Below are 60,948 nucleotides of genomic sequence, written 5' to 3'. Positions count from 1 at the left end.
CTCACAGGTCACTTGGAAACAGGTCTCTAGATACCACTTCTAACATTGTGACTCTGTAATGGACGATGATATAGGTGAATACAGGGAAAAGAATGGGTTGCCTTACTTCAAGAGTAGGCTTCTCCAGAAAGTTGAGAGAGAGATAGGAAAGAATAGTTATAGAGAGAAAATAAGAATATTATATAAAATCTGGTATAACAAACCCGTACCATGACTACAGTGAAATAGATACTAACAGAAAGGGAAGAATCCCAAAAACAACCCGACTGTTCCTAATTACTGGATGAAAGACAATACTAGTGATGGGCTCGCAGGCCATAAAACTAACCCATAAACAATTCAATATTAACTACGGACTAACATTCAAACGGGCTCTTTATTAAATCTTGGGTCAAGGCCCATACGACCAATTAACCCTAACTGACTTCAGAACTCAGCTTCCTTCTCGTCTAACTCCCCAGTTCTCATACTTCATCTTCCTCCGTAGATTTCTTCACCTCAGGAACGTCGTGTGACAGTGCCTTCTACACCAACCAAAACCGTCAGTCTCGACCGCCACTCTCGCATCTGTCTCCACCCGTCGTCCACGAAGAAAACACGCACTTCTCCAGCTCTTTTTTATCTGTCTCTGTCTCTGTCTCTGTCTCTCTCTGTTTGTTTCTTAGGAATTTCTTCAAATTTCTGAATAGTTGATAACATTTGGGTTTTTGTTTTTTACAAATCCCAGTACAAAACTTTCTAATAGTCTGAGAAGATTGTCCGGCGCAGCCACGGTTTCTCTTTCTCTCTCTCTCTCTGACGGGTTCATTAAATCATGATTCATTAGTTTATTTTGTTGTTTGAACTTTGAAGTTTTGAACTTTGGACTTTGGAAGTTTGGAATCAATGATCATACGCTATCCATTTGTAAAATTTGTCAATACGTGGTACTTGTAGGATCAACGGGTTTTAAGGGGGTTTAAGCTGTAAAGACGACTCGTCGGTAAACATTGGAAGCTCATCTTTTTGTAAGCCTAAGGTTACCCCTGTAGAGCATTGTCTTTAGGTATCAGTTAACGAGTCCTTGAAAATATTTACTATTGAATTTGCATTTCACTTTGAACTTGTTTTTCCGTCCATGTTTGTGGGTTCGCTTTCTTGTACTTTTTGTCTCTGATGTGTGTAACTTATGCCCTACCTCCCCCAAGGAAAAAAAAATTCATGTGTGTATACGTTTGTTGTTTTTATGAACCCGAAGATGATAACTTTAGAATGTTGGATGGTTATTACTATGTTTTTTACCTTTATTTATTTATTTTATTACCGAAATGTGCTGTTTTTTTCCCTATTCTAATTGAGCGACCAAATGGAAGAAAAGGGACCTTGGAATTATTTGCTTTAAAGCTTTCTTAGTTGTTCCATAGTAAGGTAAACTGATAATTTAAGTGCAACTGATAAGTTAAGTGCACATTTCAGGTTTATGGGATCATCAAATATCAGAGATTTGTTGACATCATTTAGTCCTTCTTTAGACTTCTTTGCCATAAGTTCTGGAGATGGTCGAATTAAGATCTGGGAAACTTTGAAGGGCCAGATACAGACTGAATTCTCAGACATCACCTCAACTGATGAGATAAATATATTAACCAGACATGAAAGAGGGCACCTTTCAGTTGATTATACATGCATGAGGTGGTTATCTTTGGACAGAAAGAGAAAAAGGAAGCTTGGTTACTCATTGTTAGTCTTAGGAACAGGTAGTGGTGATATTTTAGCACTGGATGTCTCTGCTGGTCAATTGAAATGGAGAATTAGCGACTGCCACCCTGGGTGAGTTTATCGTGAAAATCACATACTTGATTAATAATAAAGTTTATTTGCGCCATGATTTGATATGCTACTGCATATGTTGTACGATCATATTAAATTTATAAGTGAGCTATAATTTTTTCCCATCCATCTTTAAATCATGACAGCTTTATCTTTGAAGCCCCGCGTTTAGATTAGCTGGCTTTTGCTGTAGCCCACTATTAGAGTAGACCGCATTCCATCTTTTTTTTGACAAATATTGAATGCTGTTTCACATTCTTTCTTCTTTTCTTAATCACTTCACCTCTTTCCTTGATCCATAGGACCTTGGTTGACCAAGGCCTAGACAGACCCCTAAAACTGGGTAATATGCTGCAGCTGTTGCTGATATCAGTAGACTTGGTTGTTGATACCAGCACTGTCGACATAACTGACAAATAAAATTACAAGGCAGACATCCTATGTTTTGGAACATTCTCTTGATAGTTGTAAGTCTCTAAAGAGATACTGTTTTTGTTGATGGTAAGATGATTCTATTAATGAGCACAGAGGTTCCATCTAAGTACACAGGGTGTATACAACAGTTACACGTAGGTTTTTTTTTTTTTTTTTTTAATTTTAATATAGGTAATCAAGATATTTTATTCATAGGAAAATGAATATAACTAGAAACTGTTTGTAGAAACACGACGTTGGTAATGTTGGTGAAAGTTCTGTGGTCAAAGACTAGATTTTCAAGGGAACACCAGAAAAGATCTTAAATATGTGATATGAATAGTTATTTATTACAGCATGCGATAAGAATCTTTTAATATGTAATTAATTATGGAAGAAATTAACAATGAATGATTTTAGTTTAGCTGTAATGTTTATATCTATATTTGGTGGACCTAATCCACTCCTCTCCTTCCCTCCTCTCTCTCTCTCGCTCATGTGCAGGGGTGTTAATGCCATTTCATCTCCTACGAATGGTTCCTGTATTTATACTGCAGGTGCTGATGGCATGTTATGTGAAATTGATTCTCTGTCGGGAAACCTGTTGCAGAAGTTCAGAGCTTCTACAAAGGCAATTTCCCGTATATCTGTTTCGTCAGGTAAATATTCTTTACATATCGGTGGTACTCTTGCCTTAAAGTGGTGGTGAGTTAACACATTGTACTGAGAACAGTAATGTTTTATGTATACATAAATATCTTACAGAAGTATTTTAATTATCAAAAAAAAAAAAAAAAAAAAATCTTACAGAAGTATTTTATCTGGAATATTGCAGTTCTATGGTCAGAATGTGGTGCTGTGGTTAAGTGAATATATAGTCAACTGTGTAGTGACTATGACATTAAAAAATTCACATGGTCAGTGATGCTTTAATCTAGGGGATTCGGTCAGGTCTTATTCAATCATTTGGTATTGGAGGTTGTGCTGTATGAACTAGAGCCCCTTTAGACGAGACCACGTGTCATATCAAATATCTTGTCTGGCTACGTAGTGGTAGTTGTAATGGCAATAATAATATTATAAGAAAAAAATACTATATACTATACCATCATCCTACTCTCATCCAACTATGTTGACGTGACATTTCTTATCAACTTTTGAATATATTGTTTTAAAAACAAGAATTGATTAAGCGTCGTATGCAGTGCTGCATCAGTATGGTAGGATAAGAGTGGGTATAGCATCTAGCATAACTCTGATGATGGCAATAATAATAATAACAACAACAACAAAATAAATTGTAGAACGTTAAACATAAATGAAGTAACTCCTGAGTGTTCAGGGAAAATACTTTCCATGTGTTAGGATAGAAATAAATTATTTTGTACTTATTAATCTTCTGACATTGTCACCTTCGATGCAAATTCCTCAGATAGGAAGATATTAGCAACTGCATCTGCACAGTTGAAGATTTTCAATAGTTCTGATCACAAAAAGATGCAGAAGTTTTCTGGGCATCCTGTAAGTCTGATGCAGTTCTATATTCTTGTTGTGTCAACACTTTTTTCCTCTTTAGATGAGTGAATATTTAGTCTGTGTGGTTATCTTTTCCAACTTTCTGATCTTATTGAAATAAGTTTCTTAACTCTTCATAGGGAGCTGTTCGCTGTATGATTTTTTCTGAAGATGGGAAGTACATCCTCTCCTCAGCTGTTGGTGAAAGATATATAGCAGTATGGAGAATAAGTGGCGGCAAAAAGCAGTCAGTAAGCTGTGTTCTTGCAATGGAGCACCCTGCTGTAGTACTTGACAGCAGGTGCATTGATAATGGGGAAGCCAGTGATGCAGGTCTATATGTTTTGGCTATTTCAGAAGTTGGGGTTTGTTATCTTTGGTTCGGTCAGAAAATTGAGGAGCTACGCAATAGCAAGCCTACAAAAGTCTCATTATCTTTTGAGGACATTCCATCTATAAATCATAAGGGTGCATTACCTACAATATTTGCTGCAAAATTACAAGCCATTACCAAACCTACGTCTGGGCAGGTCTTTGTTGCTTATGGGTTACCAGTAAAGCCATCCTTTCAGAAGATTTTAGTGCATTCTAGCTCAGATATAAGGTTGAATATCTCCAATGATGGGGTTCTTCTACCAATTAGTCAATCTCGCATCAAATCTAAGAAAGGATTAGATTTTCAAAATGGAGGTGAGTCCATCATGAAAAATCTGCCCTGTTTTATTTATTGTTAATGCAAAGTCATGATGTTTCTTGAAAAGAAAATGAAAACAATTTTTAGTGCAGATATATAATAGATAAAATAAATTAGGTCCTGGGGATTGAGTGTTTTCCTGCTTTGATTAATCCAGTTGCACAATAATCTTAGATGAAACTTTTTAGGTGCTCCTTCTTATCTTTTATTTTCAGTAATGAAGTTCGAAGATTATTAAAATAGTTTCTTATAAAAAAAAGATTATTTATGTTTTTTGATAGAAATCTGAAATTTCAATTCATCAAAGGAAACCAAAAGTTACAGACAATTGTCAAGCCATAAAGCTTGAGAAATACAGTCTGGAACACAGTCCCACCATAATGCAATATTGTCAACTTGACTCACATTCCTAGCCAACAAATGAGCAACCATATTCCCCTCCCGATATACATGTGTAAAAATACAACTCTCAAAGTGTGAAGAAAGCTGTTTAATTTCATAATATAACCCCCCAAGCAAAGAATTATACATGCTGTCATCGTGTAAAGCCTCCACACAAAGCAAGCTGTCACTTTCTACTAAAAGCTTTGAAATACCCATGGTTGCACACAACTGCAATCCTCTGAAAATGGCCATCAGTTCTATAGCTTCTATGCCTTCCATCTTTGTTTCCACTTTACTTGCAGCCATTAAAACCCTGCCATGATCATCCCGTAAAACAGCCCCCACTCCTGTTTTTCCCAACTCAGAAAAAATTGCACCATCAACATTCAGCTTCAACCATTCAGTTTGTGGAGCCTGCCATTTATAATGCTGCATTAACTGGACCTGATTCTTTTGTTGAACCTGCCCAAAACTTTTCAACATAGAGACAGCACTATCTGCAACTTGTTTAGGTGGTAATAACAGTTGATCATGCAGATATTTATTTCTACGAAACCAGAAACTCCAAGCCAAAGCAAAGAACACTGATAACTTATCATACATTTGCCTTTCACAAAGATCCAATGCCATATCACTTACTGTTTTTCCTCTGTCAAACACCAGTCCTGGAACATAAGCCTGCATCAAACCTGTTAAAGCCTTACAAGTCACTACAGCATGTGAAATATCCTCCCTTTCTGAACCACAGAATCTGCATGTTGCATCTGTCAATACTTGTTTCTGCACTAGATTTTCCCCAGTAGGAAGGCCATTTTTGCATGCCATGCAAAATTTTTTACTTTGCTCGGGACTTTCATTTTCCACAAGTGCTTCCATAATAAATTCTGAGTGTGTATGTTTGAGGACTCTGCAAACCGAGAACCAAGTTGATCAAAAATAAAACGATAGCTACTTTTCATACTAAACATACCATTCCGCTCATAAGACCAAAACCTTTGATCCTCACTAACAGCAGAACACAGTTGCACTTTGAGTATATCAGCTACTACATTTGGATTGAAGAGAGTCCTAAGTTTAGTAATATCCCATTGTTTTTCATTTTGCCGAAATAGAGCATCCACACAAAGCTGTCTAGTATCTTCCCTCAACACAATCCCTTCAGCCATTAAAGCATTATGACCAGGAATCCACCTACCCTGCCATATGTTTACATTCTTCCCATCCCCTATTCGCCACCTACATCCATCCACAAGCCATTTCCTTGCCTCCCAAATGCCCCTCCACGAATAAGAGGGACATCTTCCTAGATCAGCATTCATAAAACTGGTATTAGGGAAATATTTGGTCTTCAATAATCTGTGTAGCAAAGAATGCTCTGCCTGAAATAATCTCCACCATTGCTTAGCCAATAAAGCTAAATTAAAGCTTTTTAAATCTTTAAAGCCCAACCCTCCTTTTAATTTGCTCTGACACATTTTATTCCAGCTGAACCAGTGTATCTTCCGCTCAGACCCTTTCTGCCCCCACCAAAAACGAGACATCATCCCCTCCAATTCAGCACATAAACTAGATGGAAGAAGAAAACAACTCAGTGTATGTAGGAATAGAAAGAGCTACTGTCTTCAACAGAATTTCCTTCCCTCCTTGTGACAACAATTTCTCTTTCCAAGATTGTAATTTCTGCCACACTCTCTGCTTGATAGGTTTAAAGGCACGTTTTTTATTCTTTCCAATAATAGGTGGAAGTCCAAGATATTTCTCATATTGTTGTATCTCACAATTACCCCATAAACTCTTGATCTCAGACTTAGTAGTTTCACTCACATTACTACTAAAAACAACAGCAGTTTTTTCCTTATTTATTTTCTGTCCAGAAACAGCTTCATACCTCTCCAACAGATTTTGTACTCTTCTGTTCTCTTCAACCTCAGCTTGACAAAAAATAATACTATCATCCGCAAAAAGCAAATGATTTATGATGGGAGCCCTCCTACAGATTCTCAAACCAGAAATTTCCTTTCTTAACCCAGCAATATTCAATAGGGATATCAAACCCTCAGTAGATTTAGAAAGGAGAATGCAAGGTGGTGGAGGATTATAGAAAGTAGTCATCGTGGTATGAAATATATTTCAGTAGATTGGGAAACTCTGGGTTGGCTGGGTTCTATGGTGAAGGAGTGTGCAGTAACATTGGGTACTCAGGAGTTTCTGCGAACTCGTAGAAAAGGGGACACTGTGATAATAGTGAGGAAGGGACGTAACTTTAATGGTAGCTTTATCTCCATCTCAGAATTTGGTCGTGATAAGAGGAGAGGATTGCTTGTGATTCCGGAAGGAAGGAAGGGGGAGGGATGGAAGAAGCTTGCTGATATTTTAATGGAGATGGCTGATATCCAGATAGTTGCTGCAAAGAAGAACAAAGGTGAGGGAGGTGCTCCATTATCGTGGGCAGGGGGTGCAAGGTCGTACAGTGAGGTGCTGAAGAAGGTACCGCATCGTGCTGCAGTAGACGTGGTGTCAGGTGTAACCATCTCTGAGGACGTGCAGCGGCATGGTGTAGCAGAAAGCAGATTGGCGGGGCTAAATGAGGAAAGCATTTTGAAGATGTTAGCTGGATTGGAGGAGAAGATCGGCATTGTGTTAGATGAAATAAATTATCTAAAACGTTGCGTTAAAGGTAAGGAGGTGGTGGGCCGAAATGGTGGGCTTGGTATGGGTCTGGGCAGAGCGATGGGCTTGGGCAAGGGTCAGACATCAGGCACTGTGAAGGCCTGGAGGGCAGTGGAGACAGTCGGGTCGGGGAAGGTCCTCGGATCCGAGATATCGGACCAGGGACAGCGGGTGGCGCCGATAAGTTCATTACCGGCAATCTTGCCGGCACAGAAGCTGCCGACAACCTCAGTCGAACCCTCTGGTGAGACGGAAAAGGAGATTCGACTCGGATCCGAGATGTTGGATCAGGGTCATGTTGCTCCTGTGGTACCGATAAGTGCATTATTGGCAACCCTGCCGGCACAGAAGTTGCCGACACTCTCGGTCGACCACTCAGGTGAAACGGTAAAGGAGTTCCGACGGGAAGAGGTAGAGGAGGGGGAGTTTCTGGCGTTGACTTCCGCGTCTGTGGAGAAGGGACTATCGAAACTGTGCGTGGTGGATGTAGTCCCAGAAGTGGTGCACGAGCAGTCAAGCTTGAGGGATAGAGAGATGTCCCTTTGCGGTGAGGTGTTTTTGCGGGACAGTGATGTGGTTCAGAGTGGTCTTTCACCCTTGGTGATGAGTAGACCTGATGAGTTACTTACTGGGGATGATTCTCCTCTTAACAATATGGTTTTAAGTGGTGAAACAAATAAGCTGGATGTTTTGGTGATTCCCAATAACAGTGTCGGGGAAGTGGGGGCTCTTACTCCTTTATGTACACTCCCTCCCAGTGATTATGGGAGTTGTTCGACGAATTGGATTTTTAAAAAGGTAGAGGAGTTACAGAAAATTTTTGGGGTCTCTTTTGGAGGTTATGAGGAACAATTTATGGCCCTTCTTGTGGCTATTGAAGCTAGCCGTTCGAAATCAGCTTCAAAACAAGATAGGGAACTTAAACGCTTAACATGCTCCATCAATTATGATGTCAAGGAGGGGAGTAGAGGAAGGGTTAGATCAAAGGGGAGGGGTAAGTTAAGTTTTAATGAAGCCTAAGATCGTTTCTTGGAATGTAAGGGGTCTCAATGATAGGGACAAACGCCTTCGAATCAAAGCGCTATTGAGATCATGGAAGGGAGATGTGATATGCATGCAAGAAACAAAGTTGGGTTTTATTGATAGAAGTTTTGTGCGTAGTATTTGGGGATGTTCTTATATGGGTTGGTCCTATTTGGCCTCTCAGGGAGCATCAGGTGGAGTATTATTAATGTGGGATAAAAGAGTGGTTGAGGCGATTGAGGAGTGTGTTGGAGAGTTTTCGGTTTCGGTGCTATTCAAAAATGTGAGCGATGGGTGGATTTGGGCTTTTGCAGGTTCTTATGGTCCTAACATAGGTAGAGATAGACGACGGTTGTGGGAGGAGTTGACGGGAATACACTCTTTATGGGATGTGCCGTGGTGTATGGGCGGTGATTTTAACATTACTCGTTTTCCTAGTGAACGATCGGGGCATTATCGACACACTTTGGCCATGGCGGAATTCTCTGAGTTCATTTTTGATATGGATCTTATGGACCTCCCTCTGGTGGGTGGTGAGTATACTTGGTCTAATGGCCGTGCTTGGTCGAAATTGGATCGATTTCTTGTCTCACCGTTATGGGAAGCCCACTATCCAGAAGTTAGTCAGAAAAGGTTAGCTAGAGTCAGCTCAGACCATTTTCCTATCCTCTTAGATTGTGGTGGCATTCAAGGGGGTCGCCGGTATTTCAAGTTTGAAAATATGTGGCTTAAGGTGGACGGGTTTGTAGAGATGGTGAGAACTTGGTGGACTTCGTACCAGTTTAGTGGCACTCCGAGTTTTATTCTTGCAGGTAAGATGAAGGCTCTAAAGCAAGACCTGAAGAAATGGAACTTGGAAGTTTTTGGTCACATTAACAATCAAAAGTCTATTTTGATGGAGGAGTTGCAGGAGTTGGAGGGTAAGGAATTATTGGGAAGGGCTTCGGAGGAGGAGTTATTGAGAAAAGTAACGGTTGTGGCAGAGTTGGAAAGGGTGTTGCTGTTAGAAGAGACTTCATGGCGTCAAAAATCCAGAGCCCTCTGGTTGAAAGAGGGTGATAGGTGTACGAAGTTTTTTCGCAAAATGGCTAATTCTCATCAACGTAATAATGCGATTGAGTTGTTACATTCAGGTACACAGGTGCTATCTTCTTCGGCTGATCTAGAAAGTCATATTGCAAATTATTATGAGACTCTGCTTACCGAACCAGTAACCTGGAGGCCGAAGCTTGATGACTTACCATTTGAGGCAATTGATCCGCAGCTTGTGAGTGTATTGGAGAGACCTTTTGTGGAAGATGAGATTTTCAAGGTCATATCTGGTATGGCTAAGGACAAAGCGCCGGGTCCGGATGGTTTCTCAATGGGTTTCTTTCAAACTTGTTGGGATGTGGTGAAAGGTGATGTCTTGCGGGTGTTCAGTGAATTTCATGCTTATCAAAAGATTGAAAAATCACTTAATGCGACTTTTATTGCACTCATTCCAAAGAAATATGGGGCGTCGAATATTGTGGATTTTCGCCCAATAAGTCTGATTAGCAGTGTCTATAAGATTATTTCAAAGGTCCTTGCTAATCGGCTTAGTCTAGTGCTGGAAAATATTATCTCCAGGCCTCAAAATGCTTTTATTCATGGGAGATATATACTTGATTCGGTGCTCATTGCAAATGAATGTTTGGATGCTAGATTGAGGGAGGGAAGTCCAGGTATTCTTTGCAAGCTAGATATGGAGAAGGCTTATGACCATGTGAACTGGGATTTCCTTTTGTATTTATTGAAGAGGTGTGGTTTTGGAGATAGGTGGATTTCTTGGATGCTTTTTTGCATTTCAACGGCCCGGTTTTCAGTCTTAGTTAATGGCACTCCTGCAGGTTTTTTTCATAGTTCGAGGGGTTTGCGACAAGGTGATCCATTATCTCCCTTTCTTTTTGTCATAGTTATGGAGGCATTGAGCAAGATGTTGCAGGCTACTGTTAGTGGGGGTTTTTTATCTGGTTTTCAGGTGGGACATAGCTCTGGTAGCTCTTGCACCATTTCACATCTTCTTTTTGCAGACGACACTCTGTTGTTTTGTGAAGCGGATAGGAGTCAGGTCCAAACTTTGCGTGCATTATTACTTTGTTTTGAAGCAGTATCAGGGCTTAAGGTGAACCTTGACAAGTCTGAGTTGGTTCCGGTGGGTGTGGTCCCTAATATACGCAATCTAGCAAGTCTTCTGGGTTGCAGGGTGTCCTCATTCCCAATGAAATATCTGGGTCTTCCATTAGGTGCTACTTTCAAGAGTAGAGCTATATGGGATGGGGTGGTAGAAAAGATAGAAAAAAGGTTGGCTGGATGGAAAAGGGTGTATCTATCGAAAGGAGGTCGTCTCACTCTTATCAAGAGTACCCTTACAAACCTCCCCACTTATTTTTTATCCCTTTTTCCTATGCCTGCAGGGGTGGTGAATAGAATTGAGAAACTCTTCAAGGCATTTCTTTGGGGAGGCTTAGGGGAGGAGAAGAAAGTTCATTTGGTTAATTGGAAGACAGTATGTTCTCCAGTTGAGTATGGGGGGTTGGGTGTGTGTAACTTGAGAACTTTTAATAAAGTGTTGTTGGGGAAATGGCTTTGGAGATATCATATGGAAGAGGGTTCTTTGTGGAGGGAAATAATAGATGCTAAATATGGGGTTGATTGGGGTGGGTGGTGTTCTAAAGAAGTGAGAGGGGGCATGGAGTGGGGCTATGGAAGTTTATAAGGAAGGGGTGGATTATTTTAGTAAATCATATTCGTTTTGTCGCAGGTGAGGGTGACCGAATCAGTTTTTGGCGGGATGTGTGGTGTGGAGATCATGCATTGGAAATGGTGTTTCCAGCTTTATATCGTATTGCAATTAACAAGGACGCTTCTGTGGCGGAAGTGCGATTACTTGCCCATGGTTCGCATCAGTGGAATATTCTGTTTAATAGAGATATTCATGATTGGGAATTATCTATAGTTTCAGATTTTTTCGGCTTGCTACATTCTTTAGGGTCTACTATGGCGCAACAAGACAGCTTGAAATGGAGGCTCCAGGATCATAAGAAATTCTCAGTAAAAGCGTATTATAAAATTTTGATTTCACAGGATCACACCTCTTTTCCTTGGAGGAACATTTGGAGGTCTCGAGTGCCCTCTAGAGTTGCTTTCTTTGTTTGGAATGCCGCCCTTGGGAAGATCTTAACCACGGATAATTTGAGGAAGAGAGGATGCGTTGTACTGGATTGGTGTTACATGTGTAGAAAGAGTGGAGAATCGGTAGATCATCTTTTATTACATTGTGATGTAGCAAGAGGGTTGTGGGATGAGATTTTTCGACGGGTCGGTGTGGCTTGGGTAATGCCTAGGAGAGTGGTGGAGCTGATGGGTTGTTGGAGGAAATTGCAGGGCAGTCATCAAGTGGCAGCAGCTTGGAGAATGATTCCGTTGTGTATCATGTGGTGTATTTGGACGGAAAGGAATATGCGATGCTTCGAAGACAAGGAAAGAACAATGATGGAGCTGAAGAATTATTTTCTGCACACTTTACTGCTTTGGTTTTCAGCTATTGTATTAAATGGGGATGATATACATGAATTCCTATCTTTAGTTTAACGCTCTTAGAATGTATCTAGGTGTTCAACTGTATACTTCCTGTGTACTAGGTATATGCCTATTTCATTCACATCAATAAAGTTTATATCTTACTTATCAAAAAAAAAAAGGGATATCAAACCCTCAGTACAAATCAGAAACAAATAAGGGGACAATGGATCCCCTTGTCTCAAGCCTCTTGTAGGAATTATTGGGCCCTTAGGAAACCCATTGATTATAACAGAAAAAGAGACAGAACTAATACAACACATGATCAACTCAATAAATTTCTGATGAAACCCCATCACCCCCATAACAGATTTTATGAAACCCCACTCAACACAGTCATAGACTTTACTCATATCTAACTTCAAAGACATGAATCCCTTTTTCCCATTCCTTTTCTTTTTAAGAAAATGTACTAACTCATATGCAATCAGAATATTATCGGAAATAAGGCGCCCAGGGACAAAAGCACTTTGACTCTCACTAATAACATGTGGTAAAACAGCTTTGAGTCGATTTGAGAGAACTTTTGCAATGAGTTTATAAGCCACATTACAAAGACTGATGGGCCAAAAATCACCCATCTTAGAAGGACACTTCTTTTTTGGAATAAGGGAAATATGAGTAAGATTCAAAGAGGATGGGAATGAACCTGAATTTAAAGCTTGCAGAACTGCTGAAATCAGAGAATTTCCAACAACATGCCAATATTTTTGAAAAAATATTGGGGCCATTCCATCAGGGCCAAGGGCCTTTGCAGGGTCCATTTGAAACAAAGCTTCCTTTACTTCTTCAGCATTGAACTCCTTTATCAACTCCTGATTCATATCATCCGACACCTTCCCAGTTAATGGTTCTAAAAAATCCAAAGAAGCATTATTCAGAGAAGGATTAGAGGTAGTAAACAATTGCTGAAAATAATCCAGAATAATCATATCCCTCTGATCTCCCTCTTGCCACTGCCCATGTTCATCTTGTATTTTATAAATTCTGTTCTTCCGTCTCCTCTGTGAGGCCTTCATGTGAAAGTACTTTGTATTATTATCCCCCTCCTTCAGCCATAAAGACTTAGAACGCTGTCTCCACATAATCTCATTTCTCTCCAACCATATTTGAACCTCAGCTCTAGCCAAATCTAGTGCCTCAGCATCAGCACCATTTGAATCCTCTGTAACCAAGTTCTGCAGATTTTTTTGAGCTCGTATCAGCTGCTGTTGAACATTCCCAAAAGAGTGTTTGTTCCATGTATTCAAACGTGCCCCACATTCTTTTAACATTGCTGATATTTCCCCCATATAAACTTGATTAGGCACCCTACTCCACACATCTTTTATAATCTCCTCACAATTTGACTCCCCCACCCACATAGCCTCAAATTTAAAAGGCTTAGGAAACCTGGGAAACTCCCTTTCACCTTCCAAAGTAACATTGATAGGTGAATGATCAGAGTAAGCCACCACCCCATGAAAGACTCGAGCATGGGGATAACAATTCAACCAAGCAGAATTAACAAGGAATCTGTCTAACCTCTCATATACACGATTAACTCCAGTTCTCCTATTACACCATGTAAATTTATGCCCTGAAAATCCCAGATCCCTCAAATTACAATCTTCAACAACTGCTCTAAAATCAGATAATTGTTGATCAGGCCTCGGTTTCCCCCCCTTCTTTTCATGCTGATGCAATAATTCATTAAAATCACCCATAACCAACCAAGCTTCCCCATTAATTCTACACAATGATCTCAACAAATTCCAAGTTTTATACTGTAAATTTGTTTCAGGAAAGCCATAAATAGCAGTTAAAAACCATTGTCTCATATCCAAATTTCCATCTTTAACTACAACATCAAAATGATTAGTGGAATAAGAAATAATTGATAAATCAATATCTCGGCCCGATAACAGAGCAATTCCTCCCTTTCTACCACAACAACTAACAGCCAAACAATTAATAAACCCTAACTTGTACTTACAAGATTCAAACTCTCGAGAAGATAGCCTTGTCTCCTGTAAGAACACCACATCAGGATCTTCCCTCTTGACTAAATCACAGAGGGTTCGAATGCCCTGTGGGTTCCCAAGCCCACGGGCATTCCAGCTGAGCAGTTTCATGGCATCCGGTGGTGCTGTACAATAGCCACCGCCGATATCGCAGACTTTGCAATCCCACTCCCATCCTGTGAAACCTCCGAAACGTGAGCACACTTCGATGACCTGCACCGAGGAGATCCTTCCGAAACAATCCCCTTGCGCTTCTTAGCTCTTTCCTCCAACAGAACACAAGATGAATTTGCAGATAGGGAAGTACAACTTGTCGTTTCATGTAATTTAGACACCCGTTTCCACTTCTGAGAACTCTGGCCATCAGGCTTAAGAAACATAGGCTTTGCATCACTCAGGCCTTTGTCAATTATCGTTGGCAGAAATGGCCCAATACTACAACTGCCACCTATTTCTTTATCTTCAATTTCTAGCTTCAGCATTTCCGGTTCAACATCCTGTCTCTGCACAACTGTTTCGGCAGTTACTGTCATAGCAGTTGAAGCAGTTTCTATTGTAGGAGCAGGTACACTCCGAGAATCCTCACTAGCCTTCAGTTCCAACTCCTTCATTTCCACAACTGATTTGGCAGTTATTTTCGAAGCAGTTGAAACAATTGCTGTAGCCTGAGCAGTTTCTTTCCGAGAAGCTTCATCATCCTCCGCCATCATCATCTCCTTATCACCATCCTCTGACTGAACCCTAGTCTTCTGTAATGGCGACATTTGCTTTTCCCTAGAAAAAGATGCAGGAACTGACTTTGGAAATTGCTTTGCTTGGGTTGTTCCCCCGAAGAAACGTGCATTATACCCACTTGCCCGCAGCCACATTCCATACGGTAAAGCATCCATACCAGATAACTTTGAAGTAGATGTCACAACAGTGCAGTCCTTCTCCCCATGTCCCAAACAACCACATAGATAACAAAAATTTGGGAGTCTTTCATACGAAAACCGAACCCAAACAGGTTCTCCACCCCCAATGGAGAACATGGAACCCCTCAGCAGAGGCTTTGAGATCTGCAAGTTTACACGAACTCGTAGAAATTCTCCCCATGCAATTGCACCTTCATCCACATCCACTTCCTCAACTACCCCAATTTTCTCCCCCAGTAATCGACCAACATATTCATTTCTCGCCATCAAAGGCAAATCATGAAGCCTCACCCAGAAAGATGCTGAAGTTAATTGAATTTGCTTTACTTGTTTTCTGCCATCAACATCTTTGAATAAAACCAAGTGTTTGTCAAAAGACCAAGGGCCCTCCTTAATAACCTTCTCCTTATCCCTCCTATCATCGAACTCAACAAACATGAGAGTAGAACTTAAATCATGAAATCTCAACCCCATCGTTAATCGCCAAGCTTTCCTCATATTACTCTTAAACACATCCTTGTTGTAATGCTTATCAGTGAGTAACTTCATAATCAGACACTTATCACCACCGATAATAGAATCCTGCAACTGTTTAGGCGCCACCACAATCTCCTCACTTTCCTTTTCAGTCAGCGAAAGTTGTTGGTAAGGATCCTGAATAGAATCATCCATTTTCTCAAACCGAACAAACAATATTTTGAAGAAAATCCGAACACTGCACATGCATGGCAGTAAAATCGCCTCTACTTAGGAAAACCTAGAGAGGAAAAAAATGCCATTGATATACTTGTTATAAAAAAAAAAAAAAAAAAAAAAAAGAAGATTATTAAAAGTCTCACCTGCACAATGTGTGGGAATAAATTGTTAACTTTTAGCTCCATTATATTTTTAATTTTGTTTATAACCGATTGTGAACTTGTTCAAATGTTGTCTTCTTCAATTACCAATTTTAATGAATTTATAAATAGGAAAGAAGATGAAATGTTATAAATGAAAGAAGATGGAGTGTTCTTGACCTTTAAAAGTTCATGAATTTTCAAATTATTTAAATTTATGGTCACTCAATATATGAATGGATGACATGGCTTAACAAGAGTGAAACTATTGCTCCAAAAATTATATATAGAGGAAAGAAGATGGAGTCTTCATAAATTTTAGGTCTCGTTTATTTTCGCAGATGAGATGAGATGAATTGAGATTAAAATTAAAAGTTGAATAAAATATTGTTAGAATATATTTTTCTAATATTATTTTTGTTTTAGGATTTGAAAAAATTGAATTGTTTATTTTGTTTTGTGTGGGAATTTGAAAAAGTTGTATGTGAAAACAAAGAAGGCCTTGGAGGAAAGAAGATGAAATGTTATAGATGAAACAAAAATAATTGTCCATTACTAGGGGTGAAAAAAAAAATTGGTGAACCGGTAAACTAGACTGAACCGGTGGATTTGGTCCAGTACCGGGTTTGGTTCGGTCTGGTACTGGTTTCATTTTTCTCAAAATTGGTCCGGTTCCCGTTTTCCTTTTTCTAACATTGGACCAAATCAGACCAGACCGGTTCATATATATATATATTTTAATTTTTTATATTGTATAAAATATATTTTTATATTTTTTATATTATATATAATTATATATATTATAAAATAATTTTTTATTATATGATAAATTATTAATTAATATAATATTAAATTTTAAAATCCTATATCACTATAGTCTATTGTATTAATAGTTATACTAATACTATATTACTATATATTATAATATACTATAATATATTATATATTATATATTATAATATATCACTATAGTCTATAATACAATGATAATATACTACAATATATTATCACTATATTATTATATACTATAACATACTATATTATATATACTGTATAATATGCTAGAAAAATCGGGCCAAACCGGAGTGGAACCGGTAAAACCGGAAGTACCGGTTTAGGGGTGTAACTAGTACGGTATTGGTTCTTCAAATTTCAAAACCGGTATATACCGGTTTAGGGGTGTAACTGGTGCAGTATCGGTTCTTCAAATCTCAAAACCGGTATATATTAGTTCGGTTCTAAAATATGTCCAAAACCGGACTGAACCCGGTTATACCCCTATCCATTACATTTAAAATTCCATGACCTTTCAAATTATTTAAATTTATTGTTATTTAATTCCGGAATTGATGGAGTGGCTCAACAGAAGCGAAGCTATTGCTTCGAAAATTTTTGTAGATGGTCTGACCATATTGTTTCACATGGAAACTCTTTTAGTGTAGCCACCATGTTGTGACTGAATTTACTATTAATGCTTTATTTTCGTTTTTAATTCCTACAGTTTGCTTGCATTTATTTTATTTTCCTTTATTTTTGGTGTTGGATAATGCACATATGTGATGTATAGTGTCTATTTTCACCAATTATAACAGTGTATGTGCTTAGGAGTAATGCTAGGGACAAGCCCTTTGTAAAAAAGTGGGTCCCACTAATAAAAAATAGTTTTTTTTACACTTTTTTAAGGTGGGGTCCACTTTTTTACAAGGGCTTGTCTATTTGGTGCTTGTACAAATCATTTCTCATATGCTTGGTGTCTGCTTTAATATTAGTTCCTTCATTAGTTACATTTTATTGTGTTGTGTTGATTTTAAAAGCTTGTTTGGTAATAAAACAGTTACTGCATTAGACCGTGCAAATGCAGAGGATGCCTTACTTCCTATTCCGAAGATTTATTCTCATGAAAAAAAGAAAATATATACAAATATGATTGTTGAGCCTGATGAGGTAACGGCTCATTCAAGTGGCAGTAACAGTCAAGCCAAGCTTGTAGAGAGGGAAGGTATGTCTAATATACTTTCCGGAATCTTGTAACATTTTATATTTTTGCCTTATACTAGTCTCTCATATGGTTTATAAATTGATTTTTAATTTATCAGTTTGGGGCCAGGACATTCTTTTAATGACTCTTTAGGAAGTGCTTGTTCTTCTGATAATTTGAACAATTTCTCGTCCACTCAAGGTTAAATTTGAGTATAGGGAATGGTTTTGAATAATATACTCTGGTAAATCATCCACACAAAATCTCGTTGGATGGAAAAAAGTTCGCCTCTTACAGATAAAAAGTGGAGGAAAGGATACATGCAGACTAAAGGGAGGAGTAGCCACCAGACAAAAGCATGGGCTTGGAAATGGGTTTGGGTTTTCCACTGCAGCGACCTCTCACTATCTATGACTATTGGTAAAGAGCCTTTAGTGTTTCACAGCCTGATGTTGTATGTGGTTTTGCCATATTGGGTGGGTTGTGGAAGTAATGCCAATCGATGCATGTTCGCACAGGGGTTTAATGTGGAATTTTCTATATTCTTCACAGGTTATGATGTAAATCATGAAGTTAAACTTTCTTAAAGTGAAATTTCCTCTATGTTTCAGCATAATCTACTCTATTTGGTAAAATTAGGGTTAGTGTGATTTCAACTGAATTTCTGGCAATAGCCTTGGACCAAGTGGCCTTTGGCCAAAATATGGGTTTCAGGTTTCATCTTTAGAAAAGGAAACGATAAAGTGGCATATGTCTTTCTATTTCACCGGTCTGTGACCACTATATGCTTGTTGTTACCAACTTTTCCTTTTAGAAGGGTAAAAGCAAGTTTTTTTAATGGTGCTCCTGCTTGGCCCTATGTGCCTGCTGGTCTGTGCAGATGACATGGATGAAGTAGAAGTGGACACTGAAGCATTTTGCATGGAGGACAAGCTGAGATCATTAGGGATACTTAGTAATGGAGATGACCTAACATTAGACTGTACAGTTGATTTTGCAACATTCAAGGGTGTTAATCTTGAAGCTGAAATGCCACCGAAGAAGGTTTGTTTGATTTCTATTGTTTTTTTTTTATCAAGTCAGAAACTAAATATCATTGTCTCCCCACTCAACAACACATACTCCTCATCCCCTCTAAACAAAGGGGAAACCGTCTGCCATTGTTATTTACTCTTTATATGTTTCCTGTACCAGATAAGGGCATCTGTTCTATCTATGGACCCTAGTGATGCATACAAGTTACTGCGAGTGTTGGTGTCCAAGTGGCAATTTAGGTTAGTCCTTTCTCTTCTATTGATGGTGATGTAAAGACATTTTAATCGCTTTATGTAGAAATTGATTACCCATATAATTTCTGAAGCATCTTCTTTGTATTCTACTGAGCCAACTCATCCTTGATTTTATTTTTTATTTTATCTTATTGATCTATCCCAACCCTTAACATACTAAAAAGGCCTTTCATTGTATTGTCTTTATTACCACAATTAATCTTCTTGATTTTTTGATATTAAGATTTAAAATACAAAGGTTTGAAGATGAAAGGTTTCTTACCATTTATGATTACTAATTCAATTGAGAGAAAAAAAAAGAAGATTTTTCATCTTATAGTGATTATCAATACCCATTTCTTGTCTCTTTGGCTTTCCTGCCACTTAACTCTTCTATCACTTTATTATTACTTTCCAGTAATAAAAAAAGGACTATTCATCTTATTGTAGCATTGACTTTTCATTACCTATCCGTTTGGTTTTTTCACCTCTTAGATCGTCAGCCTCTTCTAGTTTGAACTCTTTGTATTCTCACCAGGTAATTTTGATATTTATTGAGATTAAAATTGCCATTTTTCCAGATGATAAGAATATTCTTGTTGTCTTAACAGGGCATGCAGTGGAAAGTATGCCCTTCCATGGATATATCATATACTTTTGAATCACAGTCATCATGTTATGTCTCAGGAACCGACAAGCCAGATGCTCAACTCCTTATAAAAGGTGAAATGCTGTGAATTTCTTCCTAGTTTTTTGGAGTTCAATTTTATAAATATGAAATTGTGGATCAGTCATGTTTTCTCTGATCACAACCTTGTGCTTGTGCTTATATTATAGACATTTGATTATACAACTAGATATGTCTTCATATACAGTTTTGTGGTAAAAATTGAATTTGATGGATGGTTGTAGAAGGGGAGGATTATAAGGTGTTAGAAAGGCCCAATGATAAGCTTTTTTTCCTAATTAATGTTTGATTTAATTAGGATATTTGATATGCCATAAGATTCATAAAAAAGTTTCATTTCTATAACTTTCACTGAATGGGAATAAAGATAAAAATGTGGGGTCATTGATCAATAGGCGATCATACTCTCTGGATCTGATTATTTAATGTCTTAACGTGGGGGAGTAAAAATATCTTTCCAGAAGCAAGCTTTGATCTAAAGTTGTCATACATTGCACGACATGTTTAAATCATGTTTTTCTTCATACAGATTACTAAACCCAGAGGTGCTGCCATCCAACCTTTATTACAATTATCGGGTCGTTTGCAACTTTTGATGGCACAGGTTTTTAACTTCGCATCCTCTCATTAATGCATTATTATCTTATGAATTTGTTGGCTTTTAAGTTCACCGTTCATACTCTTTTTACAGATTGACAGGGCTTTGCAGAACAAAACTCGGATTTCGGCATATGATAGCCAAATAAATGAAAGTGAAGATGAGGGTGAAGAAGTTGATGAAATTCTTTATGGAGAAGAAGATGATGAATCTGAATTAAGCAGTGATGACAATAGCTAGGTGCATTGTACCATATGAGGTAAATACTATATTAAGAGCAAGGAGATTTTATTTTTCCTTTGTTCTAGAAGTCTATATAATTAGGAGGCAGACAGCTTGGAAGAGATAATTATGTGAGCATCCATCAATACCGTGAGCTTTGGTTGACATTTTCAAGGCCTGGCAAGGTACTTGGAGTTTGATCTTAAGGTTTTAGTCATGCTTGGAGTAAAGGTCATTATCCTCATGTAGGCAAGGCTGCTGAAATCTATGTATGAGACAGTAAGTGTGTCCTTTCTACCAGTTTCATGTTGATCAAGACACAGAGGCTTAACACATGGTGCAGGATGTACATCAATTTGGGCCAGGTTGTTTACCAATGGTGCCAAATTAACCTACTTCAAACCTTTCTGTGGTCAGGCTGTTTCTCGCCTTGTCTTATGGCCTACAGCTTTGTTTCCTTCTAGTTTTCCTCCTCGCTCATGGGGAGGGAATTCGGGTCATGTCCAGACTGGTCCATCAGGTGTTCTTTTTTCTTTTTTAATTTTTGCCTGTAATGTTGAATGAGGCACAGTTTTGTATCCCACCACACGAATTATTACTTAAAAAAAATTGTCCCATTATGTTACTTAGAAATATAAATTCTTCTGAAGGTTTATGCCATAGTACACAGTTAATTTGTTGAACTTTAGTTCTACGGGAAACAAGGGGTTGGGGTCGGGTCCGGTGTATTTTGGGTTGTTTTTCCACGGGCTTTTTAGGTCATTTTGGACAAGGTGTTTTCTTATATACATTCAGTGTACTTGGTTTCTCCTTTTGATATATATAATTTTACTTATATAAAAAAAAAATTGTTGCAACTTTAGTTGAAATGTCATTGGTGCGGAAATTTCAGTTGGCCATCACTGCGGAAAGAGTTTTTATACCTAGAATTTCTTTTTTGTCAGATATAAATAGAAGTAATGACTTTCCATTTAAAAGAACACAATTCTCTATCAGATTAAGCTTTGCAATGATAATAAATAAATCATAAGGCCAAATATTAGATTCTGTTGGAATATATTTATCTGAACTAGTATTTTCTCATGGCTAGAGGTGAAAAAAAAAACTGGTAAATCATATCAAACTGAACCGGTGGGTTTGGTCTGGTACTGGGTTCAGTCTGATCTGGTATTGGTTCTATTTTTCTCAAAACTGATCAAAATCGGTCCAGTTTCTATTTTCATTTTTCTAACACCGGACCGGACCGATTCATATATATATTTTAATTTTTTATATTGTATAAAATATTTTTTTATATTATATATAATTATATATAAGATAATTTTGTATTATATGATAAATTACTAATTAATATAATATTAAATTTTAAAATCCTATATAAATAACTATATATTATTACTATAGTCTATTGTATTAGTAGTTATACTAATACTATATCATTATATATTATAATATATCACTGTATTATAATATATCACTATAGTCTATAATACAATTATAATATATATACTATATAATAGACTGAAAAAATTAGACTGAACCAGACCTGAGCTGGTAAAACCGAAAGTACTCATTTAGGGGTGTAACCGATGCAGTATCGGTTCTTCAAATATCAAAACCAATATATACCAATTTAGTGTAAAATTGGACCTGCCCCTTTAGGCCATGTGGGAAGCAAAATTAAAACTAAGTCAACTCAGTTTTTTTAAATAACCTGTCTATTGAAATGACGTTGTTTAAGGTTATTTTCATTCCTAACATGGCATTTTCAACATAATTAACCCCCCCCCCCCCCCCCCCCCCCCCCCCCCCACCCCCGGCGCTCCCATTCTCTCACACTCCCTCTCAGTTCTCAGTTATCACGCAATAGGCAAAACCCTAGCAAAGCAGACTCTAGCCCCTTGGTTGCATCCCTCCTCCCTTTTCCAAAATCGTCGTAGCCCCTGCCCCCTAAGGACCTAAGGTACGATCTTGATTCTTCCATTTTCTTTTCTCAAATTTCTCCCATTGTAGTGAAATTTCTCTTTGAATAGATTTACATATTTATAGTGTAGTGATTATAGTTAATCATTGATAAATTTGTATAGAAATTGTTTGATTCGTTCATTTCCATATCTTGATTTATGAGTCAGAAATGTCAACTAACAATTCATTTATCCATTTGCTCTATCTTGTTGCATGATTGGTGCCTGTTGGTTAGACCATGCACCAAATACCAAATTGAATGGATACATGCATGTGCTCAGTTTCAGGCGCAAGGAGAACCGCATATTAGTTCATCTCATCAATTATATATACATATTATATATGGTATATATGCTTGTGGATGAAGTTTCTAAAGTTCTTACCTAAATTTTGGTGGATATGTTTTATTAATCTATAGTTTAACGGGGTTGATTTGGTGGAGATATAGTTTAGTACTTCAATTTGACCTTATGATTGGCTTGACTGTTGCTCGACCATGCTCAATTGTAGCTCGACCTTGGCTCGAGCGAGAAGCCAACTCATGAGTTCACTCTACACCCCTCAACAGTCAGCTCAAACAGGAGGTCAACCTGTAAATTTGCTCGACACTCGCTCGATAGTCAGTTTGAGTGAGTGTCTACCCTAAACGTCCACTCGACAAGTGCTCAACACCTCGCTCGAGTAAATGTTATGATTTCTGGGCCCAAAATGACCCAGAACTTTAGTAACTATTAGTCTCGTGTGTAATTATTATTTATTTTTGGTCTGATTACTTTATATATATATATATATTCATGAGTAGTACAACAACTACTTGGTGTTAATTATCAATCCATCGCTTTCTTCTAGAGGCTAGATATATAAAAGACAGTAACCCATCCCTTTGCCGAAGAGAAAATCATTTGCAATTGCTTTCAAACTGCTCAACATATAATTACTAATGTCAAATTCATTAACAAGTTTGTTCAAACTACCACAGTACCATTACTCGGTTATGTTTTAATTTTTCTGTTGGCAACAAAGACATGGAAAGAATCAATAATGAGCAAGCACAACAACACCAGCACACACAAAATGCACACCAGCACACATCATAGGCTGGACTTTCTCATTTTCTTCTTGAATCATGACTTTATATTTAATCTAATTTTTGTTTGATTATTTTTTTAGATGGACCCTTGCCCTACAAAAGAAACAATTCCGAAAGACTACTACAGATGATGTGAACGAGTCAACACAGGGCATTCCTTCACTCCCACCCAATGTAAATACTAAATCGACTGTTAGTGGATCACTTAGTGGTAGAGAATAGAGATAGGTCAATAGTTTGAGATTACTTTACAAGAATACCAAAAGGTGATCCAACTAAACCTAAGGCTGCGTGTAATTACTGTGGTGCTTTGTATGCATGTGATATGAAAACCAACGATACAAAGTCCATGAAGTATCAAATTGAAAAACAATATAATAAATATCCGTTTAATAAGACGGATAAATCCCAAATTACTCTAGGTTGGAAGGCGGATGGAGGACGCAATAGTGGGGGATTTGTACCCATAGCATTTAGTGTTGAGACTTGCAGTAGAGATGATTATTCTTGATGAGTTGCCCTTTAGATTAGTTGAAGGGGAGGGCTCCAAGAAGTTTATGTTTGTTGTTTGCCCTAAGTGGGTAGGGATTTCATCTCATGTTATGGTTGCAAATGATTGTTTTAGTATGTATATGAGAAGAAAAAATAAGTTGAGAAGTGCTATACAATAGCAACGAATTTCCCTCACCACAGATACACAGATATCCGTGCAAAACCTCAATTATATGTGTCTCATTGCACACTTTATTGATGATGATTTGAATCTACACAAGATAATTCTTTCTTTTTCTTTGGTTGAAGATCACAAGGGTGATACACTTGGTATAGCCATAGAGATGTGCTTGCATGACTAAGGGTGACTGAAAGTGCAATCACTCTTGATAATGCAAGTTTTAATAACAGAGCAATTTCTTATTTGAAAAAAAATATATATAGGAGGGACACTGTTTTGAAACATGAATTTTTACATGTTCGATGTTGTGCCCACATCTTAAACTTAATCGTCCATGAGGGGTTGAAAGAATTTGATGAGTCTATTGCAAATGTGAAAGGTGTTGTGAAATATGTTAAATCCTTCTCTCAAAGGTGGAGTACATTTAAGAAATATGTACAGTTGGAAGAGATTACATGCAAAAGTTATGTTTGTCTAGATGTATCAACTAGGTAGAATTCCACCTATCTTATGTTGGAGAGGGCTGAAAATTTTTGAAAAGCTTTTGAACGGTTGGAGGAAGAAGATTTGGGGCTCCTTAGTATTATTGTAGACACCGATGATGACAATGATGTGGTGAATAGGAGAACGTTGAAGAAGTTAGGGTCTCCCAATAATATCGAGTGGGAGAAGGTAATGTTGTTTATAAGGTTTCTTCAACTATTTCACGATGCAACTTTCTTTTTTTGGGAGGTCAGTATGTAACTTGAAACTCTTTTTCCCGGTGAAGAAGGAAGTCCCGTGGTGGGATTAATGACCACAAATATGAGAATTTTTTTTTACAAATATTGGAGCAACATGGATAATATGAATATGTTGTTGTATGTTGTGATTATTTTTTATCCTCAGTATAAAATGCGATATCTTGACTTTGTATTGGAATCAATGTATGTCCATGATATAACAAAAGTGGCTGATTTGAGTTTGAAGGTGAAAAATGCTTAATTCGCATGTATGAGGCATACGTTGAAAATGAAGAAGGGAACAGTTCTGGTCAACAACAACAGCACACAAGTTTTCCACGCGAAGATGTAAATCCTACAGTTAGTAGATTTGATGATAGGAAGGCATAGAGATTGGCCCTATTTAAACAACAATTACAATAAAAAAAAATCTTTAAAAAGCAAGTCAGAGGTTGATAGATACCCAGTTGAAAGTTGTGAGGAACAAGATGGGAGTTTTGACATTCTAAATTGGTGGAAGATTAATTCAATTGGATATCGTGTACTTTCAAAAGTTGCACGCGATATACTTGCAATGCTGATATCTAGAGTGGCTTCTAGATCTACATTTAGCACGGTGAGTCGTGTACTTAATCCTTTTCGAAATAGTTTATCTTCGATGATGGTTGAGGGTCTCATTTGTGTACAGAATTGGCTTCGTTCGTCTTCCACTCCAATCAGCCTTAGAACTTCAATGGATGGGGTGGAGGATTTTGGGAAGCAGCTGGATATGAATATATAACAAATTTACTTTTATATCTTTTATGATCTATATGTTATGTAAATATATATATATATATATATATTTTATCTGTTATGTATAGAACTTGTTGGGGAGGTTGAAAACTCTATGGAGGCGTCAAATACAATGTCTACACCTAATGCAGATTAGTGAGGTGAGAAGAATATACTACAAAGGCTTGAATTAATTTGTTGAATACTTGAAATTTTATGGATGGGCCAGAAAAACAAGTTGAAATTCATGTTATTTTAAAGTTCACATCCTATGATATTACTATATATAAGGACTAGGGCCGAAAATTGGAAATGTAGTTTCTGACGGGAATGATAGAAAATTGAAAATGATGGAAGTTGGGATGATGAATAACATTACTCTATCCACTAACATGTTTATTAATGTTGCATAAAATGTAGTTGCTAACTTACTATATATAAGGAATAGGGCCGAAACTTATATTTACATCATTTCAGATTTTACCTTGCACAGTAGACTGTAGTTGCTGAAAATCTGTTAGTTAAAAAATCTATTAGTCCAATGTCTACACCCAATAATTTGTTGAATTAATTTGCAAAAGAATATACTACAATGCAGATTGGAGTTTATGATATTCTTCAATGCCATATATATTGGAGTATTGGAGTATGTCTGGAATATTGGAATTTAATAGTTTATGATATTCTTCAATGCATTATATATGATCAAGTGTACATGCATCATGTAATATGTACAATGCACAAACATGAAGGTATTAATTTGTTGAATACTGTTTAATTAATTATTTGATCCACTGGGAGACTTGGAGTAGTGTTTGTCGTTTGGTGCTGAAAGCTACGAGGAGATCAAGTAGTGTTTGCCGTTTGGTGATCCATCCTTACAAAGTAGTGTTCGGCCTTATTAGTTATTATTATTATTATTATTATTCAGTCATTTCAATTTGTAATTTGTAATATCACTTTTTTAGTAGGTGGGTTGTGTGCCACGGCTAAAAGCCTAGATGCATGGTAAATTGTAATAATTTTTGTGTCATTTGCTTTACTTTTTTTGGTTTTTTAACTTTTTTTTTTTCTTTTATTTGGACTTAGAGTTGGAGACTTGGAGTTTGTGTTACATTGTTACGTGTACCTATGGCTAGTTGCCTTTACTTTTTTTTTTCTTTATTTATTCGGAGTTTGAAATTTGGATGATTACTGATTAGGGATTTTTTTAAATTTCTTTATCTCTATTTTTTTTAAATTTATTATTATGAGTCTATAATTGATAACCTTGTTTTAGTTGTTTGGATGGAAATAGACAATTTTTATTTTTTTGCAGTGAATTTTCATTTTCCTTTCAAGTTCTTTTTGCTATTTTTTTGCTTAAAATTTGATAAAATGTTTGTGGGTTGAAAACTTACTAGAAATTTCACTATTAAGCTGAAAAGCACATGATGTTAAGATTGGCCCATTTGGAACTAGACAAGACCAACGGACCGACCAGACTAAAAAGGACCGGTCCTGTCCCAAAGGCTGTCTGGTCCGGTCCAAGATGGAAAAATCCTGGACCGAAAGGGTCCGATCTGATCTCAAACAACTCCTACAGACCGACCGGACCGGACCGGACCGAATTCACCCCTAACTAAAAAGTAGTAATCTTGCAAAAAAGCAAAAGATGATCCACAGATTTTTCACACATCTTTCACATTGTGCCTTTTTCTCATATAGTCCATGGTGAGAATCTTTCTTAGGATTGCCTAGATAAGAAATGTAGCTCTCAAAGAGACCTTGATCGGCCATGTTGTCTTTCAAGGCAAGGTGATGTTGTTATCACGGGGAATAGGGAGAAAAGAACCTTGAATATCTTATTTTTAGAAGGGGCCAAAATAAGCTTGTCTTCGCCAATCCCGTCATGGCCCCCATAAATCTACATCTACATCGTAAGAAAGGGTCTCAAAGAAGTACTTTAATCTGTGCGGTTTTTCTGAAGGCAAAAAGAAAAAAATAATAATATTCCCATGATCATGAATGAGCCAGATTTATCTGCATTTACATTCTCTATAACTTTTCAAAACACAAATTTTCAAAATGACTCGGTACGAAGGCGAAGGTAAATGAAAACAAAATAAAGCCACTGTAATCAAAGACACATTCATCAATAGCACCACATGAATCTAAAGTGAAACAAATTATGGAGCAATTTCAAGCCTGGGCTCAAAGCAAAAACCAGAAAAGAGCTGAAGTGGGAACCTCTTTGTCACAGGGCACTTCTGCGACCATTTCCATTGCTTCTGGTTCATATCAAATATAAGAAGTGCTGGAGCTCCATAGCTCTGGATGTATATGAGATCATCTGTACCACTGCTAGCAAAAACATCATCAAACTCCCCAAATCCCTGGAAAAACTTATGAGGCATACGTGCAATCTCTTGCCACCCCCTCCCATTTAGAACCCAGATGCCAATTCCCTTAATTATGTCAGCCCGATCTTGTTTGCCAATTCCTCCACCATCACCAGTTTTCCCTTAAGGTTCATTAGGCGGCCACATGTAAGAGCACAAGGTACTGGAATAAAACATCTATCCAATAAACCATTGGAAGAGCGGCTAGAGAGATTGTATGCAACTAGGCCATGACGATTTTCCGGTGCACCACTCCCAGTTGAGTAAATCAAAAAGTACAAAACATCATTGCAGATCACACTTTCATCACCACCTCTCCAACCTGTTAAAACCTCTGTCAAAGAGGTTGTCCACAAAATCGTTTCTGAATCATAAATATGAATTGAGATATCCCATTGGAAAAAATTTCCGGGGACTTGCTTAGATTTCACTACTGTGATGAGATAACCATGTGATATCCTGTTCACTGAGATTGCAAGGGCAATGTAATCAGAAAACTTCCAACCTGGGGGCTCCTCGAGCATCTTGTGGCGCTTGGTAATAGGGTTACAGATATAAAGTTCGCTTCTGCTGTCATTGTCCATGAAGCCAACCAATCCGCATGATGAAGCAATGAACCAATCGGGTGCCCTGATGTGGGGGAGTTCAATGCCATACCACTTCCGAAGGATTGGGTCATATGCATAACCATTTGGTTCACCAGAGCCAGTAAACATAAAATACCATGGTTTTTGTGATAGTACATGTGAAAAGTTCCATAGAAACCTATTTGAACTAACAATCTCATTCCATCTTTTACACACACAACCTGCTCTAAAAATGCTTGCAATCGGGAGATAGGCAAGGATCCGTTCCAACAGGTCATCAGGCAGGATCAACTCCAGAGAAACTGCAGTAGTTTCGTTATTGCCTTCATCATTAAGCTCTGAGAATGAGGTGAGGTTTGAATAGTGAGTTTAGATGAGATGAGTTGAAATAAAAGTTAAAAGTTGAATAAAATATTGTTAGAATATTATTTTTTAATATTATTATTGTTTTGAAATTTGAAAAAATTGAATTGTTTAATATATTTTGCGTGGAAATTTGGCAAAGTTATAATGATTAGATGAAATGAGTTGAAACTAACTTTGTATCCAAACCCAGCCGTCAAACTCTCCAATCTCTTCAGAGATGTCATCAAGGCGATGGTTGATCCACGATGATTCTCCCTCCATGACCAAAAGGAGTTAAAAGCAACAACCTGAGCCAAAGAAAAATAAAATAAATTATGTAATGCAGGAAATGTGATCAGCGCCTCTTGACATTAAACAAGTAATAAATCATGGCTCCTGAGAATACATTATTATATAAGAAGAGATATGACCCAGGCATGGAGCCCTGGACCACTATAAGTCAAAGCATCTGAGAATATATCAAAATAAAATGTAATCAGAAAGGCACCATAAATCATTTTCAAAAGTCACAAGATGGGAAGAACATTAAGAGCACACACACGTACAAGAAAATTTAGTGATTCATCACCCTCACAAGAGCCCATCAAGCAAATATTTTGTATTAAGAAAACCACAACCTGTTATCCTCTTTCTTGGTGAGTGGATCATACAGATGAAAAATGTTAGGAACTCATCAATGCTTTATTAATATGAAAGGATTGAATCTTCGGATTAATTTTGAAAAATAAAAACTATAACCAAAGGTGTTAAAACTTTATATTTGAATCTCGGTAGTACCGATCAAAAGCAAAATTGAACCTTGGTAGTAGTTTTTGTAACCAAATGAATCACCATCTCAGATTCATAGTTTCTTGGATTAATAGGGTGTCCTAAGCCATGACAAGCAATTTGTGTCTACAATATATGAACTATGGATTCATCTCCATTCTCTAACAAATTTAAATTACCTCCATACCTTCTACATGAAAAAAAAAATGATAACAAAATGTAAACATCATTTATTACAAGCCAGGCAAACAGAGACGATGAACCATGAGAAAAAAAAAAACCCTGCAGCTCCTGACAATCTACAAATAATTCAACATCCCAGGACATATTTTTCAGATATCCTGAGAAGGTTGTCATGAACAGAAGGAACAATACCATATTCAGACAACTAACCAAACAAGAGATTGCATGCATATGCACAAAAAACTAAACAAATAATAAACAAATTGAAACAACTAATCAGAGACCACGTACATGCTCGGAGGGGAAAATATTTCACATAAAGGAAATTAAGAAAAACATAAGTCTGTTAACAAAAAACAGATTTTATTACCTTTAGGAACAAAAACCGGAATATAAAAATAACTTATTTCTCGCAACAAAAAGGAAATTTCTCACCGCAATGCGTTAAGCAGTCCAAGCACAAGTTGTGATCTTTCCTCATGAACATCTTTCACCGTACTCTTAACATTATACTCGAATAGAGATTTGTGATTTAAAATTATTAAATGATGTTCGGTAGGCAAATATTGGACCACAGAGACCTGTCAATCAAACATCAAAACCCCACATAACTAAAAAGCAATAACATCAACAACAACAACTAAACCAATAACACACATAAAAGAGACAGACAGATCAGTGAAAACACAGAAAATAATTTCATAAAAAAAAAAAAAAAGAGTAAATACAATTCCAAAATAAAACCCATCGTGAGTATACCTTGTTTGAAAACTCCTCCACAGTCAGTGACCGAATAAGTCTCGCCAGATTTGGCCCAAGTCTCCAGATTTAACGTACATGAATGATAAATCAAGGAAAATAGAATTAGTTTATATTCAATACAGAGTAGGAAAGATAACTGTCTGTACAGAATATCTCCCTTCAAATGGCAGGAAAAAGAAAAAAAGAAGATGAAATGGGTTGCTCTAGATTTGGCCGATAGACATGCCTAGCAGTAAGCAGCCTCTGTACAGAAAATAAAGAGTTCGGGGGAGCGATAGAGACAGTCCATGCGTGTTTTGTTTCTTTGCTTTTTGCTGTTTTTAAATTTTTAATATATATACATATAAGAAAAACGACAGGCACAGTGCATAGGGAAGGGCGGTTTTCCTACAATTTTGTTATTTACAAATTTTGGGAAGTAAACTTTAAAGATAAATATTTGATTATAAAAATTTAAAGAGAAAGACTATCACCGCAAAAAAATTTTATAAAAATAAATTTATAAATTAACGTAATTTTATATGATATGTTCGATCTACTTTATAATAAAATAATTTTATAATCTAATATATCATATCAAATAATATTAAATTGTAAATTTTTTTTTATGAAATTTTTTTTAGAGTTAAATATTTCTCTTTAAATAATTATAAATAAAATAATGTGTGAAAGAAAATTGTTGAAAATTCTTTTAGTGAATTTTTATAATTGGCTCTTGAATGGTAAACAATTTTGGACAGTCACATGTGAGACACACATATAGGTATCATATTATTTTCAATGGATTTTATTATAAATCAGTCACTATTCACTCATGTATCTCATACTTAATAATTTTTTTTATAAGGTGTAGGATGTGAGATAGTGAATAGTAACTGATGAAAAAAAATATTCATTTTCAATAGATACATTTTTGTTTCAAGTACCTGCTTGAACAATTCAAATTTTCCTTAATTTGGAAAAATAATTCTAAGAAATAATAATTTGTCTTACTAATCAATCCCCATTTTGTGCGTCTATTCCTCACCTTTTGTCCGTTTTCCTTCTCATCCTGGACATATTTGTTTTGCATTTCGCTTGTTCAGTTCTTTTCTTTCTTCCAATTGCATTCCAGCACTGAAAGAATAGGGTAATGATGAGTGTATAACTATTTTTATAACCATTTATGCACTATATTATTTTTTTATTTTTATTTTACTATATAAGATGTGACATATTTATTATTATTAAATAATTTTTTATTAAATAATTATTTATCATCTCACGATGATAAATATTACATCTTATATGATTAGATAAAAATAAGATGAGAATATGAAGTATAACATTATTCTTTATATAATCATATTTTAAATTGTGAATATTTTTATAAACGAAATTATTTTTATAAATTATTTTATAAAAAATATCTCATATTTAAAATATAATTATAACAATAAATATATAATATATATCTATCAATTCTCGTGAAAGAAAACCCCCGAGTTTGGGTTTACTCTAGGGTGTGTTAAGGGCACAATGGCTACGTGTCTACCTTTCCTAATAAAAAATATTATCGTTCATCCTCCTATTAATTATCATTTTTTAACGTGATATCAGTAACGATTAAAAAGTTATTGGTTATTTTTATATAGAAAAATGTTATGTATAAGTTACTATTCAATTTTATACTTTATATTTATAATTTTTTATAGAGTGTGATGATGTTTTTCATAGATTGTGAGATATTTTTTATAAAGTGTAAGGTGTTGAGTGGTGAATAGTGACTGATGAAATTTTTTTTTTCTTTTATACAACGGCAAATGATGGCACATTAAGGTTCTGTTTAGATTATCTTATCTTATCTCATTATTATAATTTTTTTAAGTCAACACATAAAATATAATAAACAATTCAACTTTTTTAAATTTCAAAATAATAATAATATTAAGAAATAATATTTTAACAATATTTTATTCAACTTTCATATAAAACTATCACATATTATCTCACTATCCAAACTGCACCTAAGAGATGATGAATAGTTTTTTCATACTAATTTGATAGTTATTATATTTTGCATGACCATATTGGCTTAACTTTGTATGATTCATCGTATTATTTGGCAATAGAGTATTCCATGCATGCTAAACACAATCATCCATTAAAGATGTTATTCTCTGCCGTCACCTTCTTTACACGCAATATCTTTCAAAACTTGCTCAGAGCTTGGAGCCTTGTGGCTAAGGTTGCCTCCATGAGATCTTGCATAATCTACCCAACAAACACTTTTATAAAAATAAAATAAAATAAAAAAATAAAAAGTAAAGCACATAGTAAAAGGCCCAAAATCTAAAGAGACCAATAACAAACTTAATGTGAAACCTAAGAAATTCAGCTGCAAAACTTATGAAATTCTTGTTTAAAGTATTATTTTGACATATTGCTTAACCTCAAGAACTTTAGAAAGATGGAGTCTTTTATAATCAAAGGGTGCATAAAAATAAACCAAGTATATATAAAAATAAAATTATTATAATTCTACTGGTATAAAGAATATATACAACATCTGCATTGCCTACATAGAAAGATTTGATTTGCAAAATAATTTAATTTTAAACTGTTTTTTGCAAATTAAATCTTGTCAAATAGATGATATGAAGGCTCAATTAACGGTGTATTCTTCACGTCGCTTGCAAACATAATTGTTGAAAATCTAAATGAAAAATCTCATATATATATAAAGTGGAAGACTCTTTATGCGTACAGCATTGTGCTGATAAGGGAGAAGCCACCGAAAGAAAAGGGAGAAGCCACATGTGCTGATAAGGGAGAAGCCACCGAAAGATAAAACAAGTAAAGGAATAGAAGATGCTTTATAATATATGAAGATCCCGAGCTGGCCGGGGTCATCCATCTCTAGAAAATAAGCAAGACAAAGATGACAGATAGGACCGACATTAAAAAAAAAAAAATTAATTTTTTAATAGTGGACCTCACTCTTTTTCAAAGTGATTATACAATTTTTACACATTTTACGATTATATGTAGCACTACTCACAAAAATATTGATATTTTCTTCAACACTATCAATGCATAAGAGAACCAAAATGGTTTAATTAATATAAATAAATGAACTTCTACTTTATCACTAATGGGAAGTATGTGGAGCCTCTTTCGTGCTCAGCTGTTGGATCATCTTTTCTACAGTACCCGAGTAATTAAACAGATCATGAAAAGGATAAGAATTCAGCAGAGGAATGGCAAATCAAAAGGCATATGGGCATTGACCTTAATCATACTGTACATATAGTACCAGTAATAGAAAGATCTTAATTTCAAAGAAATTAAAAAAAAAAAAAAAAAGATAGTGGAAACACCACCATAAACTCCTCTTTCCAGGCAAGCCACCTTCTGTTCATTAAGTCATAACTCACTTCAAATAGTAGTTTATTGACCTCCTCTCCAAAACAATTATATAATTTAAATATTGATCTATCTGTGGTTTGCCTTAACTGATGAGAATTTTAAATTTCCCTTTCATTCCTCTAAACTGGTTAGGTCTCTATCAATGTTAATTGTTCCTTAAGAGAGAGGCATGCATGCAAGTCTTACAAAAACACACTCTCTCTCTCTCTCTCTCTCTCTCTCTCTCCCTGTGTGTGCGCGCTTATATGCCAACATGATCATTATCATTTGGTTGGAGTTTAAATTTGGAGTAGTAATTGGGTTACTGAGTTGACCCTCCTCAGTACCTAATGCATGATAGAAAACAAGGAGCAATCTATAAGGAGTTAGTGGAGGTAGTGATCAAGGAAAAAGGGACAGCACATACTTCAATATCTTGAGGAGATCATTACCACTCTTATGGGTCAAGCAATTAGTGGGGGTGATCAGGAAAATGATCAGTGAAAGTTCATAGAGAATTGCCAAACCAAAGTACTTCAAAATACTCATAATTATGTGATCAGAGATTGTGGATGAGAGGGAACTAAAAATTCAGAAATGTGGAAGAAAATTGGTTAGGCTCAGTTTGGATAGTGAAAGTGTCTCATCTCATCTTATCTCATCATTACAATTTGTTCAAATTATCACACAAAATATAATAAACAATTCAATTTTTTTAAATTCGAAAATAATAATAATATTAAAAAATATATTCTAACAATATTTTATTTAACTTTTAACTTTCATCTAAAATTATCTCATATTATCTCATCTCACTGTTCAAATCACGTACCATCTCATCTCATCATGACAAACGTCATATGACAGGATGTCAAAGCCAATGGATGGTGATTCAGTGGCAATTGGTGGTTGCAATTTGTGGGGCCTTTTCAAATGCACAGAATTTGATTGAATTATAAACATATGTTTCCGTCTTATAATGAAATATTTTTGCATATAATTATACCCAATGGACATCTAATCATCTGGCGTGTGTCGGTTACATTAATATTCCTTGATGTCTTCCAACAACATCAAGTGTCTGAAATGCCAAATTGTCATATAATTTAAAAAAACCATGGAATAGAAAGAACAATTCGTCTTTGATATCAATGATCGGTGTCGATGTATCTTCCAACAAGAATATATATCAGCGATGCAGACCAGCCGGCCTCTTCTAATTCGATCCTGACTTTCCCGCATCATGCATGTGATGATTATATGGTTGACCATCTGTACGTGTATGCTCTAAGATTCAGTTTTAAGGCTACTAACAATGAATCTGAGTATGGAGCTAGCACTGAAGAAATACGTACCTTGTGAAGAAATACGTAGAGAAAACATTAGCCACATCTGCACTAGAATTCCAAAAAGACTACCCAATTTGGAACTTGCTTAATATCACTTACAAAAGTCCAAATTACTTCACCTAATAAGTACTGGTCAGTAGGGACTCAAACACCCATTACAGTACCGGCGATGACTACATACATCTATTTGAGTTACTCGTATTCGCAATGCAGGGTTATAGGAGTTTGCAAACTTCCCTTGCTCCATTTTCACATGGTGGAATATTTAATTAACTGGATAAAATGTAAAATTAGAGTTCAAATTCAAGACATGATGCTATATGAGATCACTGAGTATCTCAAAAGCATAAGTTGATGGGAAGATGCAGGTTTTATTATTTATATCGTTAACAGTACTTACTAATAAGTGGGATCTAAGAAAAGTTCTAGTCACATTTGCACTATAATCTCAAAGAGACTAGTCAAGTTGCAACTTTTATTAAATTACCTATTAAGCCCAATTTCACAAAGCAAGAGTCAATGTGGAACTTAGCACTAATAATTATCTTTATAACCTACCTATTGCATGATATTCCCAATTTGCGACTAGGGTATTACAACCTTAGTTATAAAAGAAGACCTATGGAGAAGCATCTCAAGGGAACCTCTCTACGAACTGATCATAATTTTGATTTTACATGATATCAGATGAGAGATTTTGAGTTTAAATCCTGACTCTATACTCTAAATATTTTAGGATTGATTTTACATGCCACTCTTTCTCCCTCTCACTTTAAACCCTCAAGCTCGAGTGGAGAGAATCTTCTATATATGTGTGAGCCAATATGCAACAACCATTCAAGAGGGAAGAGTAGTACCAACGCATAATGTCTTCCAAGTAGGGTATTTCTTGCCTATCATGCAAAGCGAAACTCAAGATCTAGTTGAGAAATGTGACTAAGTTTCACAGCCAGTACTATTTCGCCAAATAGATTGAGGCAGATCGAACCGGCCTAATGCTCCAAGCTAGCTAGGGATTAGAAACATTTTCTTTGCCAAGATACCCAAAAGCAATGAATATAGGTAATTAAGGTTGCTACGCATTCCGTAAGCTGGGTGGTCCTTCTGCCGCTCTAGGCCGGTAGACTTTGGAGGTTTCCCACCTTCATAGATCCTCCTCCCATAGAAAAATGAATATTTTTTAATATAAAATTTTCAAATTAATCATTACAATTTTTTTAAAATTATCATTACAACTTTTCCAAACTTTCAAACAAAAAATAAAAAATAATTCAATTTTTTCAAATATCTAAAAAAATATATATTATAAAACTATATTCTAACAATATTTAACTTTATAATATTTTTTATTCAATTTTTTCTCCATTTTTTCAAAATCTAAAAAATACTCAACTCAAACTATTTCATTACTATTTACAAACTATATTATTACTATTCACAAAATTCTCACTTATCTCACTCCCCAAAAGCCGTTAATCTTCAAAATCATTTTTTTAAAGCTAGCTTGCTCTTTTTATTTTTTATTTTTATTTTAGAGCTTACGTATCAATATTTAACAGATGTCACAATGTTTTGGAAACATATATATGGTAAGTCTCTCATTAATTTACTTGAGAATCATATAGATAAATTTTTTTTAAATCAAGAGAAACGATAAAATTGAAAATCTAGAAAGTATTTGGACAAAAATAAGAAAGAAAGAAAAACGTTGGGATTATTAATTGTGTTTTTTTTTTGAAACTTGAAATAACTTCATTTTATCAAACATTATTCTGGCCTTCAGCCATCACATTGTTAATGCAAACTACAAACAGTACATTACTTTGGCCTACAGCATTTACATTAGCTTGTTCTACAGCTATTGCATTAGAACAGAAACCTTGTAATCTATGTCCTTCAGCCATGACTTGAACACTTATACATGGGTTCATGAAATCAATATCAATAATCTCACAACTCTGGTAAAGTGCTTGCTATGCTAGTTGGTGAGCCACTTGATTTACATTCCTTTTTACATGGTTAATCTCCCAACTTATATCAGCCAAGATAGAATGAACATCCTTCACAAGGCATCGTAACATATCATTTTGTTGATTATGTTGTTTTACTGCCTTTACAACCTGAAGTGAATCCCCTTCAAATACTATATTCTGCAAACTAAGTTCTTGACACAACTTTGCAATTGATATTAAACCTCTAGCTTCTGCCATGGTAGATTATGAGCAAAACTGTAATGGTTGCATGCACGAAGCCAGTAAATTACCCTCACTGTCTCTAACTACAATCCTAACTCCAATTCTATTACCTCTTTCTGTTACTGCTACATCTCAATTGATCTTTATTTAATCTGTATCAGGAAGATTCCAATGAGTAGAGCACATTTGATCCAATCTGCCATGGTGTCTCGAGTTGAGTTGCTTATTGTGCATCTATTAGAAGTCATTGTATGCTTGTGTAGCTCTATTCATAGAATTGAAGGGGTAGAAAACTATCTTTAAATAACATCTTGTTTCTTCTTGTCCACAACAATTTGGTTATTTCTGCAAACAAACAAATTTCAGTTGTTCCTATTTTCCGAAACATTTGCTTAACAATCTCCAAACTCTTCATGTGTGATTACAACTTTTTGTGATTTTTTACTTCTTAACATCCATGCATCTTGTGCAGATGAACAAGTTCAAAAAATATTAATAATGTTTTTATTTGCGGTAACAAGGGATATATAATAATATTGGAGAATTAGCGGCCTTGTCCATGTCATGTGCACCGAAGAGAAAAGCGCCTATGCAACAGGAGCCTATGCATCCTTAAAAAAAATAAAAAAAAGAATAGCGCCTATCCATCATAGCTTTTAGCCCAATGCTAAATATTGGGCTGCCTATGCATCCTTTAAAAAAAAAAAAAAAAAAAGGAAAAGCGCCTATGCATCATAGCTTTTAGCCCAATGCTAAATATTGGACTATCTAATGCCTATCCTAGCCTTTTTGACTGATATGGATTATGGAAGACCTTGACACATAAATCAGTTGACTCTTAAAAGTCTTTATAATAAAAATAATCTAAATTAAAAAAATAATATTTACAATGCAGAAGTCCCACGTATTTTTTTTAAATGATTAATCTAATACTCACATAAAAAAATTATTTTTTTAATAAAAGATCTCATTTTTTTTAAGAGTAATGTTAGATACAATTTTAGATATACAAATCTCACACTCTTTTAAAAATAAAATAAAATTTATTATTAAAAAATTAATTTTTATATAAGTTTTATATTTACCTATTTTAGTCAAAGAATACATGAGGCCTACATAATTTTTTCTCCTGTCTGACGTGGGAAGGCCAGTTGGCCTTACTTTTTCATTTTTTCATCTTTCCATTTCTCCCCATTGGGTGAAATACATGTTGAAAATATTACGTGTTCATGTGATTAATATAACTGTTTAAGTTTACTTTTTTCTTTTTTATGTATTTTCTGTAATTTTAGCATTATTAGTTTAATAAAGTAATATTATCATGTTAATTGTTTGTAAAATGAAAAGAAGAAAAACTATCAGATATGTTTTAATGTTATACGTCAGATTGTAAAATTACTTTTATTATAAAGTATATCTAAAAGATTCCATAAAATCATATCGGTTTGAGTTTATTTTGTATAATTTCTTTGTATCTATAACAGTTTTAGATGATAAAATGATAGTTCTTCTTCTTTTCATTTTACAAACAGTTAACATGATAATTATTAAACTAATAATGCTAAAGTTACAGGAAATACATGAAAAGAAAAATGTGGACTTAAACAGTTATATTATTCACGTGAACATGTAATATTTTCAACGTGTACTTCATCCGGTGGGGAGAAACGGGAAGATGAAAAAATAAAAGGGGGCCCAAATCGGGCTCCCTGGCATTTCTCTAAAATTATAAATAGAGCTCCCTTCACCATTAAGTTTCAATCCAAAGTAGCAACTAGCAAAGCACAACAATGGCTCGAAAGTTGCAGACCCCATTAGCCTTGTTCCTTTCAATGGTTGCCCTCTTCACAGGCTCAAAGGCAGGCGTGATCTCTGTGTACTGGGGCCAGAATGGAAGTGAGGGCAGCTTGGCTGATACTTGCGCCACTGGGAATTATGGTATAGTGAACATAGCTTTCCTGGTAACATTTGGCAACGGCCAGGCCCCACAGATGAACCTTGCCGGCCATTGTGACCCAAGCACAAATGGGTGCACCGGCTTGAGCAACGACATCAGAGCTTGCCAAAACCAAGGCATCAAGGTGATGCTCTCTCTTGGAGGCGGTGCTGGTAGCTATTCCCTCGCCTCTACTGAAGATGCCAGGCAAGCATTGCTTCTTTTCACTATATTTCATAGAGCTAGCTTCTTTGGTGTTTAAACTTGAAAAGTTTGAGGTTTTATTAAAAAGTTTCAGTAATGCTACTTATAAGTCGATACGTAAACATGTCAATTTTTTGGAATCCATTGCTATTATTAAAAAGTCAAAGCATCAAACACCTACCGACACCGAAGTTTGCCACATTTATCGATAATTGTAATGCATCCCACCATAATTAGTGTGTATTTACACCGAAGTTTTGTTTTCTCTTTAACATCAGTTTTCAAGCGTAGATGTTTGGAAGGAAACATACATGTTTTGCTGGTCCCTTTCACCAAGTAAAAGATCAGAAAATGATGTTCTCTGATACTGTGCAGGATTGTTGCAAACTACTTGTGGAACAACTTTCTTGGGGGTCAATCCAGCTCCCGTCCATTGGGTGATGTAGTTCTAGATGGCATTGATTTCGATATTGAGGGAGGCACAACCCAACATTGGGACGAGCTCGCAAGGGCACTGTCTGCATTTAGCCTACAGAGAAAGGTCTACTTAACAGCAGCACCACAGTGTCCATTCCCAGACGCTTGGTTAAAAGGAGCACTAGACACTGGCCTGTTTGACTATGTCTGGGTCCAATTCTATAACAACCAACCCTGTCAATACTCTGGGAATGCAGACAACCTGAAGAGCTATTGGAATCAGTGGAACTCTATTCAAGCTGGGCAGATATTTCTGGGGTTGCCTGCTGCTCCAGAGGCAGCTGGAAGTGGCTACATCCCTCCCGATCTGCTTAATAGTGATGTTTTGCCTTCTATCAAGAGTTCCTCAAAATATGGAGGGGTTATGCTTTGGTCTAGGAATTATGATAAGGGCTATAGCGCAGCTATTAAAAACAATGTTTGAACATTTTGTTTTGGCTTCCATTGAATATGTTCCAGTTTACAGGATGTAATACCTACTATTTATATATAAAGCAATAATCTCTATAAAATAAAAAATCTTGAGACATTTCTTCCAATTTACAGAATTTTCCAGCCTAATATTCATAAAGTTTTTATGTTTGTTTCTTTAAATTGGGTTGCATAAATTTCTTCCAATTTAATCTATTAAATTGCAATATGCTTTAAATATTCGAGACATTTTTTAATATGATTGACAATATTAGTGCAATTGTAGCTCATTTTTGTTTAATATCTAAAAACTTTCTTCTTTATTAATCAATTGTCGTTTTCTTTTTATGGACTGAGGAGATCTTTCTTTAGAACTTAGAAGTCAAAGCATATGCTTGATCTCTCTACCTTGAAGTCCTTATAAACAGACTTGAACTTTAGCCAATCTAATTCCATACCACTGGGGATACCACTGGGGAATGCCTTAATAGATGGCAATAGACTTAGATATTAAGCAAAATCGTATTCACAAAACACTTAAAAATTATAGTTACTCAATCTGTGACACAAATTATATGACTCTTTCAATTAAAATAGGTACTCATCCTCTTAACTTATAAGCTAAGTCAAGGGGAACGCTAGAATATAAATTAAACTATTAAACATAACTCTGCCGATCGGCTTAAGTTTTTGAAATAAATGATAATTTAACATGGTATGATAATAAAGATTTTGAATTTGAACTTGATTCCACACTTTATTTTCATTTAATTAAATATTTTACATGTATCTACATAAATGTTGTGTTTAGCACCTTTTCCCCCACCCCCTTGTGCCTAATGGCTTGAATAGGAGTTGGCTTAAACGGGCTTGGCCTCATGGACTAGGTGCTACAACGTGTCCATGTACTCATCTTCACCGTCATCGTAAATCGAAAAGTCAATGAACGTGTCCTCTACCAGCTTGTCATCTAAACAAGTCTCACTTTCTTGACAAATGAGGCCAGAGATGGAATCATCATCCATTTTTAACTCCCTCATTTCCTCTCTCTCTCACTCTCTCTCTCTACATCAAACAGAAAACCTAAGGGAGAATTCTCTGATGTCTTTTTTGGGGTTGGGTGTGGTCGAGAGAGAGCATTTATAAATTGTCTTGAGGAAGACTATAATGTCTAACTAAATGCTTTTGTTTTCGGTGTACGAACTGTTTGGGGGCACAATTGGTTATACGCGAGTATTTGGAGCGTGCAGACACGGTCCAATGGGAAGCGTTTTTGTCAATGTGAGTGTGCTACATGTTCGGTTTAGTATTTTTTTTGCATGAAAAAAATTATTATTGTTAATATATTATGTTCTAATTGTATTGTAAAATTGTTTTGATGTAAATTGTGAAAAGTTGAGCGAACTAAAATTTAGATTAGAGTTTTAGACTTGTGATATCTGTCATGTTGCAAACTAGCTGCTGTATAATTGTGCTACATGGGTTTTTTTTTTAATGTTTTGTAATTATTTATGTATTTCAAATGTTAGATGGATTTTTTGTCAACTCTAATTGATGTTGATTCAAACGATTTGACTATTAACTTGTGAGATGATTTGAGAGATATCTAAACATATGGACCAGTACTTGTCCACTTCCTAAGAAACAGACGGGGAAGAATCCATTAGTTGTTTGGGACTGTTTTATGATGGTGGATGGTTGTCATGTAGATGACCCTAAGGCTAAGTATAATTATTATGATAATATGTACGCTTATCACTCAAAGAGAAACTTCAACCATGCAAAATCATTTATCTTCATGTCCCAAAAATTTTCATAAACATGAGCCTTTGGTTAGGTATAAAAAATTATTGGTGGGTGAGTCAATACTCGAGGAGGGAGTTGGAGATAGTGATAATAATAGAATGTGCAATCTTGTAACCCAAGAGTATATTGAAGAGCTATGAGATTGATAATTGTAGGCATGATAATTACATATGATTTGCATTTAGAATTGTTGAAAGGTAAGGGTTTAGGAAGTTGTGTTAGTCTCTTGAATCTCAAATTAAAGTGTCACATCGCATCACAGTTGCAAGAGATTTTATGAAGTCGTTTGCATTAGAAAAGGGAAAGCTCAAAAAATTGTTTCAAGATGGTGGTTTAAGGATTTCATTAACTATTAATACATAGACATTAGTACAAAATCTTAATTATAGTGATTGAAAATTGCACAAAAAATCATTAGTTTTGATTTAATCCCTACTCATCAAGAGGATACCATTGAGAGGTATGTTAGGATATTTTCTGTAACTGTTGATATTAGCTTAAATGATATTGCAATTTCATATTTTAGGTAGTTTTTTTACAGGGAATGTGTTGGGGGAAAGTATAAGGACTTGAGATATTGTGCTCATATTTTAAACTTTATTGTGAATAACGGTTTGAATGAGTGTAATGAAACCATCACAATGTTTAGAGATATGGTTAGATATATGCGCTTCTCCCCTACAAGATTAGATAAGTTTAAGAGATATGCAGTAGAAAGAGAAAATTGATTGTAAGAAAATGTTATCTCTTGATGTACCAACTCCATGGAACTCAATTTCCATGATGTTGGAGGCAGCTGAGAAGTTTGATAAGGCTTTAGGTCGAATAGAGTGGGGATTACAATTTCCTCTTACTTTGGTGATGGACACATGGGGCCTCCTAAAGCTGGGGAGTGGGAGACAGTATAAGTGCTTGTAAATTTTTAAAAATGTTAAATGATGCCACTATGAGTTTTTCTGGATCTTTATATGTAAATGCCAATACCAATTTTCTAGAGATTTATAAACTCCAAAAAGAGCTGATTAGGCTGAGCCAAAGTGATAATCATTGTTTGATGAGTATAGCCACAAGTATGAGAATGAAATATAATAAGTATTGGAAGTCATTAGATAGGATGAACTTGTTGATGTTGATTGTAGTTGTGCTTGATCCAAGTAGCAAGTTAGGGCTTCTTAGTTTCTATTTGAAGAAAACTCATGATGAGACTCATGTTGAATAGTTGGGGTCGAGTGTGAGACAGTTATTTATCAAATGGTTGTGAGGCACTCAGCTCATCTTTTGACTTGCTGATTTGTTGAAAAATTAATAAGCCTAACTATCCTACACTTGTGAGAATTGCATGAGACTTGTTGGCCATGCCTATTTCCACAATTGCATCCGAGTCAACATTTAGTGCAAGAAGTCTTGTGCTTAATCCTTTTCGGAGTTCGTTGGCTCCAAGAACCATAGAAGCTCTTATCTGTGCTTACAATTGGTTGAAACATCCGTCAACGCCAAATGATATTTTTAGTGTCCATTGATAATGTGGAGTTCTTCTTGGTAGAATCGAGTAATGTTTTGATAATTTAAGTTTCATTTGTTTTGATAATTTATTCTTAGTATTTTTAATCATCCAAATTCACTAATATTTCATGTTTTATTCTTATTTATGTTTCTATATATAGTTGGGCGAACAATTAAACATCACAACTATTGAAAATTGAACGCTGAAGTAGAAAGAGTGAATAATCAAGATTACAAGAACTGTTGCCATCTTATTTATCTTATGTTTTTTTAATTTCATTGTTACTTAGTAAAATTTATTTTTATTTCTAATGTGTATTAAACATTTAGTGGAGTTGTTTTTATTTTTTAGTTATCTAGTATATGAATATGTACTTACTAGTTACTATTTTACTATTTCTAATTTTTTTTTAACCTAACATTATAAATGATATTAAAATTAAAATGAAACTTGAATATTACAAATGGGCTTTAAAATCCCACTACATGAAATTAGGATTTTTAAAACAAAGAAAAGGCCCAAAATAATCTAGACATAAGGTAAACAAAAATCCTAAAAAGAGCCCAAACCGACCTTCAAACCGCTGAATCAGCTGAAAATCGATCGAAACTAGTCCAACTGGTTTTCCCCTCTCTATGGTCAATTCGGTCGATTTTGGAGGTGTAAAGTTTTTGGTTGATTAGTTTCGATTTTGGACCAAAACTGAATCGACCGCTTCGATTTTCACCCATAGTAAGGATGATAATATATGACACGACTCGTGAGCCCAACACAAACATGACACGAAATTAGTGGTTTAGGTTTGATATAAATGGGTTTGGGTCAAAACAAGTTGATTCATTAAAACATGAATAATAAACAGGTCAATACACAATAACTCGTTTAAATTTTATTTTGAAATTATAATTTTATTATTGTTGGATTGTACTATTGGTATTTTTCAGTATGCTTATATTTTTATTGTTGGGATTGTAGTTCTGGACCTATGCTAATATTTGTTATTATTAGGCTTGTAATATTGATTTTATTGTAGGTTAAAATCTGAAACATATTGATATTTTTTAATATGTAGTTTTATTATTTTTTTGGAGATATTGTGGTTACTAATAAATATAGATTTTAACTTTAATGTAAAATTGTGTTAATCAAGTCAAATGGGTCACACGGGTTAGTTCAACCCATTTAAATGAAACAAATAAAAAAGAGTCGTATCATGTTAACCAATTTCTAATTAATTATTAAATTAATAAAAAAGGATAACTTGACACAGTCAATTATTTAAATGGATCGTATTAAGATTTGAAAATCTGATCCATTTAATTTAACAATCCGTGTTTGGCTTGACATTACATGATCTGTGAACATAAATTGCAAGCGATATTAAATCATATAATAATATTGCAGAAATAGCGGCATTGTGACGCTGCCCCAAAGTGAATATGAAGAGAAATCATACTTTTTTGTTTTTTGAAGAAAACATATCCTGTATTGAGAATAATTAAACTAAAGTTTGGATACAATGTGGGACAAAATCGAAAGTAGTATAACCACTGATGCTAAGAGCATCCTTACTTAAGGCATGAGCAACATAATTGTTTCCTCTTACAGTGTGCCTTGGTAACCAAAAAGCAAAGGAGTTGAGGGTTGATCTTGTGTCTGCTATCAGCTGGCCTGTGTAGGTGAAGGTGTATGTAGAAGAGTTAAGTCATGAAACAACCTACAAAGAGTCCCCTTCCATGATGAAGGGGACTCTATAGAGAATTTACACTGATATGATTTTGAATTTTGAACTCACACATATTTCTATTCATGGTCTGCATATATATGCAACCCGAGTGGCTATATCCCTCTCAATGTTCTTACAAATGAAGTTTTACCTTCTATTAAAAATTCTTCAAAATATGGAGGTGTTATGCTTTGGTCTAGGAATTATGACAAGGGCTATAGCTCAGCTATTAAAAACAGTGTTATTGGAAATTTGAGGCCAGATTATTTTAGTTTTAGTAATATGGTTTGTAAAGTATAAACCGTGATTAGTTTGAAGACAACAATTGTATTAACAAAAATGCACTTTGTAAATTGGGTTGAAGAAATTAAAATAATTTCTTTGAAATACTATTTCACAGACAGTGAAACAATTTCATGGGATATTTGAGCAAATCGTGATTAGGCCACTTTTGTTTTCACAACGGATCTAATCGTCTTATCTAATTTAATTATTATAATTTTTTTAAATTTTTGTACAAAATAAAATAAATAATTTAATTTTTTCAAATTTTAAAAAAATAATAATATTAAAAAAATATATTTTATCTATATTTTATTTAAATTTCAATTTTTATCTCAATTTAATACAACTAAGTATTTAGATAAAAGGCTATCCTCGCATATTTTAAACTGCTCTATTACAATTTTGTGGACTGAGAAAATCTTTGGTTAGAATCCCAAAAAGATATTTCACATCTCTACCTTGAAGTCTAATAAACATTTCCTATAACTTTGGTTAGATTTCCAAAAAGAAAGTATAATTCTCACTATCGTAATTAGAATATTGTGCAATCACTACTGATTCTCAGAAGAATTGTCTAGTAAACCGTCTTTAAAAAATATTCAATAAATAAATTGAATAAAATTTGTGTCATAAAAATAATTTTATTCTAAGAAGTTTGAAATTAAATCAGTTGCTCCTTCTAATTCTGGTCTGCCTGCTCGTGTTTATCATCTTCACCTAAGTAGTTAAAAACATAAACTAAAATAAGTCAAATACTGAGTAAGAAATCAATCACAACGTAAACGTAATAAATATAAGATTTTTCATAAGAATTTTCATGCTGAGAGTTTAAATCATGACTGTTCATGCTGTAACTATGCATAACTGATTTATCTGAATTAACTAATTGATTTGATTTAACTGACTGATCTGACTTAACTGACTAGCCAACACACTTAACTGTATGGTTGTGCACCGGCCCCACATTCCGCTGCAGCAAGGGGAGTTGTTGATAGTATTCTGGCATACTATGATGGACCATGCTAGAGTCTGTGGCTTGCACATCCACCCTGAAACTGTATTGGTACCATGCATCTGAATGGTCATCTGATTAAATTGATATGATCTTATATTGCACTTGAACTTAAGATAGCTTACGTGTCTTATACAACGTGAAATGCATGATATACATATTGATATAAATAACTGTAAATTCTTGAATCTAAATATGATATTGAATGACATGATCATGTGTTGTGCTTGGTGACATGCTTGCATAGGACATGAGTGGTACATAAAAAATAGCTATCAAATAACTAGCTCTAATAATAATTTATATAAGTTAAACTATAATGATCCTAATTTGTGATCAAATTACTTATCTTGTATCATAAATTCCAAAATCTCATTTTGTAGATTGTTACCTATACAAAATACCATATGTCACTAATTTCCTAAAAGAAATGTTGTGAGATTCTATTTAATTAAATTGATATCATAGAGAATAATTTAATAGGAATAATTTAATAAATATTGTGATATATGCTAAAATTAGGAAATAATAATATGATTCAAAGGTCACAACATATTCCTTTATTTTCCAATTAATAATATAGCATAATAATTCTATCAAAATCCAATAAAATAAACATTGGGAATTCATTCTCTAATTAAACTTGATTATACTTAACATTCAAATCCTTGTAATTTATTATCATAATCAAATCATAAATGAATACTTAATATAATTTAAACTGTATACAAGGTATTAGTGTCAATTATATGCAACAAGTACCAAATCAAAACCAAGTCAACATATTACACCTGTAAGTAAAAATAGGCTGACGTAAAGAGACTCATTTTAAAAATATTTTGCCATGCTCACACAAGAGTTAAAAACGTACAACTCCAAAGATTTCAAGAAACTTTTTGCAAAAGCTGAAAAGTGGAGTTGAAAAGGTTGGAGAGCATTATTTTGAAATACACTTGTTTTTATCAATATTTGGAAAAGAAAGGGGTATTTTTCGGTTTTACCCTTTTTTCTCTCTCCGGGTGAATAGGGTTTCCGTTTTCCAGCCGGTCGTTTTGGTTCTCCCCAAGAGGCTGCATGGCAATTGCTGATGGAGGCTCAGGTCGGCCTTCTTGGTGGCTGCTGTTCCACAACCCATCCTTGAGATGGCGTTGCCGCCCTATCCTCCGAAGATGGTAGACAGTGAGGTCTACTTTCAGTTCACCAAAGATGAGATTGAACATCCTGCAGAACCCTTCAGATACTCTGTAGTCCTCAAGTTTTTGAAGCAACGCCCTTCGCTGGACGCCGTGCGTGCATTCGTTCATTCATAATCGTTGGGGCCTTTCGGCTATACCAGTGGTTTCCTCCATGCGGCGTCCTTGCAACATTTTTGTTCGAATGGCTAATGAAGCCTATTTTACTAAGGCCTTATCGAGGGATGTCTATGAAATTAATGGAAGTTTCTATCGTGCCTTTCGCTGGTCTCCAGAATTTAATGAGGATGAAGAGTCGTCGAGGGTGCCGGTATGGCTTTCTCTTCCGGGTCTTCCTCCAAACTTCTACCGTGAATCTTTTCTAAAAATACTCATAGCGCCTATTGGGATGTTCATACGTCGAGATAATCTGACTCGTTGTGCAATGAGAATGGATGGAGCATGTTTATGCGTGGAAGTGGATGCATCGAAAATGCCCTTGACTTATTTCTAGATAGGGGCTCCGGGTTTGCCTACTAGTCGCAAATAAGAAGTCGTATACGAGACTCTTCCTGCATACTGCGCTACGTGCAAGATGCAGGGGCATAATTCATGGACATATAGAGCAGGAAAATCTGAGAGGAATGGGCAGTCTCAGGTTGGAAAGAAAGGTCATCAAGAGGCTGTCAAGGCTATTGAAGAACCTGGGCAGAACCGGTGCAAACTGTATCTATTATTGCGGATAAATCTGATCCCACTACGGAAGAAACATTGGTGAATGGCTTGGAAGCAGAGGGTGTTGTGGTCGAAGAGATGATTTCGTCTTACGCTGCTCGTCTATTTGAGTTAGTGGGTGGTGATATGGTATTCCCTGAGAAAGAAGTTGTTTCGATTTTGTTGTTAACAGAGGAAGACGCTACGCCAAGGGGTGACGTTGTTCCTCACGGTGTTTGCATGATTACTACTGAAACAGAGGGTGGTAAGGTAACTAAAATAGAAAAAGTTCTTCCAGTTCATTGCGAATGCTATGGGTGCTAGCATGGGGGAAAATTTAATGGTTGGGCACACACAACAGACTCTTGAAACCCCGATGATTTTGCCCAATGAGGGGGTGGGGGAACTCTTTGAGGTGAGGGATATGTGTGTGGTGCAGAATGAACCACTTGGGGAAGAGGAGCATGCAGAGGTTTCTAGGGCGGAGATGCTTGTGTTGGAGAATACTGTTTTGAAACCTGAACCAGATTTTCAATTAGAGGTCTTCTCGCAGGATAAAGAGTATCTTACAGAGTCTGAGGCCAATGAAGGTAAGAAGAAATATAAGAAAAATATGTTTGTTAAAATGCGAAGTTCATCTCGGGTTCATGCCCGACTTTCAAATCCTACTTAATGATTGATTCCATTTTTGTATGGAATATTAGAGGGATTAAGACCTCCAGGAGTAGAGTAAAGAAGTTGATTGGTAAGTTGAAACCGAAAGTTGTTGCTCTTTTAGAACCTTTTCAAAATTTAGAGAGCTCGTAAATTGGCACGTTGTTTGAATTTTGACAGTGTCATTTCTAATGAAGATGATGGGGGTAAAATCTGGATTTTTTGGAATAGTACTTATGGGGTCCATGTGTCTCGGATGGGAATGCAATTTATTTCTATGCTAGTAGGTGAAGGATCTGAGATGTTCTTGCTCACTATGGTTTATGCTAAATGTATCATGGCAGAGAGACGACTCCCTTGGGATGATCTCAGTTCTCAAATTTTGGGATCACATCCTTGTGTGTTTGTTGGTGATTTTAATATTATCCGTAATGATTCAGAAATGAGGCAAGGTAGGCCTCGGCCTAGCATGGCTATGGAGGATTTTAGTAATTGGATTCACCAAGGGGCTCTGATAGAAATGGCTACGAAAGGAAGTATGTTTACATGGTGTAATGGGCAATTGGGGCTTGCCCGTTCATGGGCACGTCTTGATCGTGCTCTCATGGATAGTTCCTCCCTTGCTTTGTTTTCAAATGCTAATTGTTCATATTTGCCTTGTTCTACTTCAGATCATGCTCCCATCTTTATTGAGTTTAAGAAGGATCATTTCTTCTATGGCCCGGCCCCTTTTCATTTTCAACAGATGTGGGTGGACCATCGTAGCTTTTTGGACTGTGTCGGACAGGTTAGGCCTTTCGGGTGGAGGGTTTGGCTTTTCAGATTTTGACTAGAAAATTAAAGCAGACTAAGGTGGTGTTAAGGGAGTGGAATAAAAGGGCATTTGGGCATACATTGGGGCGTATTGATGCTCTGGAAAAACAGGTTGAGATATTGAGCAACAACTTCTAGTTAATTGGGAGGAAAATTTGGAGAAAGATTTACATATGGTAGTCTCGAATTTGGCAAACTGGCGGTGACTAGAAGAGATGAGATTGGCACAAATGGCAAAATTAAAATGGAAGGTGGATGGTGATCGAAATTCTAAGTTTTTTCATGCTTGCCTTGCTAATAAGAGGAGAAAAAGAGCGCTGGAAATGCGATCAAATGTGGCAGTTTATGAGATGCCAGAAAGCATACATCAAGGGGCAGTGGAGTATTTTTCTTTTTTCCTTCAAGGGGAGCAATCGGTTGAGCCACCTAGACTGGAAAAACTAATTAATTCTGTCATCTCAGAGAGGAGAATGTCTCACTGCTTCGTGCGCCTTCTATAGAGGAAGTTTTTGAGTCCTTGTCTTCCATTCCGCCTCAAAGTGCTCTGAGTCTTGATGGTTTTGGTTTGGGCTACTATAAAAGTTGTTGGGAGGTGGTTAAAGTTAATGTGTGGAATGCAGTTTTGAATTCTTTATGTCCAAGCATCTTCCAAGGTTCTTTACGACCTCATTTTTTGTTTTAATACCAAAGGTGGATTCGCCTACAGGTTTTGATAAATTTTGCCCCATTAGTCTTTCCTCTGCTTTTTTATAAAATTTGCTCCAAGATTATTGTGAATAGATTAACAGGTCTCCTGCCTCGCCTGATATCTTCGGAGCAAGGAGCCTTTATTCTTGAAAGGAGTATCTTTGAGAATATTAGCCTTACCTAGGAAATGGTTCATTCTATTAACAAACGTACTCATGGGGGCAATATTATGTTGCAAGTGGATATGGCGAAAGCTTATGATCGTGTGGATTGGGTCTTTTCGATTGCAGTTTTGCGCAGGTTTGGCTTTTCTTCTAAATTTTGTGATTTGTTGCATTCTTATATTTCAAGCCCTTGGTATTCAATTATAATGAATGGTACAGTCAAGGGTTTCTTTCCGGAGGTAGTGGTCTTCGTCAAGGGGATCATTTGTCACCTTACTTATTCATTATTCAGCAAGAGGTCCTTTCTAGGATGATTCATGCTAGTGTGATGGAAAATAAATTTGGCCACTTTTATCAAGCCCGAGGTACGCCAATTGTCTCTCATTTGATGTATGCTGATGATATAATGATTTTCTCCAATGGAAACCATAGATCGGTTCGAGCACTTCAGAACATTCTGAGTCAATATAAGAGATGGTCGGATCAGGCTATCAATATTCAGAAATCAGCGCTGTATTGTTCGAATAATATTTCCCCTATAAGCAAGCATAAACTTTTACGTCGTACAGGTTTCATGGAGGGAACTTTTCCTTTTAAATATCTAGGAGTGCCGATTATTATTGGGCGTCTTTAGCAATCTCCTCTACAGGGCATGGTGAATAAAGTTAGGCAAAAAAATCAATGGTTGGAAAATGAGGCTACTTTCTACTGGTGGTAAACTAGCTCTGTTAAGGCATGTTATATCTAGCATGGCGATTCACCTCTTTGCTGTTTTACAGGCCCCTCAAGCTACCATTAACAAGATTCATAGATTGATGAGCTCCTTCTTTTGGGGAGAATCTGAGGGGAGGGAGAAAAAGAAATGGGTGGCTTGGAAACATGTTTGCAAACCTGTGGAAGAAGGTGGTCTTGGGTTACGGTATCTTCGTGACATGTAGAAAGCCTAACATATGCATTTTGCTTGGAACCTTATACAAGGTAATTCTCTATGGGCTAATTTTTTTCAAAGCAAAATATGTGGGTTCGTAGCGTTGGGCTTTAACAAAGGCCACGAAAGATTTTGGAGAATGGTTGCTAATTGTATCCCGTGTTTGTTGAATAATTCTAAATGGAAGATTAGAGAAGGATATATTTTTCTTTTTTTGGTATGACAAATGGAGGGATAATGGTCCACTCATTAATGAGATGTCATTAGTGGGTTCACCCCTGCTAAAAGTTAAAGAGTGTAGACTGTTGGATAGTTGGGATGTGGATTTTCTAGAGAATTTGATTGGGCAGGAGAAGGTGGATGAGATGTTAGTCTCTTTATCTGGGCCTATTTCCGAAAAAAGACATTCTTGTTTGGACCCCGATGGAGATAGGTATGTTCTCTACCAAATCTGCTTGGCATTGTATTTGTATCAGAGGTTCTTTTCTTGACTGGCATGATTGGATTTGGCGTAAAAGTCTTCCTTTAAAAATGTCTATTCAATTTTGGAGGGCTTGGCATATGGCCTTAAGTGTGGATGAGTGATTGCACCGTTTTGGTATTCCCATTGTTTCCAAATGTGATTGTTGTAATGTAGGCCATATTGAAAATATTAACCATGTGCTCTTTGAGGGTGATTTTCCTCATAAAGTATGGTCTTTTTTGGTACTCTGTTTGGTATTCCCCTTGGCAGATCTTGGAAACAAAATTCTTGAAGTTGGTTTAGGCATGCTATCTCTTCCTTTTAGGTGGGTTTTATAGTTGACATCATTTCCATCATTGTAACTTGGCGCTTATGGAGGAGAAGATGCCTTGCTAGAATGAAATGTATTCGGGAAACTTATGAAGTTGTTGTTCAGTCTATTTGTGTGTGGCTCGGTTCCCTTTGTCATGCGGCAAAGAATCATATGCGTTTGTCTCACCGGGATGGTAAGATTTTAGAGGCCTTGCGGATTAAACAAATTGTGCCAAAAGCTCCTTGTTGCAAATTGGTTAAGTGGATTAAGCCGCCATTGGGATGGTACAAGTTGAACACGGATGGCAATAGTCTCGGAAACCTGGGATCTTGTGGCATTGGTGGGGTTATTCAGAATGATTCAGGATGTCTTGTCAAAGCTTATGCCTCTCCTATTGGTTTCGGTTCCAATAACAAAGCAGAACTTTTGGCGCTCCTTCAAGGTTTGAGATTTTGCAATGCTTTACATATTTCTAATGTGATAATAGAAATAGATTCAATGGTGGTTCTTTGGTCAAAATTTTTTAAAGCTAAATATGTGAAACTGAGGCATGTATCCTTGTGCCTTGATGATGTCAATGGGTCAGTATTCTAGAAACGGGTAGTGGAGGGATTGCCATTACTCTTACAAAATTCTAAATGGAAGGTGCGTGAGGGAGCGATATCTTTTATGGTTTGATAATTTTATGGAGCAAGGGCTGTTGTGTGAAGAGGATGTTGAGGTGGCTGAACCAAGCATTAAAATTAAGGAGTTGGTTGTGAATGATCGGTGGGATGTGGCTCGTCTTGAGATGCTGTTGGGGGCACAAAGAGCAAGTGATGTGATGTCGCAAGTGGGATCTTTTAAAAATAAGAGGTTGATATGGCTACCTAAAACAAATGAGGTGTTTACGACAAAGTCGGTATGGGAAGTTCTAAGGATTAAGATGTCAAGATTTATTTGGGCAAGATGAATATGGTTTAAAAATTTGCCGAAAAAAATGTCTATTTGTATATGGAAAGCTATGTTTGGCTATTTAAGTGTGAATGAGCAGGTGCGTCGACTGAGAATTCGTATAGTTTCTCGGTGTAACTGTTGTGTGAAGGGTCATGAGGAGGATTTGCAACATGTGTTCAGTAATGGTGATTTTGCATTGGAGATCTGGAAAAGAGTCTCAGGCGAGGTGGGTGTTCCTTTCTTAGCACAACAAGCTTGGATTGATAGAGTACATATGTGGTTTGCTAGAGCTACTAGACAGTCTCAGATGGGCATTTTGTTGGGTTTGATACCTGTTGTGGTTATATGGAGAGTCTGGCAAAGGAGATTCGCAACATGCATGGAGAGAAAGCTAGAATCTGTTCAGTAGGTCTGGAGCTCAACTAAGTACTGGATTAAGCTGCTTGCAGCCGAAATCTCCAAGGTAAAAAAATTGAATGATCGTGATTTAAAATTACTGCATAGCCTGGACATTCCAGTTGTGGAACCGAGACCTTCCAAATTATTTGTTGTTCGCTGGATGAGGCCTCCTCTTGGGAGGCTGAAACTAAATTTAGATGGCAACTCTTTTGGAAATCCAGGACCTGCTGGGGGAAGGGGAATTCTTCGAAATCATGAAGGAAGGTTAGTGTTTGCTTTCTTAAAATTCTTTGGTTCTTGCACTAATGATGAAACTAAGCTTCGAGCAGTTGTAGAGGGAATAAAATTCTGCCGTCAGTTGGGATATTTTTTTCATTGTGATAGAATGTGATTCTTTGATTGTGGTTTCTTGGTTGGTGAATAAAGTTTGTACAGTGTGGTATTTCTGAGATTTCTGGAACCAATTATTGAGCTTGTTGGAGGGTTTTGATTTCTCTATCAAGCATCTTTTTAGAGAAGGGAATAAAGTGTCTGATGAATTGGCTAGAGCTGGTGCGTTAAGGGAGGATTCTTTGATTTTAGATGTTGCTGAGTTGCCACGTGAGATAAGAGGTTTGTACAGTTTAGACAAAGGGGGTATGGCATATGTAAGGTGTCGATCATAGTTTGTTGTTAGGAATTCAAGTTTGGTATGTAAAGGGAGGTTTTATTTGTTATAGGGTTTTCATCCGCTATAAATGAGGTCTAATAAAGTTTATGGAGGTTCCATCCTCATTTTCAAAAAAAAAAAAAAAAAGTATTAAGAAGGTATATGATATGTCAAGAACAATATATCATTGAAATAACATAAAGACACTCATACAAATAAATAATTAATCTATAAGATCAAAATAATTTTGTAGAGGGGCTAAGATCATTTTTAGAGAGGAGGCCAACACAAGTTGAGATTAATATCATCCTATTAGATCATAAAAAAATTAATATGTATTATTTTTTTTCAAACTTTTGGGGGGGCCATGGCCCCCTGCCCCTTCATAGTTTCGCCACTGCAAATATGATATACTGATTTGAACTTTCACTCTACACTTTACCTTATTAATTAAATACTTCACGTATTGGATCCACTTATTAAAAAAGAGTTTGATTCACACGTGAGAGGTAGTATTAAGATATAATACAAATAATAAAATCTATAATTATTTTTATGAAATAAATGCTAATTTCATGTTATTAAATATGAGATATCTTGCCGGGTTATATTTTATGAAAATTATGTGACACTGCTAACCCTTGGGAATGGGGTGTTACAATTTGGTATCAGAGTCGGTCGAGAAATTCTGAAGACTTTTTCTTTTTTAAAAAAAAAAAAAACCTTTTAGAAATAATTTTAAAGTTAAGTTACCTAGGATGCTCCTGGCCTGCTTGAGAGTAATTGAGATTTCTCTTACTAGTTAGAACCATCAATGCAGTTGTTTTTATTGCCATTATTTTACATTCTTATCAAATACTAGTTAATTGTTACTATGACATCTTGACGTAGATCATGACCCCCAGCACTATAAATCACCCAAATCGAGAGGGATCTTCTAGATCTAGCTAGAATGATAACCCAAACCCTTTCATCGCGGCTACGACCCAATTCTTCCAATCAATAGCTAGTGGCCAATTTACAGTGCCTAGAGCTCCACAGGTCGGCTGTACCTTGAAACAATTTTCCAGCCATCAACCCCTACTTTTGACAGCAGATTGAATTCCATGGACGTTGAAAACTGGATTGAACATATGGAGTAGATTTTCGAAGCGTCTACTGCATGGATGATCATAATGTGAAATATGCCACTTACCACTTGACTGACATGGCAAACCAGTGGTGGAAATCGACACGGGAATTGATTCAATTGGAGTTAGGGAAAGCACTCCCCATTTCTTGGGAACGTTTCAAGAGAACTTTTCTAGATCACTTTTTTCGAAAAGACCCTTTGGGAGTCGAGAGCTCGCCAATTTATGGACCTCACTCAAGGAATGATGATGGTAGCATAGTATGCTATGAGATTGATGGAGCTATCATGTTTCACCAGTTACTTAATTTCCGATAAGGAAAAGAAAGTTGAAAAGTTTGAGTGCATACTGGATCATAGGATTCAAGAAAGTGTACGTTCTCTCAGGATTCGAAGTTTCATGGAGACAGTCACCCGAGCTACCATTGCTGAAGAAGACCTCCAAGAGTACATTGACTACAAAAACCAACCAACAATAGCAGCAACAACTCCAATCACCATTGCATAAGGACAAAAGACGTCACAACGAGAACCATCAAGGGCAACCATCAGTAGGACAAACTTACCCCACATACCCAACATGTGAGAAAGGGCATATGGGAAAGTGTATGTATGGCCTAAATGTGTGTTTCAAATGCAGGAAGTCGAACCATCTAGCTCGAGACTGCCCAATAAGGAGAACCAAGGAACCAGGAAAGAGAGAAGGACAAAAGATGACAACTACGACAAGAGTATATTCCCTCACTGTTGATTACGCTGCGGCGTCGAATGATGTAGTCATAGGTACCTTTCCTTATCCTAAGTTTAGATATGTATATAGTATGATGAATAAATCATATGATCTTGATAGCTCTAAGTCATTATGACATTCATATAGATACATTATTATTATTTTCATGTCATGCCTCCATTTTATTTGATTCCGATGCCACTCATTCTTTCATTTCCAATCACTATGCACCTTTGATTGAGAAGATACCTGAGCCACTAGAACCTAGTATGTCTGTTGCTAAGCCCCCAGGAGAGCATAGCATTTGCAATTATGTTCTAATTGCGTGTCCAATAGAGATTCAAGGGAGAATTCTACCTGCAGACTTGATCGTATTTAATATGTCTGAATTTGAAGTGATTCTGGGAATGGACTGGTTGTCCAAGAATCGTGCCTGTGTAGATTGTTTTAATAAGAGAGTTGTCTTTAAATCCATGGATGGAGAGGAGTTTAGTTACCAGTCATCACGGGAAAGTTCCCATCCTCGTGTAATCTTAGCAATGCAGGCCACCCAATTATTGACACAAGGGTGCATGGGATTTCTAGCGAGTTTGGCTTACTACCAGTAGATGGACTAAAGGTTGAGGGCATAAAAGTAGTAAGAGAATTTAGAGACATGTTTCCCAATGATCTTCCAGGGTTACCATAGGATAGGGAAGTGGAGTTCGCAATTGATCTCACTCCAAGAACAGTGCCTATATCTAAAGCACTCTACCGAATGGCTTCAATTGAGTTAAGGGAGCTCATGGATCAATTACAGGGGTAACTAGAAAAAGTTTCATGCACCCCATTGTATCCCTATGGGGCACTCCGGTACTTTTCGTGAAGAAGAAGGATGAGTTTATGCAATTGTATATTGACTACAGGGAGTTAAATAAGGTAACTATCAAGAACAGATACCCTCTACCACGGATAGATGACTTATTTGATCAATTTTAGGGAGCACAAGTCTTTGCCAAGATATATTTGTGATCCAGATACCATCAGTTGAGGGTTAAGGAGATAGATGTGCAAAAGACGGCTTTCCAAACAAGGTATGGACATTATGAATTCCTTGTTATGCCATTTGGTTTAACTAATGCCCTTGCAGCTTTCATGAATCTTATGAATATGGTATTTATGGATTATTTAGATCAGTTTATGATAGTATTTATCAAAGATATTCTCATTTATTCTAGAAGTAGTAGATAGCATAAGAAGAATTTGAGGATTACCCTTGAGACACTAAGAGAAAGGGAAATTGTATGCAAGATTTAAGAAATGCGAGTTTTGGTTACAAGAGATCACCTTTTTGGGATATGTTGTGTTAGCAAAAGGAATTTTTGTGGACCCAATGAAGGTTGAGGCAGTGGTAAAATGGGCCAAGTCTAGTAATGTTAATGAGGTATGAAGTTTCTTAGGCCTTGATGGTTATTACAGAAGATTCATAGAAGGGTTTTTGAGTATTGCAGCTCCGATAACAAAGTTGACAAGAAAGGATGAGAAATTCTTATGGACAGATGAATGTGAGGAGAGCTTCCAAGAATTGAAGAAAAGACTAGTGACAAAACCAGTTCTTACAGTTCCCTCGGGTGATGGAGGATTTGTTATATATAGAGATGCTTCACTCAAGGGTTTAGGTTGTGTTTTAATGCAAAATGGGAAAGTTATTGCAAACGCTTCCCGACAGTTGAGAGATTATGAGCAGAATTACCCGACCTATGATCTGAAACTTGCAGCAATGGTATTTACTTTGAAAATATGGAAACATTATCTTTATAGTAAAAGGTACGAGATTTATACTGACCATAAGAGCCTGAAATATTTCTTCACACAGAAAGAGATGAATATGAGGCAACGTAAGTGGTTGGAACTTCTAAAGGACTATGATTGTAGTATTAACTACCATCTTGGTAAAGCAAACATTGTAGCAGATGCACCTAGTCGAAAGTCATCCTCTGATATCCTGGCTACAATGTATACTCCCTAGAAGCATATACTACTAATAGGGGTGCTACCCACCCCCTACGAGGCAGGGGCACCCCTTCTTCGCACCCCGCCCAGCATGGGGGCAGGGGGTGGGATTTTCAGCCCTGTCCCCCGCCCCCGGGATGCGGGGGCGGGGTGCGGGGTGATTCCCAATCCGCTCTGCCTCTTTTCACTTAAAAAAAATACTACATTTATTTGATTTAAAAATTATTTTTAAGTGTAAAAGTAATTAAAAATACATTTTTAGATCCAAATTATAAATTTAAATTTTGTAAATATGGCTATAATTTAAACACTATGTAATTTTTAAATTTGTTAGTGCATATTTTGTGTAAATTGTAGTGTATTAGTTTTTAAATTATGTAGATTTTTAAATTTGCCAATGCATATTTTGTAAACAAGTCTAACAAATTGTAGTATATATTTAAATATACAGAATTTTTAAAATATAAATATATATTTATGTTTATATATATGTATATAATATATATATATAAATGTAAGCGTGGGCGGGGTTGGGCCCTCCCCGCCACTCTCCCCTGCTAGGGGCCCTAGATGCGGAGCGGGGGAGGAGCGGAAGCGGGGCCGGGCAACAGGGGCAGGGCCCCGCTGCCCACCCCTAACTACTAAACATGGAGCGAGCAGGCATTGGGTAATCCAGGACATTTAATCCAAGATAAATAGTTTGACCTTAGGTTCAATATTAATAGATCAAATTAAAGTCTTCCAAACTAAAAAGGTAAGAGACCTGATGAGGATTAAGAAGAAATATCAGAAGGTAAGAGATCTGATTATCTAGTATCAGATGATGGCACCCTGAGATTTAGGGGAAGATTAGGTGTACCCAATGATAGAGTAATCAAATATTTGATTTTGAGAGAAGCCCATCGTTCACTATACACAGTTCATCCGAGGAGCACCAAGATGTATCGAGATTTAAAACAACACTTTTGGTGGAATGGGATGAAGCAAGAGATAGTGACTTATGTAGCACAGTGTCTAGCATGTCAACAAGTCAAAGCAGAGCATCAGAGACCCTTAGATATATTTCATCCACTCCCTATACCAGTGTGGACTTGGGATGAGATTGGGATGAACTTTGTTTTAGGGTTTTCGAAGGCGCTAGAAGGTCAGGATGCAGCATGGATGATTGTTGATTGACTCTCAAAATCAGGCCATTGTATTATTATTATTTTCATTATTTTAAAGTATTTATCTGTTTATTTATTTCAGTTTTTTCATGAACACTTCGTTGCTTCCCATCTCTTTTGTGGTAAGTTCTCGTCGATTTATACACTTTCTCCACCTAATTCCTTCCCTATAACCACCATGAAGACTAAATGTATCTTTGTTCTTTTCTTCTCTTAGTATTTCGCCACAAATAAAGGCCTTTCATAGTGTTTTCGCTGCTGTCGATCTTCACCAAACCCACCACCGCACGTTATCCCTCGGTGAGCTGAATTGTCAAACACACTCTTCCATTTTGTTCCTCTCCTTCTCGTGCTAAAGGCACAAATCCCACTTATGTCTTAGAGTTTATGTCACTGTTGATCTATAGTCGCTAGCCACCACTATTGCACTCCAGCATCCTCTCGGTAAGACCACGCCAATATCTTTATTTTCCTTCACCATCATTTTCTTTGGTCTAACAATATTTCTCTGCTTCCGAAACTTTGTCGTCGTTGATCTCTGTCCAGCCACCCAGATCTTTTGTCACACTGCTTCTGCTTTCTCTCACGGTTGGATTGAGCACCTCATTGATTCCCACGATGCCTTTCTACTCCAGTGTTCGTCTCTTTATGTTTTTGTGCATTTGTGTCGGATCTCCTTTCTTTCATTTCAGCTTTGTCCAATAAAGCCCTGCATCTCTTTGCATATCACCAAATTACCTTTCACACAATATATTTTAACTTCCATAAAAAGTCTCTAGAAGCTGAAGCCTCATTGTTTGTATAATCCCACTTTTACCCTTTTGGTTTTGACGTGTATCACCATTTCTATCTTAGTT

At 36.2% G+C, this 60,948-nt stretch overlaps 3 protein-coding genes across 4 annotated transcripts; 2 read left to right on the top strand and 1 right to left on the bottom strand.

Annotated features, from left to right (window-relative positions):
* Positions 1-434: 434 nt before the first annotated feature.
* Positions 435-21,279, top strand: LOC121255211. Of its 2 annotated transcripts, XM_041155493.1 has the most exons (11): positions 435-1,809; positions 2,728-2,882; positions 3,656-3,744; positions 3,879-4,428; positions 17,700-17,864; positions 18,724-18,887; positions 19,038-19,117; positions 19,562-19,649; positions 19,723-19,834; positions 20,329-20,403; positions 20,491-21,279. In XM_041155493.1, the coding sequence occupies exons 1-10, from the start codon at positions 1,460-1,462 to the stop codon at positions 20,334-20,336; spliced, it is 1,761 nt and encodes a 586-aa protein (XP_041011427.1). In that variant the 5' UTR covers positions 435-1,459; the 3' UTR covers positions 20,337-20,403; positions 20,491-21,279. The 2 variants fall into 2 exon arrangements, with proteins under 2 accessions (XP_041011427.1, XP_041011430.1); XM_041155496.1 differs by lacking the exon at positions 19,562-19,649 and having other exon boundaries at positions 436-1,809.
* A 6,572-nt stretch (positions 21,280-27,851) lies between these two features.
* LOC121239023 (F-box/kelch-repeat protein At3g61590-like) lies at positions 27,852-31,190 on the bottom strand. The gene is given in 5 exon segments (XM_041136139.1): positions 27,852-28,331; positions 28,334-29,149; positions 29,351-29,464; positions 30,499-30,709; positions 30,888-31,190. Coding segments are annotated over 3 exon segments (1,224 nt in total). The 5' UTR covers positions 29,439-29,464; positions 30,499-30,709; positions 30,888-31,190; the 3' UTR covers positions 27,852-28,011.
* Positions 31,191-39,578: 8,388 nt separating this feature from the next.
* On the top strand, positions 39,579-40,977 carry LOC121241470 (acidic endochitinase-like). The gene is made up of 2 exons (XM_041139252.1): positions 39,579-39,964; positions 40,337-40,977. Exons 1-2 carry the CDS (start codon positions 39,612-39,614, stop codon positions 40,860-40,862), a joined length of 879 nt encoding a protein of 292 aa, XP_040995186.1. The 5' UTR covers positions 39,579-39,611; the 3' UTR covers positions 40,863-40,977.
* Positions 40,978-60,948: the final 19,971 nt, after the last annotated feature.

The sequence above is a fragment of the Juglans microcarpa x Juglans regia genome, chromosome 1D (genome assembly GCF_004785595.1).
Source record: "Juglans microcarpa x Juglans regia isolate MS1-56 chromosome 1D, Jm3101_v1.0, whole genome shotgun sequence".
Taxonomy (NCBI): Eukaryota; Viridiplantae; Streptophyta; class Magnoliopsida; order Fagales; family Juglandaceae; genus Juglans; species Juglans microcarpa x Juglans regia.
Note: the sequence above shows the minus strand (reverse complement) of the source record. Positions and strands in the feature narration are given on the sequence as shown.

What these genes read in the sequence shown, in the direction of transcription:
- LOC121255211 (XM_041155493.1), top strand. Translation starts at nt 1,460, where the DNA reads ATGGGATCATCAAATATCAGAGATTTGTTGACATCATTTAGTCCTTCT. An exon ending in ATTAGCGACTGCCACCCTGG is followed by an intron (nt 1,810 to 2,727) that starts GTGAGTTTATCG and finishes GCTCATGTGCAG; the next exon opens with GGGTGTTAATGCCATTTCAT. An exon ending in CCGTATATCTGTTTCGTCAG is followed by an intron (nt 2,883 to 3,655) that starts GTAAATATTCTT and finishes CAAATTCCTCAG; the next exon opens with ATAGGAAGATATTAGCAACT.
- LOC121241470 (XM_041139252.1), top strand. Translation starts at nt 39,612, where the DNA reads ATGGCTCGAAAGTTGCAGACCCCATTAGCCTTGTTCCTTTCAATGGTT. An exon ending in GCCTCTACTGAAGATGCCAG is followed by an intron (nt 39,965 to 40,336) that starts GCAAGCATTGCT and finishes GATACTGTGCAG; the next exon opens with GATTGTTGCAAACTACTTGT.